Here is a 72089-nt window from a genome sequence, read left to right on the forward strand (position 1 = left end):
CTGCTCTGGGAATCCTCCGGCTAAAATTCCCACAAAACACTTAGTCAGAAACTGACATCTACTCTTAGGGTAAAATGACCATTTTACCCCCTAACCAAGTCAAAGTCAAAGTCAACTTCTAGTTGACCTGACTCGCCGATTTGGCTCGCCAACTCGCCGAGTCCCTATCCTTCCATTAGACCTCATACCTGTCTCTACTCGTCGAGTTAGGCGATGACTCGACGAGTTTTCCTTCTAAATGAACACCGACTGAATCCTCATCCAACTTGCCGAGTTGTATGAACAACTCGTCGAGTTCATCATCAACTGATACTCAGGTCCTGCCCTTGACTCGCCGAGTTGTATGAACAACTCGTCGAGTCCATCTTCATCCTTAAGAAGATTGCCTTGGACTCGCCGAGTCTATTCATGCACTCGCCGAGTCCCATGAATTTCCAGAATAATGGCTTAGTCCAGAACGTTGGGTCACCCCTTGGGACCCCTTTAAAACCTTTCCACACTCAGATGGGTCCTAATGACCCTCAACTGATATGGGACAGAACCTTGGACTCACCGAGTCCAAGAACGGACTCGCCGAGTTGGTCACAACCACTCACCGAATCTTCGCTTTCTGATGTACAACACTTGATCAAAATGTAGATCTATGCTTCTACAATCGACCTAGCACGTAAAGTTACAAACTTTACGTGCTTGCATGGGACTTTAAGCTCAAAAGGTCCTAAAACAAGCTCTCACAATGCATGGGGCCTTTCTTGAGTGCAAAAGCCACTCCTTTCTGCCTTGTAACCCCTCAAAGGACCTAGATCTGAAACATCAACCTCAAACCATGCTTGCAATCATGGTTGGTGACCAAAATGGCTTAGAAAAGCCCTAAAACTCCACAAAATGGGATCTATCAAAAGAGTAAGCAAGGTATAGACTTTATACCTTTTGAAGTCAGCAAATGATGCTCAAAACCGAATCCTTCTAGCCTCCTCTTGACCCTTCAAGCTCTTCCTTCCTTCCTTGGATCACAAGAGCACCAAAATCACTCCAAAAGCCTTAGATTGCTTCAATAACGGCTAGGGTTTGCTATGGGGGTCTTCTGGGAGCAAATGGGACTAAGGAGGCCAAGTTAAGGTGTTTAAATAGGGTGCAAACCCTCGGACTAGGGTTTTTGCCCAAACAGGGTCTACTCGTCGAGTCCACAACTTAACTCTGTGCCTCATCCCGCTTCTACTCGCCGAGTTGGTCCTTCAACTCACCGAGTCCAAGACCAAATGCAAAATATTTAAAGATTTAATCAAAAGAACACGTACCAAGAACCAGGTGCTACAAATCTCCCCCACTTATTTTAGACTTCGTCCTCGAAGTCTGCTGCTCGATCCTGAAACAGCTCGGGGTATTGCTCCATCATCTCATCCACCGGCTCCCAAATACACTCCGACCCCTTCCGGTGCTGCCATTGCACCTTCACGAGTTCTACTCTTTTGTTCCTCAGATCCTTTGACTTTCGGTCAAGAATCGCTACAGGCCGCCCGATGTAATTCAGACTGCCATCAACCTGAATGTCCTCCAAGGGTACCACTGCTGATTCATCCACCAGGCACTTTCGCAGCTGAGAAACATGGAAAGTGTTGTGTATCTGACTGCGTTCGGATGGCAAATCTAGCCTATAAGCCACCTTACCCACCCGGGCTATAACCCTGAATGGTCCAATGTACCTTGGGCCCAACTTGCCCCGCTTCCTGAATCGAATGATGCCTTTCCAAGGCGACACCTTCAGGAGAACCATATCTCTGACCTGGAACTCCAGGTCGGATCGACGCTTATCGGCATAACTTTTCTGCCGACTCTAAGCAGTCTGAAGCCTGCTCCGGACCTGCTGAATCTTCTTTGTCGTCTTGATCACTACTTCAGTGCTCCCCATGACCCCCATTTGATGATATCCTGAATGCAGATCAATCTTGGAGAACCAAGATGCTCCCTGTAGCTGGTCAAAGAGGTCATCAATCCTCGGGAGTGGGCAACGGTTCTTCACCGTTACCTTATTCAGCTCCCTATAGTCTATACACATACGATGCGACCCGTCCTTCTTCTTTACAAATAGAATCGGGGCTCCCCAAGGCGAACTACTTGGCCTGATAAATCCCTTGTCTAGCAGCTCCTGCAGCTGCGTAGACAATTCCTGCATCTCGGGAGGAGCCAACCGATAGGGTGCCTTGGCTATCGGAGCCGCACCAGGGACTAGATCGATCCTGAACTCCACCTGGCGCTCCGGAGGTATCCCAGGCAGCTCCTCGGGGAATACGTCCGCGAACTCTAATACTACGGGCACCTCGCCCACCGTCGCTCTACCCGCCTCCCAGGTATCCATAACATATGCGACATAACATGCGCAACCCTGCTGGAGGTAACACCTAGCTCTCGCTGCTGAACATAAGGCTAGTCCTCGCTGTGGCCTCTCGCCCTGAATCACCAGCTCTCCCCCACTTGGGGTCCTGATCCGCACCAACTGTTGCGCGCAGTCGATCACTACCCCATTGGGGCTTAACCAATCCATTCTGATAATAACCTGTTCCCCCGCAAAGGTATGGGAACCAGATCCACCAAATAACGCTCCTTAAATAACCTCAGCACACAATCTCGGAACACCGTCGATGCTCACACCGAACGGTCATCTGCAATCTCTACGTCTAGAGGGCAATCCAACATGCCTGAAGACTCGGAAAATCTCTTGCTAAGCACAAGAGAAACAAACGATCAGGTAGCACCCGAATCAAACAATACCTGAACTGGGATACCGTTCACATGGAACGATCCTAAGCAGAGCACATACATAACATATCAAAATCACAGTAGCATATCATAACATCATAAATAAGAAGTCATACCCGTCACTACATCGGGTGCAGCGCGTGCCTCCTCGGTAGTCAACTGGAATGCCCGACTCCTCACCACTGGAGCCTCTGCCTTTCCCTGCCGGCCATCAGTGATCCGCAGGATCGCTGGAGCTGGCGCCTTCACTGGCGCTGATGTTGCTGTCAACTGGGGGCAATTGGCCTTCTTGTGGCCCCTCTGGTTATAGTGGAAACACAGCAACTCAGACATCTGAATAACCGATGCAGGGGTAGTACAATCCCTACTGAAATGCCCTGTATTTCCGCACTTGTAGCAGCCCGACGATCCTAATCTACATGCCCCCTCATGTGGCCTGCCGCATTTCCTGTAGCGGCCCGGTCCTGACTGGCCTTTCGGCCTACCATATGATCCGTTGGGCTTCTTCCCCAAAGCCCCAATCGACTGTGCCTCCTCTACTTTCCTCTTCCGAACATGCTCCAGATCGATCGATCTCCCTCTCCCTCTCCCTGGCAATCATGGACTCCAGGGTAGGGCAAGCTGAAAAGCTAACATGCTCTCGGATGTCAGCCCGTAGCATGTCATGGTAGCAGGTCCTCCTCATATCCTCATCCCCCGCATACTGGGGCACTAACAACTCCCTCTCCCGGAACTTGGCGGTGATCTCCGCCACAGTCTCCGTCGTCTGGCTCATATCTAAAAACTCCCTGGCCAGGTGTTGAAGCTCGACAGCCGGCGCAAACTCTGCCCTGAACCTGGTCACAAAATCCAACCAGTTCATAGCCTTAACAGCAGAGGCTCCCAATGAGTCATTGACGGACTCCCACCATTCTCTAGCTCGGTCTCGTAAACATCATGTTGCATATCTCACCTTCGACCCCTCGGGGCAGAAGCTGGTCAGCTGTGCGGACTTAATGTTCGCAATCCATCGTCTGGCAGCAATGGGGTCCTTCGCCCCATGGAAATCCGGCGCACCACTGCCCCTGAAGTCCTTAAAGGACAGTGTGCGAGATCCTGACTGACCAGATGCCATGTCACTCCTGAACGCCCTGAGGCAGTCCTCCATCAGCTCAAGTATCCCTTCCTTGATCGACCCGAAAATGATGGGGGTCGACTCAAGGATGCCTCTGGTGATCTCTGACGCGATGAACTCGTGTAGCCTCTCATCTACTGGCTCGGAACCTGATCCCGAACCCGATCCCTCTCTAGAACTGCCAACTGCTGGCCTCTGACATAGTACCACCATTATGCAGTACATACAGGCGACTATTAGTGATATTGTTACCTCTAAAGGGATCACATCTATTACAAGTTCCCCGGTCTTGTCTTAGCCTTCCTCAATTCGGGTACGGATCCTCTGCTTTCAGTAGTACGGGCCCATACTACCTTCCACATCTATCCGTACCTTCCCCAAGGACTGCCTTGACTCCACCAGATCCCTTTTACCATTGTTGATCTCTGCTACTCTTATCCTAGGCTTACCCTAGGAAACCTTTGACTCCACCCAACCCAGTCCTCAGCTGCTGAAGGTCTCTTTATAATGCCAATTAGCCATTACCTGAATACAATCATATGCAACAAGGCTCGGATAATCCTTCGAGTAAGGGACTCATCCCTACAACGGTTAGGACTCAAACAAGAGCTACGCAATAGGGTCAAATCCAATACTCTGAGATTATTCAACCCTGATCACATGTGACTTTAACGTATTCACCTAACAGCTAACTCCCATCACTCAAAGCCCACATAGCACAAAGCAAACAACATTCGGACAAAAAGGGAACAATCTCAAGCAACTCTATCCTCATAACAGGAACTGCACTAGCATACAATGTTAAGCTCATACTATCAGGCATAACCTATACATGCTATCCTACTGCTATCTACTCAATTCTAGCATGCAACTCTCATAAGCCAAAGCACATAAAGCAGGCACATAAGGCATCACTCCTAGATCCTTAGTCCTATTCTAGCATGATGTTCTACTGAAACTGATAAACGTAACATAAACTTGTATGGGTACTTTGGGGAATACTTACTTGAGTTCGGCCGGTCGCGCACATCACACACTTGTTCTTTCTAAAAAAAAGTCTTTTGTTTTATTATTTAGAAAACCACTTTCTTATAAAATCTTTTAATCCCTCGGTTTGAGTCCAGATGCCCCCAAAGGTGTGTCTGAATCCCTCAAACCGGGGCTCTGATACCAACTTGTAACGACCCAATTTTCACGCCCAAAAATTTCATTTAAATTAAGTGGTTTGTAAAACATTTGTAGTAAAACATCATCCGATCATATCATTTCATAAAACATATCTCGTGTCTGAAAACCCAAAACATGGAAATAATAATAATGTCAGAGTACAATCCCAGAACATCTCATAGTGTGGAAAAACCAAAGTGTGTGTGTATGACGTGCCGCTACCGCGCCAACTCCTTCCCTTTCGCTGAAGAGGTACCTGAAACCAAAACTGAAAACTGTAAGCACGAAGCTTAGTGAGTTCCCCCATCGTACCACATACCATACAATCATATCACATACATACTGCCAGGCATTTCTAGGGTGCCCGACTTACCCGGTACGACCATTCTGGGGTACCGACCTACCCGTGTCAAGCCATTTTGGGGCGCTGACCTACCCATGTCGAGCCATTCTAGGGTGCTGACTACCCTTCGGTCCTAACAACCGAACCTCGGGGACTATTTCACCCCCTACTACTACTATCACATATATCATAGCATAATCTATTGTTAGACATATATGGGGTGTCCGACCAACCCTTCGGTCCTAACAACCGAATCTCGGGGACTTTTCCCCTTCGTACTACCTCTATCTCATGTAACATATCATGCTAGCAGCTAAACATGTCATAACATACTGTTAGGCATATTTGGGGTGCCTAACCTACCCTTCGGTCCTAACAACCGAACTTTATCACTATTACATACCATATCACGCTAGCATATAACATATCAGGTAGTAACAACACAAATAAATATCACAAAGACAAACATCTATCATATGATCCCTACTGGTGGGCCGGCATTGTGGCCGTAGACCCACCGCTACTGGAAGGTAACTTACCTCGTAGTAGCTGTTGAACTGTGCGGGAATCCTCTGACTGCTGCTGCTGCTCTGGGAATCCTCCGGCTAAAATTCCCACAAAACACTTAGTCAGAAACTGACATCTACTCTTAGGGTAAAATGACCATTTTACCCCCTAACCAAGTCAAAGTCAAAGTCAACTTCTAGTTGACCTGACTCGCCGATTTGGCTCGCCAACTCGCCGAGTCCCTATCCTTCCATTAGACCTCATACTTGTCTCTACTCGTCGAGTTAGGCGATGACTCGACGAGTTTTCCTTCTAAATGAACACCGACTGAATCCTCATCCGACTTGCCGAGTTGTATGAACAACTCGTCGAGTTCATCATCAACTGATACTCAGGTCCTGCCCTTGACTCGCCGAGTTGTATGAACAACTCGTCGAGTCCATCTTCATCCTTAAGAAGATTGCCTTGGACTCGCCGAGTCTATTCATGCACTCGCCGAGTCCCATGAATTTCCAGAATAATGGCTTAGTCCAGAACGTTGGGTCACCCCTTGGGACCCCTTTAAAACCTTTCCACACTCAGCTGGGTCCTAATGACCCTCAACTGATATGGGACAGAACCTTGGACTCACCGAGTCCAAGAACGGACTCGCCGAGTTGGTCACAACCACTCACCGAATCTTCGCTTTCTGATGTACAACACTTGATCAAAATGTAGATCTATGCTTCTACAATCGATCTAGCACATAAAGTTACAACCTTTACGTGCTTGCATGGGACTTTAAGCTCAAAAGGTCCTAAAACAAACTCTCACAATGCATGGGGCCTTCCTTGAGTGCAAAAGTCACTCCTTTCTGCCTTGTAGCCCCTCAAAGGACCTAGATCCGAAACATCAATATCAAACCATGCTTGCAATCATGGTTGGTGACAAAATGGCTTAGAAAAGCCCTAAAACTCCACAAAATGGGATCTATCAAAAGAGCAAGCAAGGTATAGACTTTATACCTTTTGAAGTCAGCAAATGATGCTCAAAACTGAATCCTTCTAGCCTTCTCTTGACCCTTCAAGCTTTTCCTTCCTTCGTTGGATCACAAGAGCACCAAAATCACTCCAAAAGCCTTAGATTGCTTCAATAACGGCTAAGGTTTGCTATGGGGGTCTTCTGGGAGCAAATGGGACTAAGGAGGCCGAGTTAAGGTGTTTAAATAGGGTGTAAACCCTCGGATTAGGGTTTTTGCCCAAACAGTGTCTACTCGTCGAGTCCACAACTTAACTCTGCGCCTCATCCCGCTTCTACTCGGCGAGTTGGTCCTTCAACTCGCCGAGTCCAAGACAAAATGCAAAATATTTAAAGATTTAATCAAAAGAACGTGTACCAAGAACCAGGTGCTACAGCCGTGGTTTGAGACAATTGGATGAGCATTTTATGTGACTCTAGACTTAAACTAACGATTTGTAAGATTTTTCAAAATGGTTTTCAAAATTGTTTTTAAATTGTTTTCAAAAGTAACCAATCAAGGATGAGTATGATTAGTCGGAGCAAGAAAGTGTACCCCAAGTTACCACACTGTTATTTTTTTTTATGATTTTTATGATAGAAATGCATGCTAGTGATAGGTTAAGGATCTTCAAGAAATGCATGATAATGTTGGATTAGGTGTCTAAGCCCATAACTATAATTGGTATGAACTTGACCCAAGAGTAGCATGGTCCATTTGGGTTGCATATCTTCAGGAAAATTTGTTAGGATGGACTTTTGAGAAGAGGTTATTTATGGTTTGTTAATATATTATAAGTTATAATATATTAATATGAAATCATATGATTTAATTAGTAATGATCAAGAATTAGTTTGGAATTAATTTAGTGATCAAAAGAGACTAATTGAATCAATGGGGACTAACTGTGTAAATTAGTTATATTTATATGTTAGGCTTATGATCCATTTTGGACTAAGTTTATGTATGGATACATAATGAGTTGGGCCACACGAACCATGGATCATAAACCCATGGGTATGGATTATAGTTAACCCATGACCCTTGGAATCCCACATATAAATATGTTGCTCCATGACCAAAATGGTGTGCATCTATTCTTAGAGAACTATGAGCCGATTTTGTGTGAAATGAATACTCTCTCAAATGGTCATCATTTGTCCATGGTGTGTTGTGATTCCATTTGAGGCATTCACACTATTTGTGCTAAGTTCTTAAAGGCTAAATATTCAAGGTTTCCAATAAGCTACAAGAGAAGGTATGTTATCTAACTTGTTTTATTACCCAAGTATCAAAGTTTTGTATGATAGTTAGGGTAATACCTTGGAAAGTTCAAGTCTGGTTGTATAATAGAGAAAACATAGATCCAAGGTATTTAAGGTTGTATGTACACCTTAGGAGTGTTATAATGCTCAAAACCTATCAGTGGTATCAGAGCCTAGGGTTGTTTTCAATTATACTTGATGATACTTGTTGTTTAAGCTTGAAAAAATCAATTTTCTGATGTTCTGGACCGTGGACTCGTCGAGTCCACTAGTGGACTCACCGAGTCCAAGGCCAAACCTGACCAACTCGCCGAGTTTGTTTTTGCACTCGACGAGTTGGTGCTCCAGAATGCAGATTTTCAAGGTTTTTGGCTAGAATTGGAAATAGGATCATTACCCTAAGTTGTTTTTGAACTTATAAACCTGTTTTTGATGTGGTAATGATCATGCTTCTCCAACTTATAAAATAATTGTCAAAGTTTCATGTTTTGTATTAGTTTACATGGTTGGGCTAATTACTTGAAATTTGTTTGATATGAATTATCTTGTTCATATGAGTTTAATCTAGATCATGGAAATTAGACATGCTTGTTAGTTTATTTTATGATCTTTATGTCCTTTAATGTACTCCTTAACTTGTCCTTAAGTTATGGAAAATGAAAAGTTTTTCTCTTAAAGAATTCATTAAACTCATAGGTTATGGATTTTCAAGAGTCTTTTCATTAATGCCTATATTAAAGTCATATGTTATGGATCCCAAAAGTTATTGAAAAGTTCAAAACTTGTCTGACATCCCCAAAATCATGGCTAGAAAAGACCGATTTTCATTTATGCTTTTAAATAATTTCAGAGTAAATCCTTTTGATTTGAAAGAGTTGCGAAATTTGTTCCCAAAAGAAAACATGATAAAATAATATTTATCAAAGCATTTCATCAAGAGATGCATTTTCATTATATAATCAAAACTCGGGATGTCATGTTCCGATACAGACCATAAAGCATAAACGATAACATTACAAGTCATTCAACATATATATACATATACATACTTGTAAACAAAACAACTTGATGATTCAACCATCTTATGCCCTCGCGCCACTACCTGTAATACAAATAAAACTGAGTGGGTCAGGCTTGGGAGCCTGGTGAGTATATAGGGTTTTCAACCCACAATAAATAAATTATATTTAATTTCACCAACCAATCACTATCCCGATTACCCATTCCCGTTATCCTCACTTTACGTCCCTAAAATAACATCTATCTCAAGGGACCTAATCTAGGATTTTCATCGGGACGGACATCACTGCTAAGGGGTTTCCTCAACAATAGATATCCTAAAGGCAACCATGAGGGGGATAGAGTACACCGGTGAACACATCGTTCACAACACCTACAGGTTATGAACCTGCTAGCGTTCCACTGGACTGTCTAGAAAGAGTCTGTTTATTACACACCAACTATCTACCCATGTTCTACCCAACATATTAGTAGATAAAATATATACTTTCATACATAGTTTGAAACCTGTATATCATTTTCATTCAATATATATTCCACATAACAGATGAGGCATACCCACGTAACACGTATTTCATAGAAAGCAATTCAGATCTATGAGATGGAAGAGGGTGAACATACATTCACACACATAACAACAAATTCTACACACAACACGTATTTTGTATAAAATACTTCATAAACATGCGTTAGAAGAAAGTAACTACACACTCACACATATAAACAACAATATACCTAATACACTCGAACCATACTTGTATTATTATCGTGTTTATGAAAGGTAGTATACACTCACTTGATCAGAAGACGATCGGACAACACTACGACTTGCAGAAGTAGTAATCCTCAGCAGATCTGGAAGATCTCTACAAAAATCAAACTTCTCGCGGGCAGAGCTTCGGCTCGGGAACCGCACTTCTCGGGATCTTCGGGATCTCGGGACTTGCCTCGGGGATCGAGAATAATACCGGGGCTTCGGGGTATTTCTGGCACGCAAAACGATGCAAAACGGGAGAGAGAAGAGAGGAAATTAGCAAAATAGCCGGCTGCCCTCGCATCCTATTTATAGGAGGCTGGAGCCTCGGAGTACGCGGGGCGTACAGGCGTACACGGGGCGTACTGGCCTCCGAAGTCGTCACGGCATGTGTCATCCGAAGTGTCGACACTCTTCGGAGTACGCGGGGCGTACGTCGGATCGGACCGCTGACTCCTCTTCGGATAATACCGGAATTAAAGATTAAAAATAAATACAAATTATTTAATAAACTTCGGAAATTCATATATTCTTCATACGAACTCCGTTTTCGACGTTCTTTATATCCACGCGAAGGTGAGACTATGCTCTACAACTTTCGTTTAGACTCCGTCGGCTAATTTTAACTTTATTTTTATTATTTATTTTTAATATGCCGGGACAGAAACTTTCGTTATAAATTCATAACTTCTTCGTTTGACGTCCGTTCTCGCCTAACTTTTTATCGCTTCGATACCAACAACGAGACCTTCGATCCTCGTTTAGAATGCTTCGGCTAAAAACCGCTCGATCTCAAATCGAGTATTTCAGGCTGCATACCGCTAAGTCGAAACTTCGATAAATCATAACTTCCTCATACGAAGTCAGATTTGGGCGTTCTATATATATTCGGAAACCTCGTTTCAACTACTACAACATTAACCAAAGATATTAAGTTCATTTTACACTTAAATTTTTGACGCTTATTTTTATTCTTAATTAATCAGACCACATAATTAAGCAATTAAGCACAAAACACATAATACTCAAATAATACATTCTTATTATTTCAAAACGGGTTACAAAGGTTAACCTAGACTATTACATTGCTAAAAATGGCAAGCCCGGAAACACCGGCGTTACAACTTGCCCTCAAGTTTTGGAATTTGTAAATGTAGAGTCTTCTTTTGACACATTTAGTTCCAAACCCTAGAATTTTAAAAAGTTTAAAATTCAACCCTTATACTATTATAATATTATAGGTTTAATATTTATATATATATATATATATATATATATATATATATATATGTATAAGAATAAAGTCAATCTTACCGTTAGTAGGCCTTATTCACGAAGCCGGTCTATAAGGGGGCATAAGGTTACTGCCTATAAAAAGGCAGTTTAATGGGTGTCCACTCTCACCCACCGCTTCCTTGACTGATAGAGGGTCGTTAGCCGAACAGATAGGAAAGGACTGTAATTCTCCCTTCATTAAAAGTATAATGATAAATATAAAGTAACTAAACACTTATAAATTCCTAATCTTAGTTACTTAGGAAAATGTGAATATGGTGATAACCCATGAAATTGCACTTTGCACCTTGTTAAGTCGTTAGTGGAGCGTGTGTGGTTAACCGACACACTAATCTGGAACGACAGGGCGTGGCAAAGGGTAGTTTGATGTTAATCATAGATCGATGGAGCATGTATGGTTAACCGACACATTGATTAGGTGGTTGTAACATTGGGCGTACCAACCTAATTTGCAGGGTTATTCACACCTTGTTTGTGATCCTCGACATCCCAGTCACAAACTTGAAGGGCAGGATTGAGACTAAACATGCCATTGAAAAGTTCAATGAATCTCAAAAGATCTAGGAGTTTCAATTCATTTAAAACCTAAAATTCTTTTTCGTTTTTCGTGGTGGAAATTGGTAAATCGTCATTTACCTACCTGCAAATATTTTACAAGTTGGATTACGGCATCCCTCTTCCAATTTGTTAAATATTGTGTTGGATCCTAGCCTTAATATTTCAAATTGGATGTTATATTAAGGACTTAAATCTACTAAACTTGAATTTCTCCTTCATAGATGTCTAGTTATGACAACTATGGTCTTCCTTATCCTTTTGGATAAAAAGCTTTCCTAATGAAGATAATATTCCACAAGAAAATCAAGGTGAAAGATTAATCCCTTCTTTGTGTTGTAGTGGAACTTCACTTCCTCCACCTTCACCAATAATTCTCCCTAACCCACAAGTTCTAGGTCACTCAAAGCCCTATTGGCAGGAAGAAAAGTCTGTATGTGCTCACGTCTTGGAGATGAAGTTACAGACTGACAAGCTGGGAGAGTTGGGTGTCGAAGTCTTAAGGAAGTTGGTTGTTGATTGGGTTCTTCAGTCACTTCCTAAGTCATATAGCGGGTTCTTTAAGGACTACTATGTGACAGACCACGACATGACCCTTAATGATCTTACTTATTTGCTTGTTGTTGCTGAATCAGCAATGATTTAGAGTACTGGTAAAGCAAATTTGATTGGAATATCTACTTCCCAAACTTACATGGACATTGACAATGGTAACATTGGAAGTCCAGAAAAGTCTTCTCTTCAAAATGGAAAGGGGTCGGCCATAGTCAACCCGGTCGACCAAATGGTAAAGAGAAAGGCTAAGTCTGAGATAGTCCCGTGTACCATTACTAAAGAGTCCATATGTTTCTATTGCCAAAAGAAGGGGCATTGGTTGCGAAGCTGCCCTATTTACCTGAAAGATCACTAGGATGGTAAAAGTAAAAAAAATGACTATGCTTCAGGTAAAGTCCACTATCTAACTCTATTAAGTTCCTATTTGGAGATTCTTATTACATGATGTGACTAGGTCGCATTTTGATGTTTTGTAGAATCGGAGAAAAGAAAGGAAGCTTAAAGAAGAATAAGCTAATTCTGATCGTGAAGAGATGGATTTCGTTCGTATGATCTGAAGATTAGATTGCTTAGGAATGGATAACAACATAGTTTTAATATGTATTTGCATTATAAGGATAAATTTTTCCGCATTTTAAGATAAAAAGAAAATTTCGATTTTATTTATTTTAAGTATCCTTACAATGAGATTTGTGAAAATTGTTCATATGATTCCTTTGATAGCAATATTGGAAAATGGATTTGATTCTTTCGTTTGTGGTAGTGTCGAGAATTTGCCGAATAAGGAAAGATTCTCATCACCCAAGTTTCAGTTTGATAGAAACTTGGAATCATGCAACTTGTGTGATAAATGAGAATTTTCATCTTTGGAAAATTAAGACTAATTCCTTGTTCACATGTATATGTGAGTCAAGTGAAGGACTAGTTGTGACATCCCTAAATTTCTCGGCCAGAAAAGACCGATTTATTTTGTGCTTTTTTAAAATAAAATCAGAGTAATCCTTTTAGAAGATGTTGCGGAATTTGTTCCCAAAATAAAACATGATAAAAATTTATCAAAACCTTTCTTTAAGAAATATATATTTTCATTTCATATCAAAACCTCGGGATGTCATGTTCCGATACAGATCAAAAGCATAAACAAGAAATTATAAGCCTTACAACTGTTATTTACAACTACTGGTCTATAATCTAAAAATCACTCATCATCATCATCATCTGATTATGCTCGGGGTCCACTACCTGTAATATAAAAAGCTGAGTGGGTTAGGCTTGGAAGCCTGGTGAGCATATAAGGTTTTCAACCCATAATAAATAATAAACTTATTAAGTTCTCAATCAACAATAAATTTATTAATTTCATCAACCAAAAATAACCCTAATTACTCATTCCCGTTATCCTCACTTTACGTCCCTAAAACAATTATCACAAGGAACCTAGCCTAAGGATTTTCATTAGGGGTGACAACATTGCTTTGGGGGTTCCTCCACAATTTATGTCAAATAAGACAACCAATGGGGTGACAACATTGCTTTCCTCAACAATTTATGTCAAACAAGACAACCTAACATAAAACAACCAATAAGGTGACAACATTGCTTTCCTCAGCAATTTATGTCAAACAAGACAACCAATAGGCTGACAACATTGCTTTCCTCTGCAATTTATGTCAAATAAGACAAACATCAGGGTGACAACACTGCTTTTCCTCAACAAGTTATGTCAAATAGGCACGAAGTCACATCGTTGCCAGGGTTTATACAACATGTGCTAAGTCCATAGCTCTTATTTATCAACAATATTATTCATGGGAATCCCTCCCTGTAATACATGTCAATGGGTTTTTAGAGTACAACTGATGAACATATAGTTCACACACTTACAGGTTGCGAGTCTGCTAGTGTTCCACAGAGCATCTAGAATAGTCCATGGTTGTCATTCATACTATGCTGAATGACGGGGGGGGGGGGGGGGGGGGGGCACATTTGGGTAAGTGATTCTCTGATATTTCACCACCCACTCTCAACTCATGATCTATATCACTAATCATCTCATTTATCTAACTCACATTTCATCACACACCCACTATTTCATCTACCCATGTTTTACCCAACCTTTTTTTGTAGATAAAAATACATACACAGTTTAAATTATTTAAAAACCTGTATAAATCATTCCTTCAACATCCATCTCAAATAAACAAATAATATATATTCACACAACACATATTTTATATAAAATACTTCATATCTATGTGTAAGGTGAAAGTAACTACACACTCACATGATTTAACGATAATCGGGCAACACTTCATTTCCTAAAACGATCGTTTCTAATAAAACCGGGAGTTTTATTGAGAAACCGGGCTCTGTGAGGGTCGGGCTTCGAAACCGAAAATATAAATTTCTCAGGCTTCTCGGGCACTTCGGGACGTGTTTCAGGTGCTATAATTGATATCGGGGCTTCGGGGGATGTCAAGATAGTAAAAATATTGAAAAAGGGGTGAAAAGAGACAATTTTCCAAAATTACCTGGGAGGTCTCGCACCCTTCTATTTATAGGTGCGAGGCTCCTGATCGGACGGCTGGGAGGAAGCCACGCGGCAAAAGATGCAAAGAATAGTCACATGGGTTGCGCATGTGAGGATCTCACTGGAGGCTCCTGATTGGACCGAGGTCTAGGTCCGAGGCTCAGAGTCGTGGCACACTATGCGAAGGTCGGACACGTGAGAAGAGGGTACGCGTCACACTCCCATTGGACTGAACTTCGGATGCGAGGGCAGGCGACACGCCTCGCCAGGTGGCTCCGGTGAATCATCAAATTTTGGACACGTGGCACGTTTTGAGCGAGGGTGACGTGGCCGAACACCAGCCATGTGAAATTCCTCGGTTTATGGGATTTTTTCTCGATTTTTGCGCCAAAACTTCTAAAATCCATAACTTTCGCATACGAGCTTCGTTTTTGACGTTCTTTATATGCACGTGTAGGTAGAATTATGCTCTACAACTTTCGTTTAGACTTCGTCGGCTAATTTTGACTTTAATTTTTATATTATTATTTTTAACAGATCGGGACAGGAAATTCGTTAAAAATTCATAACTTCTTCATCCGACGTCCGTTTTCGTCTGTCTTTTTACCGTTGTACTACTATTGACGAGACCTTCGATTCTCGTTTAGGTTGTGTCGGCTAAAAATCATTCGATCTAAAATTCGAGTTTTTAGCTGTCTACTGCTAAGCTGAAACTTAGAAAAATCATAACTTCCTCATACGAAGTCAAATTTGGGCGTTCTTTTTATGCATACTCTCGGTTTAACGAACACTACAACTTTCATTTAGATCACTAAGGCTAAAAAGTAGTTTATCAAAAACTCACTTTTTACGTCGTTCGGCACCGTGTCGGTTTTGTCGCGAAACTTCGACAGGTCATAACTTCTTCGTTATAACTCGGATTTTGGCATTCTTTATATATCCGTAATCCTTGTCACGACCACTAAAACTTTCTTAATAGATATCGGCTTTATCTAATATTTATTTTTGACGCTCATTTTTGTTCTTAATTAATTAAACCTAAGCATAACACACATAATTTTTCACATAATATTCACATAATTCCTTTTTATTTCTTCAAAATGAGTTAAAAAGGTTAACCTAGACTATTATGTCAACATTAATGCCTAGCCTAGAAACACGGGCGTTACACCAGTGTAACGCCCTGATTCTCAGGTATTGATTTTGTTATAAGATTTTCTTGATTTCAAGGTCTACTCGACGAGTTGGTTGCCCTGACTCGTCGAGTAGCAGCAGGTTGGTCCACGTGTTTAAGTGACCTACTCACCGAGTCCAAGAAGGGACTCGATGAGTAGGAGCTGGAGGATGAAACCCTAATTTTTGGGGTTTTGCACCCTATTTAAAGGATCATTGGCCTACTCAGCCTCCCTTTACAACTTCTTGATATTCCATAAACCCTAATTCGTGTGAGTGTGCTCCATTTATGTGTTTTAAGCTTTGGAAGAGGATTTTTGGTGAGAAAAGCTTGGATATCAAGTGACTAGAAGCAATGAACGTGTGGGAATCAGAGATCTAACTCAGTTGGCATCCTTTGGAAGGTATTAAGTCGTTATCTTGACCTCATTTCATTCTAGATCTCATTTGGGTGGATTTTAGGGCTTTTCTAGCATATTAGGAAGCTTTTATTGTGTTTGAGCTAAGATCTGAAGTTGCAACTTCATATCTGAAATCTCTTTGGTATCTAAGTCCATAAAGTCTTCAGCCTTGGCAAGTATGAACCTCTCCTCAAGTGTAAAACTCCTTTACAAGCTTGGTTTTCTCATGTTAAGACTTTAGAGCCTTGCATGCACGTAAAGTTTGCAACTTTATGTGGTAAACATTCCTTGAGGATTTGGATCTGCAATATGGAACCTTATCATGGCTTAAAAAGCATCTGTATGGATGAAGGACTGAAGGGACTCGACAAGTTGCATGGTCAACTCGGCGAGTCGAATGAAGATTGTCGTGGGATCGGCGAGTCAGTAGAGTGACTGGGCGAGTCAACTGGGGTTTTCCCAACCTTTAGACACGCATGAACTCGGTGAGTTGTAGGGAAACTCGACAAGTTTGCCAAGGAGTTTACGACCGCAAACGTTAGGAACTCGACGAGTCACTCAGGTGACTCGGCGAGTTGATGAGTTAGGCAAGGAACTCGGCGAGTGGCTGGTTGTACTCGACGAGTTGAGGTCAACATGGACTGTTGACCATGATTGTTGACTTTAACTTTGGCCAAGGGTTGGATAGTTGACTTCTAGGGACATTTTGGGAAATAGGAAATTTATGGATATGGTTCTATGATGAATATAGGTGGTGGAGTTTGTGACGGTGATCCGAGAGTTGAACGTATCACTTCAGCACGTCAGTTGTGAGGTGAGTTATCCTCACAATATCTAATGGGTCTAAGGCACCAATGCCGGCCCTTGTTGAATCTGTATATGGGTTTATTGTATGATATGCTTATTGGTTTACATCCTGGTAGTTAGGATGGTGATATGCTTAATGATTTGGTTAGGTTTGTACCATGGCAATAGGATGTTGCTATGATTAGTGATTTGTTAGATCGTCTTGACTATTATATATGCTAGTGTATGATATGTATGTGCACATGTTTGTTGATTGGGGGTTGGGTTGAGGCGGTCCTGCTTTGTGCTGAAGGCCAACATACCTAGGGTGGTACGGATAAACTGAAGGCCTTGCAAAGGGGTTCAGTTAGGCCGAAGGCCAAACGAGTAGTCTGGATAGGCTATAAGCCTTGTGAGGCGGTCCAGACGTGCCGAAGGCTCAGAGAGCGGTCCAGATAGGCTGAAGGCCTGCAAGGCGGTCCAGTCAGGCTGAAGGCTCACTATGCATGTTGTTTGCCTATATGTTTATACGATATGGTTATGACTGTATGGCGTTGGTATTTTGAGGGAAACTCACTAAGCTATCGGGCTTACATCTTCAGTTTATTGTTTCAGGTACATCAGGAGATCGCGACAAGGCGAAGGCATGATCGTACAACTCCTCATGTTTTGTTGATGTTTCTGGGAAAGCTCTGATATATACTATTTTGAAAACAAATCTATAATAACTGTTGGTTTTAAATGTTTTGAAAAGTTTTAAATTGACTTGAATTTTATGGGTATTACAACTAGGGGATCAGGTACACTTGGATGTGCACTGGTCAAGTCCACCACAAAGATCGATAAGACTATTCGTCATGATTTACTAAAGTTTAGTAAATATGGTTATGCTTACAAGTTTAAGTGTAATTCTGAAACATTAGAAAAGTTTCAATATATGGCAGGATGAATGAGAAGAATCAAATTAGGCAAAAAGATAAAAGTTTTTCCAATCTGAAAAGATGGGAGAGTACTTCAGTATCATGTTTTACGATCATCTTACAGATTATGGAAAGCCATATCACAATTGATCCTCTAGGGACATCTTAGTGCATTTGTTTGGCTAAGAAGAGGAATCGTGAATTGTTGAAATGGTTAAATCAAGAAGATGAGTTATACTTCATTCCAAAACAAGTCTTAGATTCATACTCCAAGATTGTAACTCAAGTGACATAATCTTATGAAAGGTTTATAACATTGTCAAATGTAGAGTAAAATGCTTCATACTCTTGTACATTTGAATTTGGTAAGTTGTGATGTTTTGGATAAAACAAAGACCAGTGTTTTTCTTGATAAGAATCCACACTAACTCTTGAATATTTATTTGTCAAGGAATGGTTCTTGACAAGAGAATCTCATATGTCATGGAGTCAGTGGGAGTATTAATGATCTTGAAAAGGGTCTCAAGAACTAATCAAGAATAAAAACTATTGTTTATCACTAGCACACGACTTGAGGTTTGTAACCTATCATGTTGAAATATTCTTATTTCTGTGCTTATTCCAGTTAAAAGTTGACTATACATGTGAGTTCTAAGAGTTCTCAATTGTTTTGCATAACAACTTGGAAGACATGGTAGGCCCTTGTGCTGCCAAGTGGCAAGAAATTAAGATTGAACAAGCTCAATCCATATGAGTTTGGATTTGTCACTAACCTTGTCTTTTGATTATGGTTTGACAAATTCACATGGATAGGAACACATACACCATAAAATCTAAGTGTCATAAGGTTTCTATCTGACTCATGAAAATGATGGCGATGAAACGCTTTCACTAAATAGATTTTTAAGAAGATAGCGGTTATGATATTTGCATTCTCAAATTTGATTATGATTACGACATACCTTTTCATAATTCGAATTGTGAGGAATGGAAAAAAGTCTAAACATTTGAGACTTATTGTTGTAAATTCTTAAATTGTTTAGCACACATGGGAGCTATCTAAGGAAAGGTGTATGAGTTCAAGAAGCCTAGATAAAGTCTTATCAAAGCATCTTGTATCAGAAATCTGAACTCTGGTAATGAAAGTCAATAAGTATTGATTTCTAGAAGTCTAGCTGATTTCTGAGTACATGTCAAAGCTAGTGGGAGCATAAATGTTGTGCTAGTAAAATTAATGATTATTATGCTAGTGGGAGCATAATCAATTATGATGAATGTTGTAAGTTAGCAATGTTAATTATAGAAAACAAAAGTTTCAATTCGCAAGTTGTAGGGTTTGAAAATTTGTTTGCTATAATTAAGGAGAGGAATTCATACTTCATTTCAATTCTAAAAGCTAGATTGAGATTCTAATCAAATTTAGTCAAGTATATATATGAATGTTATATTGGAATGGTTCAACATAAGGAAATTCTAAATATGGAAATGTTAATTGCGTTCTCAAAATTCAACTATGATTATGGTACCCCTTTTCACAGTTCGAATTATGAAAACATGGCAAATATAAATAGAAATATTATAGCAAAAGACTGGTCTAGTATCATGTCTTTATGTGAGACATCATGAATCGTGTCCCATATGCTTCAGATATAGGATCGATTATATGTGCTGTAATATTCATCCGTTCTAAATTTTCCAAATGCCTAGGGCATAAAGAGGGAAAGGGACTAGAACAGGATATGACTAAAATGATTAAGCAATTGTCAAGGACAATCTGAGGTTTACCAAAGATTGGTTACTCATGGACACTTGGAAGTATGGTGTAAATTTTGGAAAGGACCATATTGACATATTCTGAAAAGAGGCAACTTTTGTTTAGAAGTGATAGTCAAAATGGGAATATGGAAATGCTTCCATAAGTGGAAGTCATTCTTCAAATCTGTGTAAGATTAGAAAACTTAATGCAAGAAGGATGTTCAAAGGAATGTACTTTGTATGTGAGACTTCGTTTTCCATGGAATTGCTCTCCATTGGAATACTTTGTAATGTTTGTTGCCAAGTCTTTGTGACTTTTGTGCATAGTCATTACCAAAGGTTCGTTGCATATAAGTTTAGAATCTAACATATTATAGTAAATGACAAGAATTTGATATTCTTACATTTACAGTAAGGATTTGGGATTGTGAAATGAGCATCATTAAAATATTGTCAATTGATCTATTTCACAAAGTAAGGACCATAGACAAACATAGTGTTCATGCTTGGAGCATGGCATAGCGATTGTTCAGACAAACATAGTGTGCATGCTTGGAGCATGGCATGACTATTGTTTTTAATTCAAATATTAAGTTGATTGTTCGAAACATTATACAATGAATAATGAATAATCAATATGACACTCAAAGTTTTGGGGCCATATAGGATTAATATTATTTTTGTGTTTCACTTTTCATGTTTTGACTTCCCAAATAACTAGATTATTCAAACCATCCACAATAAATCATACTTTGTAAGTAGGTATTGAGGCAAGACTGTCATGAACGGGTCTGTAGTTTGTCTAGGTGTTTTAGACACAGCTGCAGTGTTCATGAGTGCTCATGGAATAAGATTCGAGTATTGGATTAAACCCACGCTCATTTGAATCACTTCATGGATTTTATCACTAGTGATCATGAGACGATAATATCTTATGTTCTTGAAACTAAGAGATATGAGTTGCACTTTACAAGTCGGTTGCACATTGATGATGTGAAAATGCACCAGTAACTTGGTGTTATAAAACACATCATTGTGTGTGATTTGATGAGTAAATAGAGCAAGCATATGAGTCGAATTTTATCCATTCCTTTTACCCTTGGAGATAAAAGCGATATCTGTGGGCCCCTCGATGATTTAGTGATGACAACCCTAAGTGCTCGGTCGGGCCTGGACCGATTTGATTTGTTCAATTAGTCAGTCATCATAAATCAGAAATCGGGAAACAACAAATGGACAGAGAGAATGATTATAATCCATGTCTCAGTCCATATGATATCTAGAATGGAGGAATATATGATCCCTTATCTAATGGACACATCATTGGCTAGGTTAGAGTTCGACAACGGCTTCTAAGAGCTACAATTGCTAGTCGGGATTTTGGAGTCGTACTTGCAATAATAGTTATTAGACTTATCCAAGTGGGAGACTATTAGATTAGGTGTCTAAGCCCATAACTATAATTGGTATGAACTTGACCCGAGAGTAGCATGGTCCATTTGGGTTGCATATCATCAGGACAATTTGTTAGGATAGACTTTTGAGAAGAGGTTATTTATGGTATATTAATATATTATAAGTTCTAATATATTCATATGAAATCATATGATTTAATTAGTATTGATCGAGACTTAGTTTGGATTTGATTTAGTGATCAAAAGAGACTAATTAACTCAATGGGGATTAATTGTCTAAATTAGTTATATTTATATGTTGGGTTTATGATCCATGTTGGACTAAGTTTATGTATGGATACATAAACAGTTGGGCCACATGAACCATGGATCATAAACCCATGGGTATGGATTATGGTTAACCCATGACCCTTAGAATCCCACATATAAATATGTTGCTCCATGACCAAAATGGTTTGCATCTTTATTAGAGAACTATGACCCGATTTTGTGTGAAAGGAATACTCTCTCAAAATGTCATCCTTTGTCCATGGTGTGTTGTGATTCCACTTGAGGCATTCACACTATTGGTGCTAAGTTCTTAAAGGCCAAAGATTCAAGGTTTCCAACAAACTACAAGAGAAGGTATGTTATCTAACTTGTTTTCTTACCCAAGTATCAAAGTTTTGTATGCTAGTTAAGGTAATACCTTGGAAAGTTCAAGTTTGCATGTATAATAGAGAAAACATAGATCCAAGGTATTGAGGGTTGCATGTACACCTTAGGAGTGTTAGAATGCTCAAAACCTATAAGTGGTATCAGAGCATAGGGTTGTTTTCAATTATACTTGATGCTACTTGTTGTTTAAGCTTGAAAAAATCGATTTTCTGCTGTTCTGAACAGTGGACTCACCGAGTCCAACGCCAAATCTGACCAACTCGCCGAGTTTGTTCTTGTACTCGACGAGTTGGTGCTCCAGAATGCAAATTTTCGAGGTTTTTGGCTAGAATTGGACTAGGATCATTACCCTAAGTTGTTTTTGAACTTATAAACCTGTTTTTGATGTGGTAATGATCATGCTTATCCAACTTATAAAATAATTGTCAAAGTTTCATGTTTTGTATTAGTTTATATGGTTGGGCTAATTACATGAAATTTGTTTGATATGAATTATCTTGTTCATATGAGTTTAATATAGATCACGGAAATTAGACATGCTTGTTAGTTTATTTGATGATCTTTATGTCCTTTAATGTACTCCTTAACTTGTCCTCAATTTATGGAAAATGAAAAGTTTTTCTCTTAAAGAATTAATTAAACTCATAGGTTATGGATTTTCAAGAGTCTTTTCATTAATGCTATATTAAACTCATATGTTATGGATTCCAAAAGTTATTGAAAAGTTCAAAACTTGCCCTCAAGTTTTGCAATTTGTAAATGTAGAGTCTTCTTTTGACACATTTAGTTCCAAACCCTAGAATTTTAAAAAGTTTAAAATTCAACCCTTATACTATTATAATATTATAGGTTTAATATTTATATATATGTATAAGAATAAAGTCAATCTTACCGTTAGTAGGCCTCATTCACGAAACCGATCTATAAGGGGGTATAAGGTTACTGCCTATAAAATGACAGTTTAATGGGTGTCCACTCTCACCTACCGCTTTCTTGACTGGTGGAGGGTTGTTAGCCGAACGGGTAGGATAGGACTCATATTCTTCCTTCATTAAAAGTATAATGATAAATACAAAGTAACTAAACACTTATAAATTCCTAATCTTAGTTACTTAGGAAAATGTGAATATGGTGCTAACCCTACGACGTGGTAGATGGATCCCCACGACGTGGCCATGACCTTTGGACACGTGAATTATAAATGACCACAATGGTGTGGCAATTATTTAATGAGAAATCCTAATATTCGGGGTTCACGCCCCTATTTAAGGGAATGTGATGGCTAGGGTTGATCACCCTCAATCTCCATCATACTCTCTCAACCTCCAAACAAACCCTAACCTCCATTTTTGCTCTCTAAGCCTTTTGTGTTGATTTTTTGGGATTAGAATGAAATAAAAGTGACAATTAGACTTGGATTCATCAAGAAACTCTTCTCATCATCTCGTGGTGCATCTTCTGGACTCTTGTAAGTCCTCAAGTTCTAAGTTTTTTGGTTTTTTGTTTCATGTTAGGATATTTTGGAGTGTTGGGATTCCATAAATTTGCCAACTTTATGGATACCTAGAGTCCCTTTGTGGTTAGGAGTGTGGGATCTGGAGTTTTATAGAGTTTTGAGTTCTTGCATGAGACCTTGGCCTTTTTTACTCTATTTTGACCTATCTTTAGTTCAAGACATGCATTAGACATGTTTGTCTATAAAGAAACGATCTTTGTAGTCCATTGTATGAAAAGATACCTTCTAGAAAGTTTGAATGGTTTGTTTGATGGATTAAGAGCTTATTGGATTAAGCTAGTTTGAACAATCCCCACGACGTGGTGAATGGATCCCTGTGACGTGGTGGATGATTGCCTTGCATCTATTTTGTCGTCTTGCTGCCACAATGCGGCCAAGGATGGCTACAACATGGCGGTCAGCTGTAACATCTCAAAATTTAAGACCAAAAATTTCGTTTTAATTAAGTTATTATAAAACCAACAGTATAAGAAAACATCCATAATAACATATCATGTCAAAACTAGTATGTCAATAATCAAAGCATGTCATCATAAAATAATATTAGAGTATAATCCCAAAGATCTCATGTGCGGAAAACATAGTGTGATGCTCTGCGATCGATCCGACTCCATTCCTTTGAAAACAAAGTACCTGAAACCAAAACTGAAAACCATAAGCACGAAGCTTAGTGAGTTACCCATCATACCATATACCATACAAATCACGTACTGCCAGGCATATCTGGGTGCCTGACCTACTCTGTCAAACATATCTGGGTGCCCGACCTACCCTGTCAAGAATATCTGGGTGCTCGACCTACCTTGCTGAGCATACCTGGGTGCTCAACCCACCCACTGTCAGGCATACTGTGGTGCCCGACCTACCCCATGTCAGGCATATCTGGGTGCCCGACTTACCCTCCGATGTATCTCAATCGGTTACAGGGACTATTTCACCCCATAACACTACCAAATAATAACATAACATAACATAAACATATTGTTAGGCATACCGGAGTGCCCGACCTACCCCTTTGGTCCTTTCGACCTGATACGGGGACTATCCCTCCTACTACCACTATCACATAACATCATACCATACTAGCACATAAAACATAACAGAAAGTGGCATACCAGGCAATTTTCACAAAGACAATCATCTAACAAACAACTCCTACTAGTGGGTCGACATTGTGGCCTTCAGGGCCGGCCTTACCATTAAGTGAACTAAGCCCTTGCTCAGGGCCCCCAATTCTAAGGGGCCCTGATTAACCTAATTCAGCAAATCCCAATTCGTCATTTCTTCCTTCATCATTAGCGCACGCCACAAAGATTGAGCAACTGTTCTTCGTCTCATGATTCTCGATTCACTGCAAAAACTAATCTCGATTGAATATTGATCGATTCTTGGTTAGTTGATTCTTGAAGCTATTCTTCTTCCTCTGATTTTCCATTGTTGATTGATTGTTCAAAAATCAAAATTAGGTTGTCAAGAAGACAAGAACTGAAAGTCTGAAACAATATGTTCTTCTTCTTATTCTCCATTGTTGATGCTTCTTTCTCGATTAGTCTATTAAGATTATGTTGGATATATTAAGTAGAGAAATTCTAATTTTAGGTGGAAAATTTATGGAGAAAAGTTCCGCCATTAATGAGTGTCTTCTCTACCGAAGAATTGTATTACATTGATTTTGTGTAAAACGTAGGGTTGTGGATCCTATTTCTGGTCCAACTGCTTCTCTTGGAGGTGAGTTTGATTTTTTACTCATTTTGTTCTTCTTCCTTCTCATTCAAGCAGATAAATGTTGAAACGAAATGTTTTCGGAGGGTTTAACTAGCTTTGCCTTTGATTAAGAATTAAATTTGTTAAAATAAGGTTCATATTAAAGCCCCGTTCATTACTTACTAGGTGATGTGTTAGCCAAACCACTAAATGGCACTAATAAGTTTCAAGCTTAGCATGAGAACTTTGATTTTTGAGTAAACAACACACACTTCATTATTAAAAGCTATGTAGCAGAAAATCAAATTCGGTTGATCGACCTCCATGTTATATTGTTATTTTTTTATTGATCTAATCACACCTTATATGCATATCTCAAGTTTCATTTCAGTTGGAGCTCACAACACCAGCACGGCCAGTCAAGGATATGGTAATTGAATCACAAACATCATTCTTTTGTGAAAACATAATGTATTTTAAAATATGAAATATTATGTTTCCGTTGACATGTAATGAAGTGAAATTGAAAACATTCTTAAGAACAAAGTTTGAATCTTTTATTACCTAGGTACGTTAATTGTATCTAATATTTTGATTAAAGGTTAACTAACTTGAAATACATATTTAAAAAAATGAACATAAGGTGAGTACAAATGAAGAGTCAAGAAGATTACAAAGTTACTAGCACAACTTTTACTGCAGTATAAGGTGAGTACAAAGGGTCTCAAAATTTAGGTTCGCTTAGAGCCCCCAAACCGGTTGAGCCGCCCCTGGTGGCCTTAGACCCACTTCTACTGGAAGGTAACTCACCTCGCATTGATTAAGTCCCGCAGACAAAACTCTAGCTGTTGGATGACAGATTCCCGAACCGTCAATCATATAAATAACACCCAATTAGTAATTGGGTTCCAACATATATCCATACGTCCAGGTTTGAGGTAAAAGACTACTTTACCCCCACCTTAGCTTGAATCCAACTCAAGGCCCAATCCAAAGGCCCAAAAGTCAAACTATAAATCAAAGCCCAACATATGGCCCATTTTTCCAAATTGGTCCCAAGCCTCTACATGGTCTTACCCTAAGGCCCAACCATTTATTCTAGTCCAACATTGGTATTCCAATGGTCCGACATCGCATAATCCTCAAGGCCCGGTTATGACCCATCTATGGCCTAATTTTACAAATTGGGCCCAAACCCCTTACATGGGCCTTACCCTAAAGCCCATCAAATCATTCTAGTCCATATGCTTGTTCTTGGATGCCCATTATTAGCCCAATCACCAAAGCCCAATAGAAAGGCCCAACTTAAGGCCCAAGTAAGATTAGGGTTTTCACATAAAATGACGATTAGGGTTAAGTATTTCTCACTTAACCCATTAAGGAATTAATCCAATCAGTCCATCACTCTACTAGATAAATCATATGGTGTGATCGGGTGTAATTCACAATTCCATTCCATTGGCCTAATTTGCGGGTCCCGATAGGTCCAAACTAATAATTACAAAATTAGGGTTTTCTAAACCCTAATTAGGGTTTTCAACCCAATCACAACCCAATTAGGCCCAATAGCTAAGTATTTGGATCATTTAGGGTTTCATTAGGCGAGTACCACCCACTACCACCTTGGGTAGTGGTGGGCAACGACTGCTCACGGCGGCGGCCACCACCTCACGGTGGTGGTTATGAGTTTTCTTTATTATACTATTCACTAATTACAATTTACAATTCTTTAACCTAAAAATAAACACATACACTAATAGATAAACACACACATCCACCCTTGTGGTGGCCGGTGGTGGTAGATGGTGGCAGCCACCACCTCACGGTGGTGGTGGTGGCTTTCTTGGTTTTCCGGCTAGACAACACACACACAACACACGCTAACAATGGAAATACAACCACAGACACTTATATTTACAAGATGGACCCAACCACCCACCTAGCGGCGTATGGTGGCGGCAGAAGCGGTACTGACGGCGGTGTTGGCAGCGGCAGCCACCATGGGCGGTTGCCATGGTGGCTCTTCACGACCCCAACTCGACAGAACACCCACACAACGCATCCACATCGCAATCGCTAGCCCTGAACTCTGTCACCATTCTCCGGTGATAGCAGAAAACGCCACGAGCTCATCCACCCACGAGGCGGCGGACGGAAGAATAAATAGAAGAAGAAGAGTAGCGATTTAGAATAGCAACAGCAGCCGTGGTATCGGTATCGTCCATCGTCGGAGTCACAAACGGTCGTCGATGGTTGGTTTATGACATTAACAATGGTGGTGGCGGCGCCGAAGATCGTCGAAAAGGAGGTGGCGGCAGCAACACTCGGTGAAACAGCCGCATGGTGGCGATGACAACGATGTGACCCCATCCTAACACCTACGATCGGTCCTTCCCGATAACAGCATCGTCTCGTGGTTCCTCCTGGCAACACCCGACGCCTGACGACAGGATAGATGGTGGCGGTTGGAGTTACAAGTGGTGGGTGATCTTTCATCCATTAGGGTTAGCGTTCCTTAGGGTTTATATACCCGACTCAATGGAACTGACTGACATAATGGCAGAAATGGTCCCTCCCACACAAAATTATTTCGATTTTGCTCCAATATTTACCCTTTAAACCCCACCTTCTGAAACCCTTTACAAATTAAGTCTGAATTTTACTAAACAACCCCTCCCTCTACAAATCCTTTTCAAATTAGGTCCAAAATTTACTCTTTAGCCCGTGTTTCCATAAATGCTTTAATATTAGGTCCAAATGATACCAAACACCCCCTGTCTTCTAAAATTCTTTACGAAACCAATCCAAAATTTACACTTTTAACCCCCGACTTCTAAAATTGTGACAGTTAGCTCCTCGAGACCAACACCTTGCTATATAATTATTGATTTTAGGGCAGGGTGTACTGATGATGTGGTTCTAGATCTGGTTCTGCATTAACAAATGTTTTGAATAAGCATAAAAAGTCTTTTTTAGAATGTAAAAAATGAGGATGTCACACATATGGACTGCGGACGCAAATATGCATGCATGCATTGGTAGTGCTTATATATGAACATTTTTCAAAAAAAAAACGTCAATTTTTTTGAGCCTGGATATGGCTTAGACGCTAGATTTCGTTAATATTAGTGGTTTTGGTTTTAAAAAATGATGAATGGATTAGGAGTTCTCAAGTTCTCACAAATATTTTAGTTTTCAAAAAAAAAACTGCATATATATATATATATGTGTGTGTGTGTGTGTGTGTATGTGTGTGTATACATATAACTAAACATACATATGATAAAGTTTATTTCGAATTCATTAACCTTTTACGCCTAGTTCCTAGTTCATGAGCTTTAGCAAAGAAAAGAAAAGAATGTGAAAGAAAGTAAGGAGAGAAAAGAAGAGAAAGAAAAAGAAAATAAATTTGTATTTTCTGTTTCCGAATATAGGAGAAATGAAAGGAAAACTAAACATTTTTTTCATTTCTTTCCAAATCCTTCCAAATTAGAAGGAAAGTTAAGAGGAAAAGTGATCATTTCATTTTGTCCACTTCATTCCTTTAATGAAAATTAGGAACATCATTTTTCTTTTACTTTCTTCTTACTTCCATCCATTTCCTTTCTTTTCTCTTGTTAAGTTGAAATCGAATATAAGTTGTCATAGGGGTGTAACGCCCCAAAAACAGTACTAAAATTTTTCATTTAAAAACCATTATTTTTCATTCATAGATTATATCAAAAGCCATCATTCATTATAGTATTTCAAAACATTATAGTATGACTACATCAAGTGCGGAAATCATGTTAGGAGGATGTTGTGTCATCACGTCGGGTCCTTCTCTTTTGAGCTGGAAGTACCTAAAACCATAAATATGAACTGTAAGCATGAAGCTTAGTGAGCTTCCCAAATTACCACATACCGCATACATATAATATAACAACACGTGGTTGTGACTGGTTCGTATCAACCCCCAGGTCCATATCAACCCAAAATAACATCATATAACTGTCGGGTCCAAATCAACCCCCAAGTCTCTATTAACCCTGAGTCTATAATGACTCCGAGCCCATATAGCTCAATACATAAATTATACAAATACATCAAACAAAATCATACGATAACATACAATACTAATCATACAATGCATTGGTTCGGCCTTGGTGCCTTCAGCCCACTTAAGGTAGTGAAAAGACTCACCTCACACAAAGACGAAAAGCTGAACTGACACGCTGCTCTGAACCCACAATACTGTTTTCCTTTACGAATAACAATAACCAAAAATCAAACTACCATTCAAATACCTAAAATAGCCCTAGGTCAAACCCTAGTCAAAATCCAGGTCAAAGTCAATCTGGTTAACTCAGTCAGTACGCGGAGCGTACTCCTCGTGTATGTGCGGCGTACTCCGCAGTTGACCGAGGATTGGGAAGCTCATCGTACCCCTCAATATGCCTTGCGTACACGACTACTTACCACCCCTCTTATTAAGTGCTTAATCCTTTAAGCACTTACGTCTAAACTTCAAATCTAGTCAACAAAAAATGTTCTTAAACATAAACTTTCCAACTTTATGGTATATCATGGCTATAAAGTCCTTAAATCCAAAAACCCTAGTCTCTTAACCCATTAAGACCATCTAGCATTTGCATGGAGGGAAACTAGTGACCAAAAACCCAACTTTATGATTTAACACCCCTTAAAACCTCTGAAAGGACACCTTAAATGCCTTGGAGTACCTTCTACTCACAAAGACAAAGTTTGGGGCCAAAAAGGGAACAACTTTGAGCTAAAACAAGATCCATAATATTTCTACATCAAGGTTGAAACTTTTTACATACACAAGGTGCACAAGGGGAATAAGATGTTGGATCTAAAGCCTTGAGTGAAACACCACCACCTCAATGCTCTTCCTTATACTCCAAAAGCTCCAAATGGCACCAAAAACGGTTCAACAATCTTCAAAATGCACAAACACTCTTTAGGGTTTCGAAATGAGGAGGGAGGTTGAGGATAAGAAGTTGCATGAGTCCATAAAATGTGTTTAAATAGGGTCCAAAAGCCTAAAATTTAGGGTTTGCACCCTGTCTGCGTACACCCAACGTACTAACATACGCACTGTACATCAGGGTGATCCGAAGTACGCTCATCGTACGAGAGTGTACGCCATGCGTACTCCAGCATCTCCGAAATTACAAAATTGCCACCAGGGACTAAATTTGCAAATTAAGCATAAATCAAGGGTTAAAACAGATACTTGAATAATAGGTGTTACAAGGGGTATTGACCAGGTATAACTTTCGGGTTTCTGATAGTTTAGGACGGGTAGTTCGAGTTTTTATAATTAAAAAACATAACCAATAACCGACCTATGTTGAAATTCGGATGTTCGGGTCCGAGTAAATGCGATATTACTCGAAAAAACTTGTTAAAGGTTATAAATAAAAAAACTAACATATTACCTAAACTACAATGACTAGTTATGTAACTATATTTTCAATTCACCAAAGAAAAGGGCTTAGTTGAAACATATGCGTATTTGGCAAATAAAAAGTAACGAGAAGGGTATCCTATACCAAGTTATCAACGGTCCCATTCATTTTCACTCTATTTATTGAAAATGGTCTTTGTCGTATGCATTCTTTTAGGTTTGGTCAAAACTTTTATTTTTTTTGGATTTTAAACTAATTTTATTGCGTATTTTGTCCTCTAAAAATTAAAATGAATATTTATTTTACATTTTTATTTCATTTTTTTAAAATTAATACATATTAGTTATTTTAATAATTAAAAAAATGGCCCCCCTCCTCCTCCCCCTCTCTCTCATACACACACACATACACATCTGATCGAGTTCATCAAAACTCAGGTCTGATCTTCATCTTCTTCATCTAAACTCAAGTAATCTCCATCAGCCCTCCCTCTGCGGATCCCTTTCACATCTGGATTTCAGACAACACCAAACTCGAGGTCTCTCATCTCTCCACCCTCTTTTGTCACTTTCTCCATTTGAAACAATGGGGGTTCTAAAGAAAACCGTATTAAGAACACAGATGTATCTATCTTAGTAGACCCAGAGAAAGGGAGAATTGGCGACGAGATCTTTCTCGATGTTTGCTGAAACATTGTGGGTTTGAAAGAGGATTTATTTATAGGTTTTAGGTTGATTTTCCGTTGATTTCATCATCAGAATTGAATGGATTGGAGGTGGGTTGAGAGCGGATTTTTTAGATCTCGATTTCTTGAATGTAGAGGTATCTAACGGCGACATCTATGGCGTATGTGAAGTTCGTCTTCTTCTTCCACAAAGATTTTCATACCAGACCAGCCATTGGTGCAGGGGTGAGGTGAGAATGGATTTTCAGATTTCTTGATGGTATGATCTTCGAATTCCAATCCATTGTAGTGACTCAAGTTTCCTATACTTTCACTCTTTTGATTTATACTTGCACTCTTCTAATTTTAGAAACATTCACTTAAAGGTGTTGCAGATTTTGATTTAGCTATTTTATGGTTGTTATTGTGTGTTTGTGTATGTTCAGTGCATCATTTCTGAATTTGAGTAATTTTGGGGAAAATCCATGTGTGTGTATTTGATGTTCGTGTGTGGAAGAAGGTAGGATTCTTAAATCTGTGTGTGTGAGTGTGTGTTCTCGATTGGGTCAGGACATAAATTTTAAAATCATTATAGTGGGTTGAGAACACAAAATTTCAAAAATTGTTTCTGCAAAAATTGTCTATTTATGTTTTAAAGGAACCTAGATAATATGCATTGTATATGTTTGTGTTTATGATTATGTGTTGTCTTTTTGAGTATTGAACCAAATAATATGGATTGTGTTTGAGAGAGAGAGATCCCTTTTTATTTGTTTTTACTTTTAAAAGTTTAAATAAAAGTGAAAAATGTTTAAGAAAATAGAAAAAAAATTAAAATGATAGATTAGTATTTTTAAGTTTAAGAGAGACTAATTCCACAAACAAACTACCTTAAAAAAAACCATAAAGCCAAAAAAAAGTTGAGGTTTTGACTAAACTTCAGAAAAAATATACGTACCACAAGAACCATTTTTACAGTTTTGTCTTCTTTATATGTGTTATTTCTTCTTTTCAAAACTTCACTTTAATTTCATCCTATAATTTTATATTTATTATTTAGTAATTATTACATAAATTAAAAATAAAAAATAAAAAAAATAAAACCCATATAGTATTTGGTTTAGACCAAAGAAACAATAATACTATATAAATATAAAAAAACCATGTGGTATTTGGTTTAAACCAATGGAACAATAACTATGTAACTAATGGATCAATACAATTTCGATAATTATTATCACTAGTATATTAATTTGATTTTTTTTTTCTCAAAAAACCACTTATTTTGGTAGACCTGAATTTTTTACCCCTATCCAATACCCAAACTATTTAAATATCAAGTTAACCAAGTACTTGAATTTTCAAACCTGAAACCCAAATTATCCGTGCTGAACTACCCGAATTAAGATTGAGTCGGTCGGATTAATTGAGTACTAGTTATTTTCAACGGGCTTAGTTAGGCATCTACTATTTATTTTGGACCAATATCATAAAAGTACTAAGTTTTTAACGTGTAACTGGGAAAAATCTTAATATATATTTATTTATTATTATTGTTATGATCACAACTTTCTCGCAAAATTATCACTCTAACCCACTTAACGAGTTTCATAGTTAACTCGTTTTTTTTTTTTTTTTTTTTTTTTTTTTTTTTTTTTTTTTTTGCAAAATCAGTCATAAAATTGGGTTTAAAGTTCATATTTGGTCCCTATAGTTTGCAAAAATTACACCACATGGTTTTTAAACTTTATTTTTTGTTTTTTATATATTTTTTTGACAAAATTACAAAATGGTCCCTGTGGTTTGCCAAAAGTCACAAAATTACTCGAACTCGAGACCTCCCCCCCTTATATAACAAGGGCCCTTACCAATTGAGCTGGAAGCTAATTTAGTTATATCTTTCGAAAACTATTTTATATAATAACGAAAACGTTAATACATAAATAATAAATAAATTACAAAAAACAATTTTTTTTATATAATTTTTTTTAAATAAAGCAAAATGTATTTTAGCTGTATTATAAAAAAATAGTTTTATACAAACAGTTTGTACGTATTTTTATGTATTTATTTTACGTAAAATATATTATTTTATGTCTCTAAAAAATACGTGTTCATATAAAAAATATGTTTTCGTAAAAAAAATTCTTGTCTTTGAAATAATACGTTTTAAAACAAAATATGTTTTCTCTAAAAAATACGTTTTCGTATAAAAAATTCTTGTCTAAAAAATACGTTTTCGAGTTCTAGCCTTGCCCCCTTCGTCTTTAAGCTAATTATTTCACTTTTTCAAACAAACTTCGAAAATGGTCCATGTGGTTTATCAAATGTCACGAATTCAGTCCCTTTATACTTGAAAAGACGAAAATGCCCTCACAGATTCAGTCCCTAACGGCTCAATACTAACGGTGTTAGTAAAAAGGGCCATCTTTGCAAGTTTTGCAAACCACAAGGACCATTTGCATCAAAAAAATTAGCAGAGGCTGACTTTGTGACTTTTGGCAAACCACAGGGACCATTTTTTGTAATTTTGTCTATTTTATTTATCTTCTTTTTCAAAGACTAAACTTCACAAACGATACTTGTGGTTTGCTCAAAATTCTCACTTTGGTCCAAAAAGGTTTGGACTAGCACCAGAGTTCCAAATTTTTTATTTTGTTGCGAGTTTGGTCCAATTTGCTATGAACTTTTTCATAATGATGAATTTGCCCTTGCTTTTTTCTTTTTAATTTTTTTTATTATTTAAATATTTTTTCTGATTAAAAGAAAAATAAAAAAGAATATTTTCCTTTTTTATTTTATAATTATAACTTTTTATAACAGAAAAAAAAGAAAAAAGAAAATGCAAACTCTCTCTCTCTCTCTCTCTCTCTCTTTATATATATATATATATATATATATATATATATATATATATATATATATATATATATATTCTCCCCCAAAAATTAACCCATCCAACTTATCTTCTTCATCCCACTCTTTGTCACACCCCCGAATCGGAAAGACGAAAATGTCTGCGGGTGGAGGACGTCATTATACAGTATCATAACAATTGTATATAAATGAAACATAGCAACACAAACATTCATACATTTAGATTTAGAGTATTACACTGTTTACAACACAATTGTTCGGAAGTTAAACATGAATAACAAAAGTAAAAATAGCATAATGCAGCGACGCCAAGCCTCAATCGTGGTGAATACCTGTCTACTAGATCCCTGAGAATACAAGTCGTTTTGAAAAGCGTCAACTAAAAAGTTTGTGAGTTCGTAAACATTTTTGTAGGTAAAATGTTGTAATAACTTTGCTCATAGTTCGTTGTAAAACTCAAATAAAACATCCAAAATATTCTATAAAAAGTAGTTTATGAGTCTCGTTCCAAAATTGTGTATAATTGCATGCAAGTTCTTTAGTTTTCCTTTCTTTGCTACTGAAAAGAGGGTGTTCCTAGAAAATCCTATATTTTCTGTATACTAAGATGTTGTGGTCCTCGAACCCTAAAACCGGAGTTGTGAAATCAGATTTACAAAATATATGAACAAAGTTCTGGGTTTTTGTAAAACTAGCAGTGTGAGTACTCTTTGTAAAACAATGTATAGTTGAATGCATGCTCCTTGGTTTTCCCTTGTTTGCTTTCGAAAAGAAGTGTTCCCAGAAAATCCTATATTTTATGTTATATAAAAGATGTCGTAGTCTTAAAAACCCTAAGACCGATGTTGTGAAGTTAGTTTACAAAATATACGAAACATTGTTTTGGTATTTTATAAAACTAATGGAGTTTATATTCCACGTAATTCCAATGTCACTAGGACCCTATTCTATGTGAGTCCTTATAACCATACAAATATGACGAGAACGCCTACCCTGACGTTTTTCAGGCGTCAGATACGGTCCAGATTGTAACGCCCGTGTTTCTGGGCTAGGCATTAATGTTGATGTAATAGTCTAGGTTAACCTTGGTAACTCATTTTGAAATAATAAGAATGTATTATTTGAGTATTATGTGTTTTGTGCTTAATTGTGTGACTTAAATGAATTAAGGATAAAAATAAACGTCAAAATGAAATGTTAGATAAACCCGATATCTATGAAGGATGTGGTAGTGGTCGTGACGAGGTTTCCAAATATATAAAGAATGCTGAAATCCGAGTTATAACGAAGAAGTTATGACCTGTCGAAGTTTCGCGACAGAGTCGGCACGACGCTGAATGACGTGAAATATGAATTTAAGATAGAGCGATATTTAGCCTTAGTGATCTAAACGGAAGTCGTAGAATACGTTAAACCGAGAGCGTGAATAAAAAGAATATCTAAATCTGACTTCGTATGAGGAAGTTATGATTTTTATAAGTTTCAGCTTAGCAGTATGCAGCCCGAAGTTTGATTTTGAGATTGAGTGATTTCTAGCTGAAACAATCTAAACGAGAATCGAAGATCTCATCAATAGTGGTGCAACGGTAAAAAGACAGACGAAAACGGACGTCTGATGAAGAAGTTATAGATTTATAACGGAGTTTTCCTGTCCCGGCCAACTAAAAATAATATAATAAAAATAAAGTCAAAATTAGCCGACGGAGTCTAAACGATAGTTGTAGAGCATGATCTCACCTACGCGTGGATATAAAGAACGTCAAAAACGGAGCTCGTATGCGACATATATGAATTTCTGAAGTTCGTTACACAATATTCGAGGCTGTGTCAGAACTCACGACGTGAGCACAGTGTTCACGACATGAGAAAGTGATGGACGTCTTCCAGAGCAAGTGGACGAGTGACGAACGCAGTGACCTACTAGGCTCACGACGTGAGAATTGGAAACTCACGACGTGAATCCCGAATGTTGGCCCTATAAATAGAAATCGAGGGTAAGCCGATTTTGGTTGCCCTATCTCTTCTCTCTCACTCCCGATACTCTCTCTAGCCATCTTGAAGTACCCCCGAAGCCCCTGTATCATTCCGAGACCCGAAGCAAGTCCCGAAGCTCCGAAGATCCTGAGAATAAAAGTGTTTCCGAGCTGAAGCTCTGTCCGCGAGAAGCCCGGTGTGTGAAGATCTCCTGGTTTTCACTAAAGAATACTACTTTTAGAGCCGTAGTGCTGTCCGATCATCTTCTGATCAAGTGAGTGTATTTTCGTTTTCTTCTAACACATAGATATGAAGTATTCTTTATAAAATATGTGCTATGTGTTTATATATTATTTTTTTATTTGAACTAGTTGTTGAACGGATGTTTTGTACAGGTTTTAAGCTTTATATAAATGTATATATTTTATCTACTAATATGTTGGGTAGAAGTTGGTGTGTGATAAAATAAAATGATGAGATGCCTCAATGTTGTTATTGATCTAGTCATCTAGCAGAGTATGGATGACGACCACAGACTCTTTCTAGACAGTCCAATGGAACGCTACCAGGCTTATAACATGTAGGTGTTCACCGGTGTACTCTATCCCCCTCATGGTTGCCTTTAGGACATCTATTGTCAAGGAAACCCCTTTGCAGTAATGCCTGTCCCGATGAAAATCCTAGATTAGGTCCCTTGAAATAGTTGTTGTCATAGGGACGTAAAGTGAGGATAACGAGAATGAGTAATCGGGTTATTGTTGGTTGGTGAAATTAAATATAATTATTTATTGTGGGTTGAAAACCCTATATGCTCACCAGGCTCCCAAGCCTGACCTATTCAATTTTTCTTTTTATTATAGGCAGTGGCCCGAGAGCATAAGTTGGATGACATTGTCAATATATTTTCGGATTATAGACAAGTAGTTATATGTAACTGTTGTAATGTCTATTTTGTATTGTTTATGCTTTTGGTCTGTATCGGAACATGACATCCCGAGGTTTTGTTATATAATGAAAATATATTTCTTTATGAAAAGCTTTGATAAATTTTATATTATCATATTTTGTTTTAGGAACAAATTCCGCAACTCTTTTAATCAAAAGATTACTTCGATTTTATTTAAAAGCATAAATGAAACCGGTCTTTTCTGGCCGTGATTTTGGGGATGTCAGACAGATATTTGTCACCTTAGACTGTCACACCCCAAAACCAGAACGACGGAAACGTTCAGGGGGTGGAGGACGTCATGTTTAGTATCACAAGAAATGCATTATAGTAAGCAAGTAATGAAAAACCATTTCATTAGAAAGAAAGTGTTTACAATGTGCGTGTTCACAAAACATAGAATTCATAAGCAAATAACAAAACAAGACTTGAAGCTATTATGCTCCATCTTCTGAATTCCCAGCACGAGTATTTGTCTACTTGTCTCCTGAGAATACAAGTTATTTGAAAGAGTTGACCAACAATTAAGCTGGTGAGTTCATAAGATTTTAGTGATGTAAGTACGTTGTAAAATGTTGTTATGAAATGTAATTGAAAATGTAGTAAGTTGTAAGTTCTGTTTTAGAAAAGTTTACCTGGTCCCCTAGAAAATCCTATATTTCCTACTTTAATGAAAGATAAGTAAAAATGACTCTACAATCCCTTCTATGAGTACTAAATGGATACAAGTTATATAAGACTCAGAGTAAACAAACAATCGATTGTGCGCATCTGCCCTAAGGCGGAAAGCACACATCCCATTGTTTGTTTGATCATTATGGTATATAACCCTGGTGTATTCACTTGTTACTCATGAAGTTATATGTAATGATTCCTTTATATTTATTGAAAATATTCTTTAAGAAAACCCTTATTTCTTATAATAAAATGGTGACCACAATGATTACTTCTATAATAACTTAGTTTATACTGGATATATATGATCTAATATCGGATAGAAAGTTAATTGGGTGAATCTGCCCTAAGCCCACAACCAAACAAGGAACAAGAAGTAAGACAGAAATCACACATCCAACTACCTATTAGGTATTAATTATATATAACCATGATGTATAAACTAAAGTATTATAGAGTTAATCACCTAAGGTATTTTAAGTTTATACTGGTTTAATAAAATGGATTAAACCCTTTACTGGTAAGTTTCTAGTTTTGTATACCAAAAGTTCTGATTTGGAAAGCATGGTTTGTACTAGAAAACTATGCATTGACTCTGTGTCCTATGACTTGAACCATACCTGGTACCCTTATGATGACTTAATGTACACTGAGCATATATATATATATATATATATATATATATATATATATATATATATATATATATATATATATATATATATATAGAATCGAATAGAAAATAGACTGGGTGAATTTGCTCCAAGCCCACAACCAAACAAGGAACAAGAAATGAAGCGGAGAACACACATCCTATTACCTGTCGGACCCTATTGATATATATATATATATATATATATATATATATATATATATATATATCCTTTGATGTATACATTAAGGAATCATAAGGTTAGCATTATGACCCTCTCTACTAAACGTAGCCTTCTACCAAGGCATCTAATGTTATCTATGTTTGCTTCTTGCATTAGTTGTGTAATTTCCCAAGTGAGACTATCATTTACCAAAAATATAGTTTTTACATTACTGTTTATTACGAGAAGATCACAATGTGAATGAAATGGGGAAATAATAAAGTACTTTCGTGTTGTATTATAGTAACTACTGCTGTACTTTCTACCTTAATCCGACCATTAATTAAGGTTAAATGTGAAATGGTTGCACCATACTATCGACTAATAACACGACGATGAAAGATGTCGGAAGAAATGACATTTGACACCCGTAGACTTGCAAGTCCCACTGTAGCTAACATCAAGCTGTAGGATAGTCAAATCAGTATAAATCTATACGCAAATTCACGCTCTCCCTCCAGGAGATTCTGGCTACAAATCGAGCAATGACAGGTGATGCCATGCCCCGAACGATGGTTCACATTTATGTTATTGTATACTTGTATATGTAATGTATGTACTAGCTGTATTGTATGTTCTCTCTGTCTAGTATGTATGTATGTTCTGTTTGTTTCTCATCATAGTATGTTTGACTCATGTATGAACTGACTCTTTGTATGCTTCATTGTACCAGAAGTATATAGTATCTTCCTAAACTATACCTATTATAGTTTACTAATGTTTTTACTTGAACTGTTATTGAAAAGACTCATTTTACTACTAAGTTATGCTTGTACTTTAAAAACGGAGTTTGATTAACTATAAAGTAACATAACTTTAAAAGAGTTTTTGAAATGTTTTGATCACTTATAAAAGACATAAACAATCTGTTGAAAGATGTATATATAACAAACATTTACACAATTATCATTGTGTTCAACTTGTATTCACCCCCCCCCCCCTTAAAAGCATTTAAAATAGTTATAATATTCATTACGGGGTATGAACTCACCTGATGTGGGTGATTAAACGAATATACGTGTAAGGATGAGAAGTTCCACGAATGAATTCCCCAAACACAATAAGTCCTAAATGACATATATTGGCATGAATATAGCGTTTATAAGCAACTATATGAAAGGAAACACCTTCCGGGACTAGGAAACACTTTGACCAAGTGTTGGAATCACATGTGATTCATCAAAGGAGAGTGGAATGGTACTATCATGAGTTTACTACCATGGGTTTACGGCCAAAGGGAGTTTACGGCCGTGAAATCATGGTTTATAAAAATGCTGATACTCACTTTCAAATAACTTGTATTCTCAGGTCAGCAATAGACAGGTACACCCGGGAGCTTTTGTGAAGCCACCTTAGAACCGAGCTGCATCTTTATTTGTTTATGTATTACTTTGATGTCTCTATATGATGTAACTTATGTAAAACTATTACTATTAATGCAATGGTTGTTGTACTTTGATTACTATACTGCATATGTTGTGATACTTGACATGACGTCATCCACCCCAGAACGTTTCTGCCGTTCCGGTTTTGGGGTGTGACAGTTTATGGCTAAAGGGAGTTTACGGCCGTAAACTCATGGTCAAACATGCATAAGTGTGGGTTTGAATGCTAGGGAATCTTGAGGGACTTTTGCTCTACACAAGGATGAGAAAGACTAACTCAATGAAGGCTTTTGATGAGTTTACAGCCCAAAGGAGTTTACAGCCGTAAACTCATGGTCATTATGCATTTGAGAGTAGTTTAAGGTCCTATTCTCATCAATCAAGGGTTCTAGGTCACAAACTTTGCATCTAGGAGGGTTTATGGCCAAAATGGCACCCTTAAAGGGGTTTACGACCATAGGAGATGGCTTGGCCGTAAACTCCTTTTGTTCTTGTGTTTTCGATGTTTTCAAGGCTCTAAGCATGAGTATTAGCTAGATATCAAGTGTAAGGAAGAGTACTTACGATATAGAGGCTTGAAATGGTTGATTTTGGCCAAGAACACTAGTGTGTGTTCTTGGTGTTTCTTGAGGATCTAAGAAAATATGATTTCTATGGATGAAATCAATGGATGAAACTAGATTAAGAGATGTATCAACTAATCAAGGAAGAACACTTACAACTTTTGAAGATATAGGATGAAAATCGGGATGATAGTTGAGAGAGAAATGGAGTGTTCTTGAGTTGGAAATGAGATAATGAATGAAAAGTGAAGGAAATGGGTCCTTAAGGGGGACTTTACGGCCCATCTTGAGTTTACGGTCGTAAACTCAAGTGTTGTGGCCGTGAACTCTTAATGAAGTGCTTAAGGCTTGATTTGTTGTACAGTGTCTCTAGCAGGTTCATTCTAACACTCATTCCTTAAGTGTACTAGGCTTAAAACTCCTTAGAATGACCTTTGACCAGACTAGAACTCATTACCAATGAGTCTGACACTCAGTTGAGTTGACTGACTGAGCTTTTAAAACAATTTTTTTTCGAGTTGTTACATTATCCCCCCGTTAGATGGAATTTCGTCCTGAAATTAGCTTTCTTAGCAGTACTACTGGGGTTGCGCTCCTCTGATTTGCAGAATACCTACTCGTAGACCTGGCAACTTTGCCATGGTGTTCATGATAAGATTCGTACTTGGTCCATCTATCATTACCTCGTGTATACAAGTCGTATATAATTAGGATTAGTAAGACGGTCGGATGTGCGACTCTGCCCAGGTCCACAACCAAACAAGGAACAGGAGATAGGGTGGAAAACACATACTAAATCTGCGTAATCAAAATCATATACCACCCTCGCATATACCGTGAATAGTGATAGGTGGGCTGTATTCGTCCATAGCCTCTGTGCTCGAACTTGGTCTGTTGGACGAGTGGTATTTCGTGACGGTCTGCGGACATCTGACGATAAGGCTTCGGAGGACAAAGTACTATTCGCACGAGTACTTCGGGGTTTAGAATATGAAAGATAAAACTGAGGTTTAGGTCGGACTGTCAATGACGAAAGTTTCGAGAACTTGCCGATCAAGGCGATAGAAACATATGAACTTAGTATGGTGAGGAACACACCAATTCGTGATGAATGATAGTAACAGACTCTTTACCGAACAAAGTTTTGGCCAATTTGAAAGAAACGTCTGTTATACGATGATGTATCCATAGTGTGTTTGGTAATGTACTCCTAGTGTGTTCGACAATGTACTCTTTGTAAATGATCTAGGGCTTTTTGTTTTCCCTTGTTGTTAACACTCCTACGTATCGTACCGCTATGTGCGCATATGTACAAATGAAAGTGCTTTGATAATTGGTGATGATACTTTATATCATGATCCTCCTTGGTACCACTACGATCGCCTGTCATATACAAGTTATGAATATTTAAGATGAATAAGACAGTCGACTGAGTAACTCTGCCTCAAATCCTCTTCCAAATTAGGAACAGGGATTAAGGCGGAATCAATCACTCTAAGCCTGTAGCCTCTTAGTTATTCACAACCATGATGTATATGCTACGCCATCATAACTTCTCTAAACGGATCTTTTAGTTCTCTTGAATACTGTGATCTATTTCAATATGTGAGTTATTATAATTACTTTTTAAGTGTTGTCCCCAAGTTTTAATCTTATACAAATATAAATTAATTTTCAAAGTAATTACTATTTCGAAAACGTACCGCTGCTCGTCGACGACTCTGGGGTAGATTCCCTTGCGGTGATCATTAGAATTCGTCCATCCGCTCCTGAGTTCTTTGCTATCAGGAATTCCCTCTAATAGTGCCCAATCTCTCCACAGCCATAACAGGCTTGGTTTTCTTCAGCTCCGGGGACTTGGGAGATCGGTTGAGCCGGTGCCCTGCAGAAACGGACTATGTGTCCCTTTTTGTGGCAGTTCAGACACTGCATTTCCCGGCATACTCCGGTGTGGTGATAGTTGCACTTTCCACACTTTGGGAGGGTTCCAGCATATCGACTGGCAGGTGCTGTAGCAGAAGGTGCTATAGCGACGTACATAGTACTCGCTCGTTGCTCTTGCAGGGTGTCCTGTGTTGTTCGCTTCTTCTTCCTCTTGTTCCCCGACTTCCGTTTATAGTCCTCTTCCCTCTATGGCTCGGGAACACGAACTTCTATACCATGGCGGACTCGATGGTCAATGAGTCGCTGGGCCAGGCATTTGGCGCTACCAAATGTGGTTGGGTTAGAAGACAACACATCTCCTTGGGTCGGAGTAGTCAGACCCCAAATATATCGTTCTATCTTCTTGCTCTCCGGGGTAACCATCCCGGGGCATAGTGTTGCCAGGTCACAAAACCTGTCAGTGTAGGCCACTATGTATGAGCCGACCATCTTGAGCTCCCATAATTCTTGTTCTAGCTTTTGTACTTCTCCCCTTGGGCAATACTCTTCTAGCATTAACTCTTTTAGGTTTTCCTAACCTATTGAGTTAGCCACTGATAGGGTCAGTGACTTAACATGGCTGTTCCACCATGTCAGGGATCTGTTGGAGAAGGTGCAGTCAGCAAACTTCACTTTGCTCCCTTCTGGGCACGAACAGATTTTGAAGATCGAATCTGTTTTCTCAAACCATCGCATCAGAGCGGTGACTCCACCTTTTTCATTAAAAGAAATAGGTTTGCCGTTGGTGAAGTCCTTGTAGGAGCACTCTCTCGAGCTCACAGGGACCTCACTTTGAGTAGGACGAACAGGTGTTCCACCTCCGCTGGAACTGGTATGATGATATTGAGCCATGGCTGTTGCCACAGCCGCAGCTACTGCAACATTTAGAGTTGCCGTATCGATTTGTGGGGGAGGTGTTGGAGTTATCGGAGTAGTGCGTCTGTTTGATATGCGAGGAGGCATCTTTTCTAAAAGAATAGAAAGATGGGACGGAATAAGTCTAAAGCAATGGACACAAGCCGAAAGCTAAAATACAAGGTTATCCTAGTTCTGGGTGTATCGGGTCCTGACTTCCATAGGGTTCTAGAACAATCCATAAAAGAGTCTATACCTAATAAAATCTATGAATTTGAAATGGCTATCCTCGAATGAATATCCGTTGCCTGAATAATTGTTACCAGCTGCATGTAAGAAAATAATCCTAACCTATAATGTGAGCAGTGTCTCCACTCGCCCATTAAGTTAACAAGATTATTATTTATTAGCGTGACGTGTAAGACGTTTTGGTTACTCCTGTTGATACCTCCTTGAAAGCTCCTCATGAACTTGCTCTTGTTTCCTCCTGACTCTTCTGTTGTCTACTATGAGGAAGTGGTTACATCTATCTGGGCTTGTCGCGCGAGAATGGAAGTGACTAAAGAATCTATGAGATTTAAGGTAACTTTATGGGGTGATCCTTACAGAGTCCTTCTATAATTGTACAATGTATACAAGTTGTATATAATTCAAGATTAAATAGACCTTCGAATAAGTGATCTCACTCCAAAACCACAACCATAAAAGGAATGGGTAGTGAAACGTAGATCACCGATTCTAAGTCTATAAGATCTCAATTATATAAAACTTTAAGAGTATACATTGCAAGATTATAGACCTATTCGTAAGGGTCTTTTAAGTTATCACATAAGTTGTTTATATAGTGCCTAAAATACTCCTATAGTATTTTAACGTGATGTACTTGGTATGTTTTAAACTTGTTATCGCATTATGGTATCATAAAATACTCCTATAGTATTCTAACTCTAATGTACTGGATCTAGTATTCTCTTGACTGGTAGTTAGGTAAGTTTTACGACTGTTGCAACACCACATCCCTCCCAAACACATGTCGCTCACATCTCGAATGAATATAATTGATCAGGCTATATTGATCCTAGCTATGATTACATAACTGTTCAGGTTTGACGACAATGTAAGGATGAGAAGTTCCACGAATGAAGTCCCGAGACACAGTAAGTCCTAAATGACATATATTGGCATGCATATAGTGTTTATAAGCAACTATATGAAAGGAAACACCTTCCGGGACTAGGAAACACTTTGACCAAGTATTGGAATCACATGTGATTCATCAAAGGAGAGTGGAATGGTACTATCATGAGTTTACTACCATGGGTTTATGTGGCAACCCAAAAATTTCCGTTAGTTTTAACGTCGAAATTAAGCACGTCATAAATTAGCCAAATTTATCCCAAAAATATTTTTGACTGGAATTAAACCCGTTGGAATATTTTAAATAATATTCGTCAAGCGAACCAAAATTAAAGAGGTATAATTTTAAAATTTGCCGTGTTTAACGGTAGTCGTGAAAAACCCCGTTCGCGGTTGGTGTCGGGTGAACCCCCAACCAGGTCATAAACTCCACCCTATATAAGGGTTGAGTGGGTTTGATCCCCACCTTTTCCCACCTTAGAAACTTTCTCTCTCTACAAATCGGGTTTTGGTCAAAAATCGCCCCTTCGAGCTTCAAATCGGTAAGTTAACCTTCCTAGCTTGTTGTTTATCTCATCTAGCTTGCAAATTCGTGGCTTAAACATCCAAAAACCCCAAGAACAAGAGTTTACGGTCTTGGGAGCATCCCAAAACCGTAAACACCTTGAAAGAGGGTTTTGGTGCCCAAAAACCCTTCCAAACCACTTCTAATGCTTAACAATGATTTAGAGGCTTGCATGAAAGGACTTAGAACACCAAAATCATAACAAATGGGGAGTAAACATGATTTTACGGTCTAAGAACATTCTTAGACCGTAAACCCATCTTCAAGGACCATAAACACCTTTTTGGGTGTTAAACCACCCCTCAAACACCTCCAAAAGCTTCTATTAACTTCCTTGAGTGCATAGAACCTTATATTCCTTCTTGAGATGCACCAAAGCATACACAAGTAAGTCACACTTGAGTTTACGGCCCAAGAAGGTTCTTGGACTGTAAACACCCTTTCTTAGACCATAAACACCCCCAAAGGGTGTTAAAGTGCCCTTAACACTTTGTATGGCTTAGAATTGGACCTAGAACTGTGTATGCTTAACCTACAACCACCAAAACACATGATTCATGGACTAACATGAGTTTACTGCCGTAAACTCATGTGTTTAAGGTAGTAAACTCCCCAAGAACACCTTCATAGACCATAAACACCTTTCCAAGGTGTTTAAGTGCCTTTAACACCTTCCTATGCTCATATAAGTGACTAGAACCTTGCGTGCATGAGTTAGAACCACCAAACAACAAAAGAAATGGACTAACATGAGTTTACTACCGTAAACTCATGTGTTTACGGCCATAAACTCCTCAAGGAGTGGCCCATGGACCGTAAACTCCCTATAAGCCCCAATCACTTCCTTAGCCCTTGATTCGACTCTAGCATGATTCCATGAGTGAGTTAAGACCTTTAAACATCCCATGACACCACTACCATGAGTTTAGGGCCGTAAAATCATGGGGGAAGTGGTATTGAAACCGTAAACACCCACAAGGGCCTTCATTTGAAGAGTAAACTCCAATGTGAGTCCATACACACCTTCTATGCAACCCCTGATACTTCTAGCACTTGTAGCAAAGTGTTTTTATGTAGTAAGACATCATTACTTGCTTAATTAGTTATTAAACGACTAATTAGATACTTAAATGTATCATTACATGTTAAATAGGATTCGCGTGTGTGGTCAAGTCCTCACTTGACACTTAGCATCCTATACCGTCCATTAATCCGAAACGCCAACGTCAGGTGAGTTCATACCCCTGAATTAACCTTTTAAATGTTTTTACATGCTTTTATGGGGGGAATACAAGTTAAAACATGCTAGTTATCATATCAATCATATGTGGTTGATAACCCGCATGAAAAAGGATTTATCACACTTTCAGCTGTTTTACCAAGTATAATACTACATGTGGTTTTCCAAAACGTCTTTACTTGTTTAAACCTTTTCTCAAATTGTCTCTCGCGCTGTATGTTTTACTTCAAAACCAGTTACAGCAGTATTTTAAACAAAGATTTTCTTTCCTTACATTGTTTTATCAAAATTATATTCAAAACTTGTTTATGAAATATTTTCAAAGGATTCCGAAGGGCTTCAAACTTATTTTACAAAAGGATATAAAGTCACGATTTTCTTAAGTGTAAAGGTTTTTCCAAAGTTTTCGTCAAAGTTTTCTTCTATGCTTCTATGCTTCTACTGCGTTAAATGCATGCCTGTACTTGTATAGTTATATAAATAATGTTTAAAGGACTTAGGAAGGCTAGTTCGCCCTATTTCCTTTTCCTCATTGGGATGTGGTCTGGTGGGTATCGGATATCTGTCCTAAGGTCGTTTAAACATTAATTATATATCATGTATACATGTATATACATAAAGGTTTACATCGACCAGTTCATTTCCCTTGGGTAGCAAGGGCACACTTCCATTCATCATTCATAGATCAGAGACACTAGTAACTATTATAGGAATAGTTAGGACGTTCTATTCAGTCTTTCTAGTATGAGAATTCCACAGGAGTCAGTTCATACGCGAGTCTATATCATTTCTCCAGCGCCTCTAATAGAATTCAGAATACGAGATGCATCTTCAAGACACGGATCTCCCTGTCGTCGAGTTGGTAACCAGAGTCTCCTGTAGGGAGAGCGGGCATTGTGTGTATAAATCTATACGGGACTAATCAAGGAAGAACACTTACAACTTTTAAAGATCTAGGTTGAAAATCGGGATGATAGTTGAGAGAGAAATGGAGTGTTCTTGAGTTGGAAATGAGATGATGAATGAAAAGTGAAGGAAATGGGTCCTTAAGGGGGAGTTTACGGCCCACCTTGAGTTTATGGTCGTAAACTCAAGTTTTGTGGCCGTGAACTCTTAATGAAGTGCTTAAGGCTTGATTTGTTGTACAGTGTCTCCAGGTTCATTCTAACACTCATTCCGTAAGTGTACTAGGCTTAAAACTCCTTAGAATGATCTTTAACCAGGCTAGAACTCATTACCAATGAGCCTGACACTCAATTGAGTTGACTGACTGAGCTTTGAAAACAAAATTTTTTTCGCGTTGTCACATAGACTGGCCGGTCTAGCTGTAGCAAACATCATAGGTGTGGGGTGTCAACCCCGTATAGATCTATACACAATTATCTCGCTCCCCCTCAAGGGGACTTTGGTTACAAACACAGGACTTACAATGTACCTAGATAAATACGGCGAAAACAAAACTAGTCTCAGAAGAGTATTAATGAAATGTACGCAAGTTTTTCTCCCTTTGCTAAATAATGCAAATAATGTTTTCCTTGTGTAAAATTATGACATGATGTTCCAAGTTTCAAAACTTTTGAAATAGTAGTAACATGATTGATTTACTAGCAACATTTATTTTAGAAAAATAACCATGTTTTGTAGCGTATTTTGACATAACCAATATTTTATGGAGATCTTTGCCCCCAAAATACTTTCTTCTTGTGGTGACTAAAATGTATTTTTAACCAAAAAATACCATTTTGGTGTAACTCATCATATATTTACCTAGTAGCTTAGTTTTATGTTTATAAAACAAAATAGGTAGATTTTTACAAGGATAACTTAGTTCTAACATCATGAGGTTTGTGAATATCGAGTTTATGGAGTATTAACATGAAATAATATAATTCCAACACACATAAACACCTAACATACAAATACATGCAATTATCTAAGGATTTAAACAAGACTTGACTTGTATTCCCCCCAAAAGAATGAAAACTTTGAAAAGAGTGAGGTATGAAGCTCACCTTGATTTGGTTTTGTGGGGTTTTTGAAGTGTAGTGAAGAGATCTTGAACCTAAGCACTAGAATGCCCTTGTTGAACTCCTTGAAGCCTAGATTATCCTAAGGAGGTTAAAATAGAACTTGGTGTGTACATGAAATGATTTTAACAAAATAATATGTAGGAATACTAGGATATTTTAAAATAGCTCACCAAATTTCCAAGAACCACATTGATGATAAAGATTTTTGGAAGAATCCACTTCTTCTTGAGAGGAGTTTGGTATAGTTGTTAAATGGAGTAAGGAAAGGATTTTTGAGGAAGTATGAAATCTCCAGAAAGTGAAATGAGGCAAGAGTGAGGATTAGCAAAAGGAGTTCTTGTTTTAAATAAAGGATGTGAAGTTGATTTGAAGTGTGCTTGGAGGACTGCTAGCTAAATCATGTTTCCTTGATGGATAATTTGTGAGGATCCATGAATGCATGAGGAATGGGGGATTACATCAAATCATAAAGTCAAACCACCTTATCACTTTATGATTTAAAATAATACTTTTATAAATATTATTTTACGTAAATATGTTTTAAATATTCAATTTTGGCATAAAATAGGGGTGTAAGTTATGAAAAATACGAGTTTGGTGAGATTCCCGACGTTAAAATACTTTAAAATGAAGAAAAGGTCCGAAATGGACACAAATCTGGAATGGAGTCTTGAATCTGCGAGGGTCCGAAGGGGTCAAGAGATTCCAGAGTAAAACCATGAGTTCCGAGGTTCAGGTTCCAGAGTCGCACTATAGCTTCCAGAGTCAAGGGTTCCGAAGTGTTGAAGGCTTCCGGTTCGAAGTGCGAGATCTTTCGGAGCTGCGAGGACTTCCGAGACGAGATGGTCCAGAGCAGTCCAATAGTTTTGGATCAACAGACTTCTGGAGCGAGATTGTCCGGGTGAAGGGATTCCGAAGCCAAGTCAGAAGGTTCCGGACTTGGCATAAAATAATACTTTTATAAATATTATTTTACGTAAATATGTTTTAAATATTCAATTTTGGCATAAAATAGGGGTTTAAGTTATGAAAAATACGAGTTTGGTGGGATTCCCGACGTCAAAATACTTTAAAATGAAGAAAATGTCCGAAATGGACAAAAATCCGGAGTGGAGTCTTGAATCTGCGAGGGTCCAAAGGGGTCAAGAGATTCCGGAGTCAAACCATGAGTTCCGAGGTTCAGGTTCCAGAGTCGCACTCTGTAGCTTCCGGAGTCGAGGGTTCCGAAGTGGCGAAGGCTTCCGGTTCGAAGTGCGAGAACTTTCGGAGCTGCGAGGACTTCCGAGACGAGATGGTCCGGAGCAGTCCAAAGGTTCCGGATCAGCAGACTTCCGGAGCGAGATTGTCTAGGTGAAGGGATTCCGAAGCCAAGTCAGAATGTTACGAAGTAGGAGGTGTTGCGGACTAAGAGGGTTCTGGACCAAGAGGGTTCCGGACTAGGAAGAGAGGTTCTGAGCGTGAATAGTGTATTCCAGAATGAGCTTGTTCTTTTGAGTTTTCTCCTTTCGTTTTGAGTTGGGTTCGACTAAGGGAGATACATACAGAGATTTGGGAGAGATTTGAGATACATAGAGAGATTTTGGAGAGATTTAAGATACATAGAGAGATTTTGGGAGAGATTTGAGATACATAGAGAGATTTAAGATACATAGAGAGATTTGGGAGAGATTGAGAGATATATATGCTTTGTATTATAACAATACATGGTTCATTAGGAACCATAGTGAAATCTTTAACGTGTTAGTACAAGTCTTACAATAGTTGATGTTTACATGAGGACAAAGTTTCCTAGCTAAAAGTGCTAGCTGTGACACTCTTGTTCTCGATACTATTCCATACTACCAAACGCCAGTCATTACCACCTGCTTGATGCAAAACTTCCCCTAATAACCTTCATTCTCGTTTTCGCCAACCTGTCGCCTCCTCTTCCACTGTTGTGAACCACCATTGACGGAAACACCATCAATGGAACCCTAGCCATCGTCCACCCATTACAGTCGCTATCTCTTAGCCGAAACCAGATCTGCACTACCGCCGGATAAGGATAGAGATGAAGGTTGAGGTCGCCTGAGCCACAGCAAACCCTAGGGTCACCGCCATATTCAGATCAGGAAAGGCGAATCTCCATCATGGCGTTGTTAGGGTTCTAACACAATTGATTTGTTGAGACAATCAATGAGTTTCAAATCGGCTTATATGAGGATAATAGGTTATCGTCGGTGGTCAGTTTAAGATGGGCGACGATGTTTTGGGTTTTTTAATTACACTTTAAAAACATAAACATAAGACTTTTATGGTATGAATCCATTTATTTTGATCATAAATCTACAATTTTTTTTGACCACTGGTGATTCAAAATTGGAATATTAGGAAACCAATCAATAAGAATCAATTTATATATAGTTACCAAAATCAACATCTAAGAAATCTTAATCTTCCTATTCTAATAAAAGAATAGTTTTTAATCTCCTTTTGACAAGTGTCACCATATTAAGCCTCATAATTAATGCAAATTTTAATTTTCTTTTGTCATGTTTCACCTTATTATGTCTTATAACTAATACATACCAATTGTCAACATATTGATTCCTCATTTCAAATTTCAAATTTTAAATTTCTCATTCTAATTACATTAAATTAACAACATTATAATAAAAATTAAAATAAAATTAATACAAATTATAAAGTGATATAATTTTACATATTTATTTAAATCAATGATTATAATTTTATATAACTAAAAAACATCTTAATTAATAATTTATTTAAAATAAGTTATTAATAATTTTAAATTTTAACTATTAAAGTTTAATTAATTTTATAACCGTGGTTCCCCGGGTTATAAACTAGTACTTTATACATACATCCATTCTTTATCCTCCTTATTTTAATTTGTTTTAACCTTGAATTTAAGGAGTGCTACACTTTATCGTCGTGTTAGTCTCATCTTTTCTGACCACCGCCTTCCACCTCGGCTGTCAGCCACCGGCGGGGATTCAAAATGGGGATATTAGGAAAAATCCTCACTGCTGTTCTCCTCCTTTTATTCCTCTTCACTGCACCCGCGCATACGTTTCAGTTTAATAACGTCACACTAAAATCACCATCTAATAAAACCGATCAGGTTACTACTAAACACTATATACCACCCCGGCCACAGCAGCTCCCGTTTGTTTACTTGGTTTTCTCCATCGCTTATCTGTGTTTACTAGGGTTTTGGATCTCAGTATGCTTAAAAAACCGGCGATGTTTTCACAGGGTTCATTTAATCATGGGTGGGTTGCTTGTTACGACTTTCTTTCACCTTGTTATGTGTGCCTTAGCCGATCAGAATTACCTGGAGGTTTCATGTACTCCTCATGGATGGGATCTATTGCTTTACATATTTCAGTTTATGATGATTGTGCTTTTCTACTTCGTGATCATGTTGACAGGTAGCGGATGGTGTTTCTGGAAGCCTTGTTTGCAAGGAAGGGACAAGTTGGTTTTTATGACTGTTATCCTCATTCAGGTTATCATTAATGTAACCTTAATCTTGATAGGCGAAACTGTCTCTTATAGTTATATAGACCGGTTGAGTTGGATACTAGCAATTATTTTGGCAGATGTTTTTTGTCGCTTAGCTGTTTTTGTCTCCTTTAAGTGGTCGCCGAGGGCTAGATTTGCAAGACCAGAATCATGGCTGGTGATGTCTATTGTATATTTTAACATATGGAGCATTCTTTTACGTCGAGGGCCTGACTATGCAGCTTACCAATGCCCTTGGGTGTTTAATATTGTGTTGGATGAAACCGTTAATCTTGTGCTCTGTATGGTGCTCTTTTACGTTTTCAGGCCATCTGAGAAAGACGAATGCATTGTTGATGAAAAGGCAGCCAACATGAGTTTCAGGGATGATGAGGAGGAGCTTGGGCTTTTAAATTCCATATATTGAGTATGGTTTTTTTGTTTCGTCGGTTAGGAGCTAGTTTGTCATGGTAGAATTTGATGTTCTCATTTTTTGATTGATCATAACAAGTATAGAACCATATATATCAACAGTGTGTTAAAATTTTGGTATTTTCATATAATCTAATTATTTGTCATTAATGTGTTTAATGTGCTAGTTCAGATTTCAGAATATGATATGTTGGATGTGTTGTTCTTTTCTTGATTTCTTGTACAGAAGCATCTGCTTAAAGAAGTAATTCATGTATGTTGATTTTTTTAATGGTTATTAAGTAAAAAACAATTTATGTATATAGTTATTTTAATGTTCCATATTGAAAAAACAATATATCAATATATGTTTATTTTTATTAATGGCAACCATAATTCATTGAACTTTATAAGTTCAATTAATGGATTGCGACATCAACCACTAATTAAACATGTATATATGCACCTTTATTTTTTAACATCCATAATTCATTATTTAAATGACCATCTTATTCTCCTCCTTAAACTCAACTGCTCAAAACAATTCATTTCCATCTTATCACTCACACTCCATTAAACATATATTCATCATCTTATTCACCTCCTATAAAATTTACCTTGGATGCCCTTTACAATCTTATTCACCTCCTATAAAATTACCTTGGATGCCCTTTAGCGTGTAGTGTTAATGGATTAAGATATTCTTTGAAGGTACTAATAATTGATTTTATTTTTATTATTGTAAATATTATATTTTTCAGCTTAAGAATATAGTATCATAAGTAATAATTTGTCAGGTAAGATATAACATAATTTCAAGTCTAATTTAATATCCATGTTTTAATGATAAAAAAAACAATGGTCAAAGATGGTATCTGAATTTTATTGATACAAAATAATAAAAAATCATGTGGAAAACCGCACCAAAAAATAATTACAACCGCACCAAAAAATAATTCACGCTAAAAAAATATTGAAACGCACCATTAATCTTTCCTCTAAAAATTTATTCGAATTTTTCATTTCGTGCTAGATCCCTCCAAATTTCCCTCTTTTATATAAAGTTGGATATGCAACCTCTTCTTATAGTTATAGATTTGTCGATTCTATGCTTGAAAACACATGTGAGGCATGTCCATTATTTACCTTTTTTCATTAACGACATTTGTGTCTCCATTTTCTCTTATTAATTGTAAATGGATGTCCTATTTTAAGTTTTAATAATGTTTTCTTGCTCTGAATCTCTACAGATGCCTCTTCTTCCGTGATATATCTCCAAAAAAGGATCCAAAGACTTATGATGTTTGATTCAGTGACTTTCAATCAACGGGTATGGAGCTAGTTTTTGCAGAGTGAGTTTTAAGATGTTGAAAAAGAAATTGAAAACAACATCGATGAAATGTGATTTCCCAAGAACAAATTTTTAATTAGTAGAGAAAAAGAAATTGTAGAGATTGAAACCACCCCTTTTGGAGAAAAAGAAATTACGATTAAACCTTTGATTTAAAAACAATCACCAAACATATCTAAATACAAGAAAATAAAGCTTCATAAGTAGTGTGGTGTGCATCAATGGCGAACCGCTTAATTGGTGTAGTTTTAGCTAGCTATTTTTTTGAGGCGGTTTGACTATTTTTTTGTACGATTTTGGCTATTTTTTGAGGCGGTTTTGGCTATTTTTGGTGTGATTTTGGCTATTTTTTAGGTGATGTTGACTATTTTTTGGTGCCATTTTGGCTATTTTTGAGGCGGTTTGACTATTTTTTGGTGCGGTTTTAGAATTAATCATTTTAACCGCATCAACAAATGCTTTCTATACTAGTATCATAATATGATATGTTGGATGCGTTGTTCTTTTCTTGATTTCTTGTACAACTGCTTTTGCTCGGAGATGTAATTTATGTATGTTGATTATTTTAGTGGTTATTGTAAAAAAACAATTTATGTATATTGGTTTTTTTAATGTTCAATATTGAAAAAATAATATATCAATATATGTTTATTTTTATTAATGACAACCATAATTCATTGAACTTTATAAGTTCAATTAATGGTTTGCTGCATCAACCACTAATTAAACATGTATATGTGCACCTTTATTTTTTAACATCCACAATTCATTATTTAAATGACCATCTTATTCTCCTCATTAAAAGGTTGCATGGTTATTCAACTTCTCAAAACAATTCATTTATATCTTATCACTCACACTCCATTAAACATATATTCACCATCTTATTCACCTCCTATAAAATTTACATTGGATGCCCTTTAGCATGTGTAGTGTTCATGGATTAAGATATTCATTCAACATACTAATAATTGATTTTATTTTTATTATTGTAAATATTACATTTTTCAGCTTAAGAATATAGTATCATAAGGACTGTTTTGTTGGGTAAAATATAACCTAATTTCAAGTCTAATTTAGTATCCATCTTTTAATGATATAAAAAAACGATGGTCAAAGATGGTATCTGAATTTTATTGATACAAAATAATAAGACATTATATTGATGATATTTTTTTAATTAATTGATTTCGTCAATAGAAGCAAATAAGTAACTTGGGTATGGAAATTAGTATACTGAATTGTTAAACATTGAGAAGAATGTAAATAAATGATTAGATCGATAACTGAACCTATAAAATTTTGAAATATAAAAAGGAAATTGTTATAATTAGTTTAAAAATTGCGATAACACAATAGATAAAAAATTTAAAATAAAAGGATCAATAATCATCAAATTGTTCAGAATATCAAGTTACATTGTACAAGATTGACATTGAATATAAATAACTTAAGGTGATTAGTAAAACTATTTACAAAGAGGTTAGAATGTGAAAAGGTTAGAAAAGATGGAGTTTAAGAGGCTTAAATGTGCAGGGATTGAAAGTGTTGATTGTAGAAGTGAGAGGGGCGCCACTTGTTTCTCCTAAAGTCAATAAAGGTGCGGACCCGGCTTCGTCGGGTTGCACCAGGTTCACAACGACTTGGAGACTCGGGTATATAATACTGGTTGGATGAGTCTCTCTCTCTCTCTCTCTCTCTCTCTTGTTTACTTTGGGTTTGTAGTTAGGGTTTCATTGATACAATTTAGATGTTATTCTTGTTACAATATGTTTAATCAAGATTGTGTGCTTGTAGTTACCGAGTGAGAGTGTGTATTGTAGTAAGGTTTCTTGTTGTACTTGTTTTTTTTAGTTAATAAGAGTTCATTCCATGGGTTTTAGCATGGTATCAAAGTTAGATTTAGCTCTTCTTTTACGTTGAGATCATGTTTTTGTTCTTATTGCTTTGTTTGAGGTGCTAGATTGATTTTTTTTTGTGCATTGTGTCGATCTAGATGTATCAGTACGATGTAGGGTTTTCTGTGTAGATCTCATCTAGATCCCCTTGTTTTATTGTTTTTTTTGGGTTCTCCGAATCGTCGTTCTCTTATATCTAGATCTATGTTTTTTTTAAAAAATTTTAATTTAATTGTCTTTTTCTATCAACAAATATGTTCTTCTGAACGGTGTTCTTGGTTCTCCTCACATCATATCCTATGGATCTGGTGTGTGGAGTTTTCTTGCTCTTTGGCATTAGTTAAATTTATTTGGCATCGTATCGACGATTCATGGTATTCTGATTTGTCTGATATCATCACTTCTTTTAAGAGTAAACGTCTAATTAGTAGTAAACACTAGTGTTAACATATTTGTTATCCTTTAACGGCCAACATTAACTAGAAAATCAACCTAAGAGTGGTGTAAATAGTTGATGTTGATAATTGTGATATATGGAATTCAAATGTAGCACCTGATTCTTGGTACGTATTCTCTTATTTAATTCCTTGTGCATTTTGCATCTTGACCTTGAACTCGGCGAGTCAGAGGATCGACTCGCCGAGTAGAAGTGGGAAGGGGCACGGGGTTTAAGTTGTGGACTCGCCGAGTCGGGTCCCGGACTCGGCGAATAATCTGCTGTTCGGACAAAAACCCTAATCCAGGAGTGTGCACCCTATTTAAACACTCTAACTCGGCCTCCCTTGCCCCTAACACTTCAACAAGAGCTGTAGAACAAAACCATAGCCCCCATATTGTTCTTGTGAGTGATTTTGGCTTTGTGAAGGAAGTTTGGAGCTTAAAAGAAGAAGGAGAAGGATGAAGGGTGCAAGGAGGGAAGTAGATCCGAAATCTACTCTGTGAAAGGCTTCCATTCAGGTAGAAAAGTTCCTACCTTGATCTCTTGTTCATTGGATCCCCTTTTGTCCCTAATTTGTGGGTTTTAAGCCCTAAAATCTCAAACTCTATGTGTTTATGCTCTATGTTCTGAAAGGACTTCAGATCTGGGCCTTATGGACATCTTAAAAGTGTAAAGTTTATGTGGTTGAAGTGATTGAGGTCCCTATTAAGTGTTTGACCTCATAAAGAGCTTGGATTTGCCTTTTTGAGCTTATAGGGCCATGCATGCACGTAAAGTTTGCAACTTTACGTGATAAGCATGCCCTAGGAACACAGATCTATGGTTTAGAATCGTTGCATGTCTCAGATTTGGTCTGTATGGGAAGTGGGTTGAAGGGACTCGGCGAGTCCCAAAGTGGAACTCGACGATTTCTATGAAGATGGTCTTAGACTCGGCGAGTCCTATGAAGATTGCCTGGAACTCGACGATTTGTTCTTCAAACTCGGCGAGTCATATTAACAGTTATTGAGTTTAGAGCGGTTTAAGTGTAGAAGGTCCAACCCTTCGTCACTGCTCGCGGAATTACCAATTTAACATGTAGCAATAGTCCCAGAAACCTAAATCCTCATAAAGAATGCCATGGTGAGGATTTGGAAGCAAGTAGGAGATCTGTTCGTGGGACTCGGCGAGTTGTTCTTCAAAATCGGCGAGTCGGACGAGTTTCCTTGTGGCTTTCGAATGGGAGAAGAACTCGTCGAGTTGTCGGGCCAACTCGACGAGTAGAGTCGCGGATGGGGACGGGTAGAGAGTGAGGGACTCAATGAGTTGATGGCCCAACTCAGCGAGTCGGGTCAACTGGAAGTTGACTTTGACTTTGACTTGACTTGGTTGAGGGTAAAATGGTCATTTTACCCTATGTATAGAGATCCGTTTCTAACTGAGTGTTGTGGGGTTTGTAGCCGGAGGATTTCCGGAGCAGCAACGGACGGAGGTTTCCCGCACTGATTATCAGCAGCTACTTGTATGAGGTGAATTACCTTCCAGTAGGGGTGGGTCTAAGGCCACAATGCCGACCCACCATTGAGGAGTATTTAGAAGATAATTGTCTTTGTGATAATTTATCTTGGTCTGGTATGCGTTTGGTTATGAGCTATATATGTATCATACATGATAGGGATAGTTTCCCTGATAGTGGTCCTTAGGAACAAGGGGTAGGTCAGTACCCGGATATGCCTGACTGTGTGCTTATATCTTGCTATTGTGTGCTAGTGGTAGGGGGTGTAACAGTCCCCAGTTACCGGTTGAAAGATACCGATGGCAATTACCGGTTAAAAGATACCGATGACGATTACCGGTTGAAAGATACCGATGATGATTACCGGTTGAAAGATACTGATGGTATTGTATGGTATGTGGTATGATGGGGGAACTCACTAAGCTTTGTGCTTACGGTTTCAGTTTTTGGTTTTAGGTACCTCTTCGAAGGGGAAGGAGCCGGCGGCGTAACATGGCATCACACACACATTTGATTTTCCGCACGGTGTTTTCTGGGATTGTACTCTGATATGTTATTTGCTTATGTTGTGGGTTGATACTTGATATTATGAGATGATGTGTTGATTCCATATTTTCTAGTGAATGTTTTATGAACAAATTAAATAAAAAATGAAATTTTTGGACTTGAATTTTAGGACGTTACAAGTTGGTATCAAATCCCTGGTTTGAGGGATTCGGACACGCCCTCGAGGGGGGGGGGGGGCTGGACTCAAACTAAGGGGCTAAAAGATTTTAACAATAAAATGGTTTTCTAAAGATCTAAACGGAAGGATTTTAAGAAAGACAAGGTGTGTGATGCATGCGACCGGTCGGGCTCAAGTAAGTTTTCCCCAAGATACCCATACATGTTATGTTATGCTATATGGCTTTGATTCAGAATTGCATGCTAGAATATGACTAAGGATCTAGGAAGATGCCTTGTGTGCCTGATATATGATTATGATAATTTCATGCTAGTTAAGGCTAAGGATCTAGGAGGATGCCTTATATGCCTATTGTATGAGCTGTATGCTAGGAATGTTTAGTCAGCAGTAGGATGGCCTGTATAGGTTATGCCTGATTTGGCTACTCGATGCACGAATGCTGCTTACTTTGTGCTATGGGGGTTCTGGCTATTTCCAGCTAACTAAGGAGCGGATATGTAACAATACCTGCAAGTTAGTTAGGGGGAAATGGTAGGGGCTCCTGGTGCAGCTGATGGCGGAGGGTAGGTCGAAGAGTGCCCTAGGGAAACCTAGGATGAGGTTAGTGGAAAGGGTATCGGTAAAGGGACTTGGTGAAGTTGAAGCAATCCTTGAGAAAAACACGAGTAGATGTGGAAGGTAGTATGGACCAGTACTACTGAAAGCAGAGGACCCATACTCGAATCAAGGAGGGCGTAGATGAAACCGGGAACCTTGGAGAGTGTGTTAGATCTCTCGAGTATATGTATGATCCTGACTTTTATGCGTGTATTTTCAGCATGGTGACCACACGACTTGGAGCAGGAGGTTCCAGATCAGGATCAGGATCAGGCTCGGGTTTGGGATCCGAGCAGGTTGATGACGGGCTACGCAAGTTCATCGCGTCTGAGATCATGAGAGGCATCCTTGAGTCGACCCCTATCATCTTCGGGTCGATCAAGGAGGGGATTGTTGAGCTGATGGAGGATCGTCTCCGATCATTCAAGAGTGATATGACTTTTAGCCAGGTGGGTACGCGCACACTGTCCTTTAAGGACTTTCGTGGAAGTGGTGCGCCGGATTTCCATGGGGTGAAAGACCCCATTGTTGCTAGGAGATGGATCGCAGACATTGAGTCTGTGCAGCTAACGAGCTTCTGCCCAGAGGGGTCGAAGGTGAGATATGCAACAGGATGCTTGCGAGACAGGGCTAAAGATTGGTGGGAGTCTGTTGGTGACTCATTGGGAGCCTCAACTGTTGAGGCTATGACTTGGTCGGACTTTGTGACCAGATTCAAGGCAGAGTTTGCGCCAGCTGTGGAGCTTCAGCGGCTGGCCAGGGAGTTTTTGGATATGAGGCAGACTACGGAGACTGTGGCAGAGATCACCTCCAAGTTCCGGGAGAGGGCATTGCTGGTGCCCCAGTATGCGGGTGATGAGGATATGAGGAGGACCCGCTACCATGACATGCTACGAGCTGACATTCGGGAGCATGTTAGTTTTTCATCTTTCCCTACCTTGGATTCCATGATTTCCAGGGCTAGGGAAAGGGAGATTGATCTGGAGCACGTCCAGAAGAGGAAGGCAGTGGAGGGGATGACGACCGGGGCTTCAGGGAAGAAGCCCAAGGGATCTGATGGTAGGCCGAAAGGCCAGGCAGGACGGGACCGCTGTGGGAAATGCGGTCGGTCACACGAGGGAGCTTGTCGCACTGGGCCGGATTCGGGCTGCTATAAGTGTGGCAAGGTGGGGCATTTTGGCAGGGATTGTACTGCCCCGCCCCTACGGTACATATGACAGACCTGATTTGCTTCCATTGCAATCAGAGGGGACACAAAAGGGCCAATTGCCCGAGATTGACAGCAGCGTCAGCAGCGGCGCCGGTCTCAGTGACGGCGCGGGTTACAGATGATCGGAAGGTTAAGACAGAGGCTCCAGTGGTGAGGAGCCGAGCATTTCAGCTGACAGTCGAGGAGGCACACGCTGCAGCCGATGTGGTGAAGGGTATGATTCTTTCCCTCTGATTTATGTATATGATGTTTGTGATATTGATATGTGCTTTGTTTAGGATCGTTCCATGTGAACGGCATCCCAGTTCTGGTGTTGTTTGACTCGGGCGCTACCCGATCATTTGTGTCTCTTGCGCTTAGCAAGAGATTTTCCGAGTCTTCGGGCATGTTGGATTGCCCTCTAGAGGTAGAGATTGCAAACGACCGTTCGGTGTGGGCATTGACGGTATTTCGAGATTGTGTGATGAGATTATTTGAGGAGCGCTACTTGGTAGACTTGGTTCCCATTCCATTGCGTGGGAACAAGGTGATTATAGGTATGGATTGGCTCAGCCTTAATGGGGCAGTGATCGACTGCGCGCAGCAGTTGGTGCGGGTCAGGACCCCAAGTGGGGGAGAGCTGGTGATTCAGGGCGAGAGGCCACAACAAGGACCAACTTTATGTTCAGCAGCGAGAGCTAGGCGTTACCTCCAGCAAGGTTGCGCAGGTCATGTCGCGTATGTTATGGATACCCGGGAGACGGGTAGGGAGACGGTGGACGATGTACCTGTGGTACGAGAGTTTGCAGACGTATTCCCCGAGGAGTTGCCTGGGATACCTCCAGAACGACAGGTGGAATTCAGGGTCGACCTAGTCTCTGGTGCGACTCCGATAGCCAAGGCACTGTATCGGTTGGCTCCTCTTGAGATGCATGAGTTGTCTACACAGCTGCAGGAGCTGTTAGACAAGGTTTTCATTAGACCGAGCAGTTCACCCTGGGGAGCCCCGATTCTGTTTGTGAGAAAGAAGGACGGATCGCATCGGATGTGTATAGATTATCGGGAGATGAACAAGGTAACGGTGAAGAACCACTACCCACTCCCGATGATTGATGACCTCTTTGACTAGCTACAGGGAGCATCTTGGTTCTCCAAGATTGACTTGCGTTCAGGGTATCATCAAATGAGGGTCAGAGAGGAGGATGTGCAGAAGACTGCGTTTCGGACGCGTTATGGCCACTATGAGTTTGTGGTGATGCCCTTCGGGCTCACCAATGCTCGTACCGCGTTTATGGAACTCATGAACCATGTATGTAGACCGATGTTAGACCGGTCTGTGATAGTGTTTATCGACGATATCTTGGTTTACTCCAAGATGCGAGAGCAGCATGAGGAGCATCTGCGGGAGGTTCTGGAGACTTTGAGGATGGAGAACTTGTATGCTAAGTTCTCCAAGTGTGAGTTATGGTTGCGCGAGGTGCAGTTTCTTGGGCACCTTGTCAACTAGAACGGGATTTTGGTAGATCCGGCCAAAGTAGATGCCGTGATGAGTTGGGAGGTTCCGAGGTCTCCATCTGAGATTCGGAGCTTTCTAGGACTGGAAGGCTACAATCGGAGATTCATTCAGGACTTCTCCAAGATAGTAGTTCCACTCACCCGACTAACTAAGAAGTCGGTGGTGTATCGCTGGGGGCCTGAGTAGCAGGCCGCATTCGAGGCATTGAGACAGTGGTTGTGCGAGACACCAATTTTAGCCCTGCCAGAGGGCGTGGAGGATTTTGTTGTGTACTGCGATGCATCCATCGCAGGTTTGGGCGCAATATTGATGCAAAGAGGGCATGTCATCGCCTATGCGTCGAGGCAGCTGAAGCCTCACGAGGCGAACTACCCGACGCATGATTTGAAGTTGTGTGACATCCCCAAAATCTCGGCTAGAAAAGACCGATTTTCATTTATGCTTTTAAAATATTTTCATAGTAAATCTTTTTGATTTGAAAGAGTTGTGGAATTTGTTCCTAAAAACAAAACATGATAAAACAATGTTTACCAGAGCATTTCATAAAAGAAATGTATTTTCATTATAATCAAAACTCGGGGTGTCATGTTCCGATACAGACCAATAAGCATAAACGAATACATTACAAGTCATTCAACAAATATATACATATACAGGCTTGTAATCAAAACAACTGATGGTTCATCCATCTCATGCCCTTGCGCCACTTCCTGTAATACAATTAAAAACTGAGTGGGTTAGGCTTGGGAGCCTGGTGAGCATATAGGGTTTTCAACCCACAATAAATAATCATATTTAATTTTCACCAACCAACAATAACCCAATTACCCATTCCCGTTATTCTCACTTTATGTCCCTAAAACAACTAACACAAGGGACCTAATCTAAGAATATTTCATCGGGGCGACAACACATGCTTCGGGGGTACCTCAGCAATATAAGTCAAATAAGGCAACCATGAGGGGGATGGAGTACAGCGAATGAACACCCGAGTTCATTAACACCTACAGGTAGCGAACCTGCTAATGTTTCCACCAGACTGTCTAGAATAGCCAGTGGTCGTCATCTAAACTCCGCTAGATGACTAAATCAAACAACAACGAGGTCTCTCATCTGTTTATTACACACCAACTATCTACCCATGTTCTACCCAACATATTAGTAGATAAAAATATACATTTTTATACATAGTTTAAAAACCTGTATAGCATGCTTTAATAAACACATATTCCACATAACAGATGAGGCACACACACACATAACACATATCCCATAGAGAATAAATCATATCTATGAGATAGAAGAAAGTGAATACACATTCACACATATAAACAACAACATACCATACACATAGCACGTATTTTATAGAAAATACTTAATATTTATGTGTTAGAAGAAGGTAACTACACACTCACACTTATAAACAACAATATACTTAATACACTCGACCCAAACTTGTATTATTATCGTGTTTATGAAAGGTAGTATACACTCACATGATCAGAAGATGATCGGACAGCACTACGACTTGCAGAAGTAGTAATCCTCAGCAGATCTGGAAGATCTCTTCAAAAATCGAACTTCTCGCGGGCAGAGCTTCGGCTCGGGAACCGCACTTCTCGGGATCTTCGGGATCTCGGGACTTGCCTTGGGGCTCGAGTATAATACCGGGGCTTCGGGATATTTCTGGCACACAAAACGATGCAAAACGGGTGAGAGAAGAGAAGAAATTGGCAATTGGGTCGGCTGCCCTTGCATCCTATTTATAGGAGGCTGGAGCCTCGGAGTACGCGGGGCATACTGCAGTACGCAGCGCGTACTGCTTCCGAAATCGTCACTGCATGCGTCATCCGAAATGTCGACACTCTTCGGAGTACGCGGGGCGTACGTCGGATCAGACCGGTGACTCGCCTTCGGATAATGCCTCCGAATTTCCATTTAAATTTAAATACAAAATAATTAATAAACTTCGGAAATTCATATCTTCTTCATACGAACTCCGTTTTCGACGTTCTTTATATCCACGTGAAGGTGAGACTACGCTCTACAACTTTCGTTTAGACACCGTCGGCTAATTTCGAATTTATTTTTATTATTTATTTTTAATAGGCCGCGACAGAAAAACTTCGTTATAAATTCATAACTCCATCGTTTGACGTCCGTTCTCGCCTAACTTTTTATCGCTTCGATACCAACAATGAGATCTTCGATTCTCATTTAGGTTGCTTCGGCTAAATACCGCTCGATCTCAAATCGAGTATTTCGGGCTGCACACCGCTAAGCCGAAACTTCGATAAATCATAACTTCCTCATACGAAGTCAGATTTGGGCGTTCTATATATATTCGGAAACCTGGTTTCAACTACTACAACATTATTCAAAGATATTAAGTTTATTTTACTCTTAAATTTTGACGCTTATTTTTATTCTTAATTAATCAAACCACATAATTAAGCAATTAAGCACCAAAACACATAATACTCAAATAATACAATCTTATTATTTCAAAACGGGTTACAAAGGTTAACCTAGACTATTACATTGCTAAAAATGGCAAGCCCGGAAACACAGGCGTTACAATTCTCTCCACCTTAGAATGATTCCGTCCCCGGAATCACTCATCAACAAACAAATGCGGATAGCGACTCAACATGTCACTCTCCGTCTCCCAGGTGAGATTCAGCCCATTCGTGTGTTTCCATCGGACAAGCACTAACCCAACCATTTTGCGTCGCAACTTCTTAGTCTTTCGGTCAACAATTGCCTCTGGTTCTTCAATCAACCTTTTGTTCTCATCAATTCTCAACTCCGAAATTGGAATTATGTCGGGAACTTCTCCCATGAACTTCCTCAAATAACACACATGAAAAGTGTTGTGAATTCCATTCAGTTCTTCGGGTAATTCGAGCTTGTAAGCTTGGTTCCCAATCCTCTGAAGAACTTTAAACGGTCCAATAAACCTTGGACTCAACTTTCCCCTTTTACCAAATCTTATAAGTCCCTTCCATAGCGAGACTTTAAGCAAAATCGAATCTCCAATTTCAAAAGTCATCGGTCTTCGCTTTTTGTTAGCATAGCTCTTTTGACGATCTTGAGCTGCTAACATTCTTTCTCTAATTATTTTCAACTTTTCAGCGGTTTGATGAACCATCTCTGGTCCCATAAACTGCTTTTCCCTAGCCTCAAGCCAACAAGACGGCGTACGACACTTCTGTCCATACAAAGCTTGATAAGGTGCCATCTTAATGCTCGAGTGAAAACTATTATTGTAGGAAAATTCTACCAAAGGTAAATGTTCATCCCAATTACCTAGGAATTCCAAGGTACATTCTCTCAGCATATCTTCAAGTGTTTGTATTGTTCTTTCACTCTGACCATCAGTCTGCGGATGGTAAGCTGTGCTTAAACATAACTTGGTACCCATTTCCTCTTGTAGACTTTTCCAAAACCTTGAGGTGAAACGACTATCACGATCCGATACAATCGTTAACGGAACACCGTGAAGCCTCACAATTTCCTTCACGTAAGAATTCGCAAGCTTTTCCATAGACCATTTCTCCTTGGCCGCTATGAAATGCGCACTCTTAGTGAATCGATCAACGACCACCCAAATCATGTCGTGACCATTCTTTGTTCTGGGCAGTTTAGTGACAAAGTCCATAGCAATGTCTTCCCCCTTACCCATAGGCACAGGCAATGGTTCTAAACTCCCGTAAGGTTTCTGATGTTGTGTCTTGACTCTCGCACAAGTCACACACTCAGCCACATACTTTGCAACATCAAGCTTCATCATCGGCCACCAGTAGTAGGGTTTCAGGTCCCTATACATTGTAGTGCTACCAGGATGAATTGAGTACATGGTCTTGTGAGCTTCTTCCATCAGAAGATCCCTAATTCCTCCTGACTTAGGTACCCAAATACGATCTTGGAATACCTTCAGTCCATGACCGTTAGTACCAAACACCAACATTTTACCCAAACGTTCCTCTTTTCGGTCATTTTTCTCAGAAGCTTCCTCTTGAGCTTTCTTTATACTCTCCATAATTGTCGAGACAACTTCAATTCTCAATGCTCTTGGCCTTTTTCTTTCAAGATTGACCTTCTGACTGAGAGCATCAGCAACAACATTAGCCTTACCGGGGTGGTAAAGTATCTCACAGTCGTAGTATTTAAGTAATTCTAGCCAACGTCGTTGCCTCATATTCAATTCCTTCTGATTAAAGAGATATTAGAGACTCTTATGATCAGTGAAAAGTTTGCACTTCGTGCCATAGAGGTAATGCCTCCATATTTTCAGAGCGAAAACTACCACTGCCAACTCCAAATCATGAGTCGGGTAATTCTTTTCATGCTCTTTCAGCTGTCGAGACGCATATGCTATCACCTTTTCTCTTTGGGTCAAAACACAACCCAATCCAACACCAGACGCATCGCTATAAACAGCGAAGTCTTCAACTCCATCGGGTAAAGAAAGTATCGGTGCCTCGCATAACTTCTTCTTTAGCTCCTCGAATGCTTCTTTATGCTTATCACTCCAAGCATAAGTAGCTCCTTTGTGGGTCAAAGCTGTCAATGGACTAGCAATCGAAGAAAAGCCTTGGGTAAACCTGCGGTAATATCCGGCTAATCCTAAAAAGCTTCGAATCTCCTTGGGACTTTTCGGTTGTTCCCACTTCGTCACAGCTTCGATCTTTGCTGGATCAACCATTATCCCCTCTTGGTTGACCACGTGACCCAAGAATTGGACTTCACGAATCCAAAAATCACATTTGGAGAACTTCGCATACAGCTTCTCCTTCTTCAAAACTTCTAACACTTCTCGCAAGTGTCTGCCATGCTCCTCTTGGCTTTTCGAGTAAATCAGAATGTCGTCTATGAACACTATCACAGATTTATCAAGGAACGGATTACAAACCCTATTCATCAAATCCATGAACGCTGCCGGAGCATTGGTTAGTCCAAACGACATAACCAAGAACTCGTAGTGTCCATATCTAGTTCTGAATGCAGTCTTCTCGATATCTTGCTCTCTTACTTTCAGCTAATGATATCCTGACCTTAGATCGATCTTCGAGAAATAGCTCGAACCTTGCAATTGATAAAATAGGTCATCAATCCTCGGCAACGGATATCTATTCTTTATTGTTGCCTTGTTCAGCTCTCTGTAATCGATGCACATTCTCATACTTCCATCTTTCTTCTTTACAAATAACACCGGAGCTCCCCAGGGCGATGAACTAGGTCTAATGAAACCTTTGTCCAATAACTCCTGAAGTTGCATCATTAGCTCCTTCATCTCCGTCGGTGCTAATCGATAAGGTGCTTTTGCTATTGGCGTGGTTCCTGGTAACAAGTCTATTCTGAACTCTACTTGTCTATCAGGTGGCAATCCAGGAAGATCTTCGGGAAATACTTCCGGATAATCACACACCAATGGAATGCTCTGCATCACCTTCTTTTCTTTCATAGCATCAATCACGAATGCTAAATATGATGTACATCCCTTGGTCAAACACTTTCTGGCTTTCATTAGAGAAATGATTCCAGAATTTACTCTGCGTTTGTCCCCATACACCATAAATGAATCCTTCCCGGGCAGGTTTACTTTAACTATCTTCTTCTTGCATAAAATTTCGGCATCATTGGCGCTAAGCCAATCCATTCCCAACACGATGTCGAAACCATTAAGGTCGATGGGTAATAATTCCTCGTGAAACTTATTCCCATTAAGGTCGATTTAGATGTCTTTCATACGATGGCTAACAGGTACAAACTTGCCACTAGCTACTTCGACTAATAAAGCATCATCTAGTCTATCAATAGGCAAAGCTAGCTTTCTACCAAACTCATGCGAAATAAAGGAGTAGTTGGCTCCAGAATCAAACAAAATTTGAGCAGGTAAATCATTTACGAGAAAGGTACCTGAAGCGACATCAACTTCATCTTTTGCGGCCTCAAGTGTCATCTGGAAGGCTCTCGCCTTCGGCTTTGGTGGAATGTTGGGCCTAGCTGCCTCCTTCTTCTTCGGACAGTCTTTCAAGATGTGCCCCTCTTCATTACAACCAAAACACATCCTTTTTCTGTTCGGACATTCATTGGCAAAATGTCCAACCTTCCCACACTTGTAGCAGGTCACATCCTCGCTACATTTCCCAAAGTGCTTTTTCTTACACTTATCACACCACTTCGATTCGCCTCCTTTTCCTCCAAACTTTTTCGAATCAGATTTCGAAAATTTGCCTTTCTTACCGGAACCAGATGTTCCCTCAAACTTTCTTTTCTCACCAACCTCAACCTTGTCGGTGGTTCTTCCCTTTATCATGTTCTCAACAGACTTGGCAGCCCAAATAGCCGCCTCTAGAGTATGTGCCTGACGTACTGGCACCTCGTACTCCCATGGGAGTCCCTTCGCATACCGGTCCACCTTTGTCAGCTCATCTGGAACAATACACAAGGCAAACTCCATCTTATCGGTGAAGTTATTGGTGTATTCATCAACTGACATGCTGCCTTTCGTCAATGTCAGGAACTTTTTCTCCAACTCCAACAAATTTTGAGCCGAGCAGAACTTGCGCTTGAACTGCACCAAGAACTCTGCCCATGACAATTGCAGTGGCTCATTAGGGCTCAGCGTCTTCCCTAGAGTGTTCCACCAACGAACGGCTCCACCTCGGAACTGACGCACGACATAGATAGTCTGCAACTTACCTCTGCAGCCACAAATCATAAAGGCCAATTCCATTTCGGAGATCCAATACATAACCCCAATCGGATCCTCCTTTCCATTGAAGGTCGATGGTTTGCAAGTTAGAAAGTCCTTGTACTTGCATCCCATTCCATCATTCCTTCCATCATGGTTATCTTGCCTAACTATCGGTGGGTTGGCTTGACCAACAGACCCACTAAAGTTTCCACCTTCCGAGTGCCCTTCATTTAATTCAAGCTCCTCCACACGAATTGACAGTTCTTCACGATGCTGCTGAAGCAACCGTCTAGTTTCATGCATCTGATGATCCAACATCGTCTGAATCATCATTTGCACACCAGCCATGGTTATTGGCTCGGGTGCTGCTGCTACGACAGGTACTTGCTCAATCACTGGTGGTTGATTCCTGTTTTTGTCAGCATTTCCAACTCCACTTCTTGTTCTCACCATTTTGATCTACACACCGAATAAGGTGAAATCAGATCCTCAATTATGATAGATATTCAAATCTTCCTTATCACATTGAAACGTTTACATGCTAGTTCTAATAACGTAGACGTACGCTTAGAATCCTACACACATAAGGTTTCTAGATTCGGTCGGCAACAGACCATAGATCCGAACAAATAATATCATATATGGCAACATATAACATTTAGCACATAAAAGCATTTTAGGCAACTTTCCTAAAATAAACTAGTGCTCGTGTCTAAAATATCACAGACACACATCTCAAAATTCCACTTAGCATTCTTAGTTTAAGTCTAGAAATCCTACAAATTCCTAGTTCGCTTAAACTAATGCTCTGATACCAACTGTGACATCCCCAAAATCTCGGCCAGAAAAGACCGATTTTCATTATGCTTTTTAAATATTTTCAGAGTAAATCTTTTTGATTTGAAAGAGTTGCGGAATTTGTTCCCAAAAACAAAACATGATAAAACAATGTTTACCAGAGCATTTCATAAAAGAAATGTATTTTCATTATAATCAAAACTCGGGGTGTCATGTTCCGATACAGACCAATAAGCATAAACGAATACATTACAAGTCATTCAACAAATATATACATATACAGACTTGTAATCAAAACAACTAATGGTTCATCCATCTCATGCCCTTGCGCCACTTCCTGTAATACAATTAAAAACTGAGTGGGTCAGGCTTGGGAGCCTGGTGAGCATATAGGGTTTTCAACCCACAATAAATAATCATATTTAATTTTCACCAACCAACAATAACCCAATTACCCATTCCCGTTATTCTCACTTTATGTCCCTAAAACAACTAACACAAGGGACCTAATCTAAGAATATTTCATCGGGGCGACAACACATGCTTCGGGGGTACCTCAGCAATATAAGTCAAATAAGGCAACCATGAGGGGGATGGAGTACAGCGAATGAACACCCGAGTTCATTAACACCTACAGGTACCTACAGGTAGCGAACCTGCTAATGTTTCCACCAGACTGTCTAGAATAGCCAGTGGTCGTCATCTAAACTCCGCTAGATGACTAAATCAAACAACAACGAGGCCTCTCATCTGTTTATTACACCCCAACTATCTACCCATGTTCTACCCAACATATTAGTAGATAAAAATATACATTTTTATACATAGTTTAAAAACCTGTATAGCATGCTTTAATAAACACATATTCCACATAACAGATGAGGCACACACACACATAACACATATCCCATAGAGAATAAATCATATCTATGAGATAGAAGAAAGTGAATACACATTCACACATATAAACAACAACATACCATACACATAGCACGTATTTTATAGAAAATACTTAATATTTATGTGTTAGAAGAAGGTAACTACACACTCACACTTATAAACAACAATATACTTAATACACTCGACCCAAACTTGTATTATTATCGTGTTTATGAAAGGTAGTATACACTCACATGATCAGAAGATGATCGGACAGCACTACGACTTGCAGAAGTAGTAATCCTCAGCAGATCTGGAAGATCTCTTCAAAAATCGAACTTCTCGCGGGCAGAGCTTCGGCTCGGGAACCGCACTTCTCGGGATCTTCGGGATCTCGGGACTTGCCTTGGGGCTCGAGTATAATACCGGGGCTTCGGGATATTTCTGGCACACAAAACGATGCAAAACGGGTGAGAGAAGAGAAGAAATTGGCAATTGGGTCGGCTGCCCTTGCATCCTATTTATAGGAGGCTGGAGCCTCGGAGTACGCGGGGCATACTGCAGTACGCAGCGCGTACTGCTTCCGAAATCGTCACTGCATGCGTCATCCGAAATGTCGACACTCTTCGGAGTACGCGGGGCGTACGTCGGATCAGACCGGTGACTCGCCTTCGGATAATGCCTCCGAATTTCCATTTAAATTTAAATACAAAATAATTAATAAAATTCGGAAATTCATATCTTCTTCATACGAACTCCGTTTTCGACGTTCTTTATATCCACGCGAAGGTGAGACTACGCTCTACAACTTTCGTTTAGACTCCGTCGGCTAATTTAGAATTTATTTTTATTATTTATTTTTAATAGGCCGCGACAGAAAAACTTCGTTATAAATTCATAACTCCATCGTTTGACGTCCGTTCTCGCCTAACTTTTTATCGCTTCGATACCAACAATGAGATCTTCGATTCTCATTTAGATTGCTTCGGCTAAATACCGCTCGATCTCAAATCGAGTATTTCGGGCTACACACCGCTAAGCCGAAACTTCGATAAATCATAACTTCCTCATACGAAGTCAGATTTAGGCGTTCTATATATATTCGGAAACCTCGTTTCAACTACTACAACATTATTCAAAGATATTAAGTTTATTTTACACTTAATTTTTGACGCTTATTTTTATAATTAATCAAACCACATAATTAAGCAATTAAGCACCAAAACACATAATACTCAAATAATACAATCTTATTATTTCAAAACGGGTTACAAAGGTTAACCTAGACTATTACATTGCTAAAAATGGCAAGCCCGGAAACACAGGCTTTACAAGTTGGGGGCTGTTGTTTTCGCCCTCAAGATTTGGCGTCATTACCTCTATGGTGTTCGTTGTACGATTTACACGGATCACAAAAGTTTGAGGTATCTCATGGACCAGCCAAATCTGAATATGAGACAGCGTCGGTGGCTTGATGTGGTAAAGGATTATGATTTTGAGATCCTTTACCATCCGGGGAAGGCCAATGTCGTGGCCGATGCACTTATCCGCAAGGCAGCGCCAATCAGGGATATTTGTCTGAGGATGACAGTGGTGACTCCGCTTCTGGAGCGAATCCGGGAGGCTCAACAGGAGGCTATAAAGGAGGAACATCGGAAGAGTGAGCGGATTGTGGGGAATGTTTCCTCTTTTGACTATGATATCCGAGGGTTATTGACTCTTCACTGTAGGGTGTGGGTCCCTTATCATGGAGGCGTGCGGCAGGTCCTGATGGGGGAGGTGCACAAATCCTGATTCTCCATTCATCACGGGGCGACGAAGATGTATAGGGATCTTTGTCTGGACTATTGGTGGCCCTGCATGAAGCGGGATGTGGCATGGTACGTGGAGTGGTGCTTGACCTGCAGGAAGGTCAAGGCTGAGCATTAGAGACCACATGGCAAGATGCAGCCATTGGATATTCCGCTGTGGAAATGGGAAGACATCACGATGGATTTTATCACCAAGCTTCCTAGGACCGCGCGGGGAGTGGATTCGATCTGGGTCATTTTCGATCGATTGACCAAGAACGTCCACTTTATCCCGTTTCAGGAGAGCATCTCGGCCGAGAAATTGGCCGATATCTATATCAGGGAGGTGGTGGCACGACACGGAGTGCTAGTTTCGGTGATTTCGGACAGAGATGTGCGGTTTACTTCCAGGTTTTGGAAGAAGTTTCATGATGAGCTGGGTACTCGTCTGCATTTTAGCACCGCTTTTCACCCGCAGGCGGATGGCCAGAGCGAGCGGACCATCCAGACTATGGAGGATA

Source organism: Lactuca sativa, chromosome 4 (assembly GCF_002870075.4).
Source record: "Lactuca sativa cultivar Salinas chromosome 4, Lsat_Salinas_v11, whole genome shotgun sequence".
Classification (NCBI taxonomy): domain Eukaryota; kingdom Viridiplantae; phylum Streptophyta; class Magnoliopsida; order Asterales; family Asteraceae; genus Lactuca; species Lactuca sativa.